The sequence below is a fragment of the Juglans regia genome, chromosome 1 (assembly GCF_001411555.2).
Source record: "Juglans regia cultivar Chandler chromosome 1, Walnut 2.0, whole genome shotgun sequence".
Classification (NCBI taxonomy): domain Eukaryota; kingdom Viridiplantae; phylum Streptophyta; class Magnoliopsida; order Fagales; family Juglandaceae; genus Juglans; species Juglans regia.
Window position 1 is genome coordinate 17,057,982 of NC_049901.1, and position 60,792 is coordinate 17,118,773.

Here is a 60,792-nt window from a genome sequence, read left to right on the forward strand (position 1 = left end):
TTCTTGGAAGTATAAATTTTTCATCACATGCAATATCCCTACTAATTACAAACTTTGATGATTTAGGATCAGTACACCACAATATGAATCCCTTCACCCCACTGGCATATCCAATGAATACGTCATTCTTTGCGCTTAGCTCAAGTTTTCCATCATTAACATAAAAATATGCAGGACAACAAAAATTTTTCAAATTTGAATAATCAGCAAGAGTACCAGACCATACCTTATTTGGAGTTTTCAAACCAATAACTGTGGCTTGAGAGTAGTTAATTGAATAGCAAACTATGTTGACTGCTTCAGCTTAGAAATCTTTAGACAATCCGCATTCGAAGGCATAATGCGGGCTCTCTCCAAGAGAGTCTTATTCATCCGTTCAGCCACTCCATTTTGCTATGGAGTGTGTCTAACTGTGCAGTGCCTGAAAATATCTTTATTTTTACAAAATTTATCAAACTCACCTATACAAAATTTCATACCATTGTCAGTTCGAAGTTGTTTTACCTTCTTGCCTGTCTGATTTTCAATCAAACCCTTCCACTGATTAAAGTTAGCAAATACATCACTTTTTTGTTTAAGAAAATAAACCCAAACATTTATTGAGTAATCATCAATAAAAGTAAGCAAATACTGAGCTTCATTTTTCAATGGAACAGAAGATGGACCCCAAAGATCAGAATGAATATAATCCACAATACTTTTAGTTTTGTGAATCCTTGTAGTAAATTGAACCTTGCACTGTTTCGCAAACACACAATGTTCACAAAATTCAAGCTTCTCTATCTTTTGATCACACAACAAATCCTGCTTACTAAGAAGAGTCATCCCCTTCTCACTCATTGGACCTAAATGCATGTGCCACAAGTGGATAATGTCTGAGTTTGGATCATCTGAAACAGACACTGCAGCTACACCTGTCACTGTACTGCCTTGTAGGAAATAAAAACCATATGTCTATATCTCTTTTCATTACAATCATGGAACCCTTACCGACTCTAATAGCTTCACCTTCACTGGTATATCAGAAATGTAAAAAATCAAGAATGCCTAAAGAAATAAGATTTATTTTTCTTTAAATTTGGGATGTGTCGGATGTTAGACAATGTCCTGACAATCCATCAAAATCTTAATCCTAAATGAATCAACTCCATCAATTTTACAAGTCATATTATTCCCCATCAAAACGAACCACCGTTGATTGGCTCATAGGTAGTGAACCAGTCCCTCTTGGGACACATATGAAAAGTTCAAGCTAAGTCCATGACCCACTTGTCACCAAAGCAACTATTGGAGTCGCTAAGTGCTAAGACAATATCTAAACCGTTAGACTTTTCATCAGCAACGCTAATGGCATTAAAGGAACTAGTGCCTTCCTCTTTATTTTTAAGTTTAGAACACTCATTTTTGTAATGACCAAACTTATAATAGTAATGACATTTAACATTTTTCTTATTAAACTTTGACTATGAACTGTCCCTGAATTTACCCATGTTCTTCTATGAACCCCTCTCATTGGATCTACCCTTGCTAGATGAACTCTTAACAAACAAACCACTAGCTTGATTATCTGTCCCCTTCAAATTTAATTTAGTTCTCAAGTCCTTAAAATTCAAAGCAGATTTCACATCTGCCAAGGAAATAGTATCTCTGTCATATAGCATTGAACTCACAAAGTTATCAAACGACATGGACAACGAACACAAAACAATTAAGGCTTAATCCTCTTCTTCAAGCTTAATATCAATATTTTTCAATCTGTAATAATTTTATTAAATTCATCTACATGTGTAGAGATACGAATACCTTCCTTCATTTTGAGCGTGTATAATCATTGCTTCATATACAAATGATTTGTGAGTGATTTCTTCATATACAGGCCCTCGAGTTTAGTCCAAAGACTAGCAGGGGTCTCCTCATTAGCAACCTCCCTCAAAACTCCATCTGATAATGACAATAGAATAGAACTCGTGCTTTCTCTTCTTTTTCTCTTGACGATGCAGGAGAATCATCAGACACATTCCTATCCAATACCTTTGAAAAATCTTGTTGTCACAGCAAAGCCTTCATCTTGATGCCCATAAACTGAAACTGTTCTGACCGTCGAATTTCTCCACTCCAAACTTTGTCAAAGCAATCCTTCAAGATCTCGCACAGAGCTTGATGCTCTGATACGAGTTTGTTGGGATTAACTGGTTATCAAATGCTAAGTTAAACTGAAATAGCAGAATAAAACAAAAGAAAATACGACAATCACACACATAACACCAAGATTTAAGTGCTTTGGCTCAATTTGAACCTACGTCCACTAGTAGGGTCGGTCTCAATGAATTCACTATCAACAAAGGTAGTACAAGAGATCAATCACCAAAATCCTCAATCTCAAAGCTCCAATACACCCAGTAGACTTTTAAGATTCTCACAAGAAGACAACTCTCTCTCTTTTGTAAGTTTATGGCTGCTCCAAGTGAAAAGATCGAAAAATACAAAGAGAATAATATGTATTTATATTGAAACGATTCAGAGCCCTGAAATATGAACATTCACTCGAGCGAACATTAGGGCTAACGCTCACTCGTGTTGACTATCGAGTGAGTGTCAAGCGAACTCTCGAGTTAGCATCTCGCTCAAGCTGACTGGTGAGTGGGTGTCAAGCAAACTCTCGAGTTCGCATACCATTTGAGTTGACTAGCTGTCTCTCAACAAATAATACAATATTATTATCCAATTTACTATTTTTTACTTAAAATTAGCATTTAGCAGTCTTTTAGCTTTAACACATCTTTTAATTAGAGAGAAAAATATACATGACTAACTTTTATTATATGATGACAATGCAGAAAAATAGAGTCACTCTACTTGCAAGTTGGTGTGAAAGATACGCCATCTAATTCTTTATGTGGTAACATTTAGGTGCAATTTGAATAATGAGATGAGATGAGATGATTTTAGATAAAATTTAAATAAAATATTATTAAAATGTAATTTTTTAATATTATTATGGTTTTAAGATTTGAAAAAGTTGAATTTTTTATTATACTTTGTGTGAAAATTTGAAAAAATTATAATGATGAGATAAGATGATCAAACATTTTCACTATCCAAATGGGGCCTAACTTACAAGATTCAAATTTTTTTAATTTTATTATAAATTAAATTATATATATAATGTGAGTATTATAAAATGTGTGTAATTCACACTAACTTATAAATATATTTATTTAAGAAAATAAGATCGCAAAGATAGGATCCCAACGTGAGCAATGAACCTGTTTGGCTGTTTTAAAAAAATTGGCCATCTGCAACCAATTTTTTGTGGCGAGTTATACTAGTCGCAAATGGTCTCAATAAAAGAAAAGAAAAAACAGTTGGGACCAAACTATTTTTGTCAAGTGCAATAAAAATAGAGTAATACTACTATACTTCACACACCATAATGATGCCATGTGCTTTATTAAAAAAATTAAAAAAATTTAAAAATATGTATTCAAAACAAAATAGTGTTGGAAAACACTAAAATAAGCGGAAATTCTCAATTCTCTCTACTTTTTATGTTTGTATTTTTAATTATTTTTAAATTTTATTAAGTTACTTAACACCGCATGTGATATCACGTCAAGGAGCAAAATGAGTGTATAAAATAGGGGGCCTAGAAAAATATGACGTCATAAAGTCATAAATATTATATCTACCGAGATACTTCACTATTGGTGACAATATATGCAATGTTTTCTTTTTATAGATGATTTGCGTTTTTGTTTTTGGTTGAAAATATCAAACACTAGTGAGGATATCCCTAACACATTGACTATACATAACATATTCTGTATATTCAAATGAATAATGATGATAATAGGAGAATCCATATATCAAAAAAGATCAATTGGGTTGAAATTTTTCAATAAGTTTGAAACTTATAATCAAAATGGTGTTCTACACGTGATTGTGTCGATAAACTTCTTTTATCCTTTTTTTTTTTTGTCACACTTATCAATTGCAATAGTGCAAACTTGTTTACCAATGTGTATTTTAATCAAAATGTGGTCGGTTTCAGTATAAATATCTATGTTAGCTGATTCATTAATCAACCCTTCCACTAGGTTAAGAAAAATTCTATTCATCATTCTCACACACTATACACATATTTTTTCTTGTCAAATGTGTGTTGTATAGATGGTGAATAGAAGAATTCAATAAGTTTAAGAAGAATAAAACTAAAAATAAAAATAAAAAGTATGGTGTGTGAGGATGATGAGTAGCAATTCTTCTAAGTTAGTTATTAGAGTTATTCTATTCTAAGCTGGTGTGTTGAGCACACCATCCATTAAGATTTATCTTCTAAATCAAATGAATAAATTTATTTGAAAGCTTTTACACCAGTTACATATATGTGATATAATTTGACTTGAAAAATAAATTTTAAAATTTGAATCTTACAAATCAAATTATGTCATATAGATGATGTGTGGTGTAAAGTTTTTAAATAGCACTATTTCAAATTAAATTATGTTATGTAAGTACTTTCTTAAGTATATTCTTCACACATACTTAAGAATAAAATTTTTCTAATTATTATTCAAGAATAAAAACAGAAAAAAAAATTAAAAAATCTTGAACCATTTCATTCAAGAATAGAACAAAACAAGAAGACCCCCAAGCTCTAGAAAACCATCTAATCTAGCAAGCAAGCAGGAGAGCCTTATTTCCCCTTCCCTTCTTCCCCTCTCCCATCCTCATCTTCAGCCCGCAACAACCACCAACTTCCGATCTTTAAGACGCGATTAGAAGGAAGGAAGCGTCGTTGTCATCAAACTTGCGTGTGGGGCTCACAATCACGCCTTTAACATCCAGACACACGTTATATCCAAAGTTTTCTCAATCTCGAACATCAATATCACCCCCACCCCCACCCCCACCCCCACTCTACACAAACTGGTCACTAAAAGCTGCTTCGAATTGCTTGGTTCGATGCTAAAAGTTGTTTTGGAGTTTTTGCTTACAAGCTTATGGAAGTGAGCACAAAAAAGGGTTCACCATCCATATTTTTTGGAAGTGAGCTCTTGTCGATCGGTACAACTCTGTAAGTCCATATAATTTCTGCGACCCAAAATGACAAATGTCAAGTGTTCCTCTTCCCAATGTGAAACTCCAATCTTGGCCATTTCTCACTTTTTTTCTTGTTCAATTCCTTGGTGGAGGAGAAGTGCAAAATGCTGGACCATGGACCATTGATGGTACGTCTTGTCAATTCCAAGGTTATAGGCATTGGTGGGAAACCTACCAGCTTGCTCATTCTGCCTGTACAATCAACAACATTACTCCTGAACAATAAATTCACAATCAAATTGTTTGGTATAATTCTGCCAAAGTTCAACCTAATAACTTTCTAAGATCCCGTTTGTAACTTAGATTAATCTCAGTTCAGAATAATTTTAAGATGATTTTAACATTTAAATATCTAACTCTCAAATCATTTAACTCATCTCAACTCAACACCTTTATCAACTCAACACATCTTTACACGTAAGATCTACAACCTTTTTCAATTTTATATAAATATATCTAAACTCATCTTAACATTCAAACACATCTAAACTCATCTTAGATGGGTTTCACAAAACTCACTACTATTTATAAAGAATTCAACTCATCTCAACTCAATATCCAAACGGGCCTAATTGTATTCATCCATATTCTGATGTTCCAACTCTACTTTATAAGAATTAAAATTGTTAACATGAATGTTAGACAAACTGCCTGCCCTAGATGTCTAAATTCCTTTACCTATAAATTAGATTTTAAAAGCTTGTCAGGTTAATTCATTCTCAAGAGGAATATACAACTAACAGCTTCAATAAAAGCCCACATCTGTATTAATTCAACTCTTTTGTTCCCCCTAGAGGAAATGTCATTAAATTTATCTATTTCTTATTTTATTTTATCGATCTTACTAGACAGCATTTGAAGAAGCTAGTTACTAGTTTATGGTAATTGGAAAATGAAAGCTGTGAGTAAAAAAAAAAAAGGAAAGGAGTTTCATACACACTATTATGTCTTGAAGAAGATGATTATTAGTGTCTTTTTGGACTATTGAATATTCAGAGTGTACGATAATGACAAATCAGTCAATTACTTGTTCCAGTAAAACTTTGCAAAACTAGAGAATGAGAAATGTATTTTTATTTTCTTTTATTTTTCCCAGGACCCACAGGTCGGCAAGAAGTTGTTCTCAATTGTGCTCAGAAGATTGAGGTGAAGGTGTCAATGAAATAATTGTGAAAAAGAAAGTTATTACCACTTTTTAGCTTTCAATTTGTCTCTTACCATCAAATGAATTGTGAATATTCTGTCTCTCTTTGAAACAATGGGCGCTTCAAGTTTTGTCGGAAATAATTTTGTCTTTTTTATATTACTATATTTCTAGAGTCAATAATATTTTAGATGAGGAACTATTGAACTCAATCACTTGCTGTCGTTCTTCTTTAATTTTCTGTTGAGGTCTATCCTGTAGAAGTGCTCAAATTGGATCAGTGATCGATTTATAGATTTCGTTATAAACCTAATTGGTTACTTCCAATGACGTAAATCAATAGTTCAAACTACACTAAAATGTAGGGCATTTCCACTGCATGTCAAGGAAAGTATTGAACCAGTCACTTGTTTCAGATATGTTTTAGAATTCTTTCCAATTTAGTTATCACATTATACCTTTCTGTTGCGTCAGTAGCATTGATTGGCAATATATGAATTGGCAATTATATGTTTTAGGGGACCATTTAAAGCTGATATTGGACCTTATAAAGCATTTGGCCCTATTTCTGAAATGGTAGCATCATATGTGTTAGTGGCTCCAAATGTGTTGCCTCAGTACACTTCACAACATTTATAAATATCAGAAAAACCACTTTATAATCTCCAATCAAACAACCAAAGATGGCCATATAATTATTGGACAAAAACAACTCAACTCCATCTATAATGCAATGCAACTGGGTTGATAAGATAGCCCCACATGCATGACTTTGCCGTCCAAGTGTCTCACTGTGTGCTTTCTCGTTTTAATAATGATGATAAAGGGATATGGGAGTAGAATTCTTATGAAGGAATGTCACTTTCAATTGTTTTGAACAAAATAGGGCTGCAAGCACCAAAACCACAAGATGACATTGCTCCAAAAGTTCACATGACTTGTATCTGTTCATAACCTCTTCCTTCACCAAAAGTTGTGGAGCCTATGCCAAGTTCGGTCCTAACCATGCACTTCTAGAAGTACTTTTGCTCTCCTTTTAAACTCTACACCTATTGCAGCACCATCACTCATTCATTTCCCTCTCTCTTGCTATTTCTATATCTCTGTTCTCCCCGTGGTCAGACCCAAAAAGAGGAGAAATGGTGACTCTTTTCTGGCACAACTCCAAAATTCAGACCATGCTGGATTCTTTTATCATTTTGTTAATGGCTTCTCTCTTTCTTCATCATTTTAACTTTCACAGGTTTTGGTTGCTGCACACGGAGATGGTGCAGATGATGGAACTGTGGTTGATTTTCGAGGGAACCCTGTGGACAAGTCCAAGACTGGAGGATGGCTTGCTGCAGGGCTCATCTTAGGTGTTCCACAGTCATCACTAATGTTGACATCTGAAGTATCTCAACATTATTCTCAAGGCCACTTGCTAAACCCGACCATTTTTTATGCAGGAATCGAGCTCTCTGAGAGGATATGTGCGATGGGCATAGCCATGAATTTAGTGACATATTTGGTTGGAAGTTTGCATATTTCATCAGCAAAATCTGCAACCATTGTGACTAACTTCATGGGCACCCTCAACCTTCTTGGCCTACTTGGTGGTTTCTTAGCAGATGCTAAACTCGGTCGGTACTTGGCGGTTTTCATCTATGGAACCATTACTGCTGTGGTAAGTTTCGAGCCATAATAAGGAACTGCAAGCCATCTATAGTATTAGTGCTGATTAGGGGTGTAACCGGTTCGGTCCGGTCCGGTTTTGGATAAAATCTAGGACCGAACCGGTATGTACCGGTTTTGTATTTTTCAAAACCGATTACGCACCGGTTACCCTCCTAAACCGGTACTTCCGGTTTTACCGGTTTTCGGTCCGGTCTGGTCCGATTTTCCGGTTTTTTTAAAATGTAAATTTCACAATTTGTCATTAAAAATTTGTTTATAAAAAAAAAAATTTGATTTAAAAAAAACTGTTTTATACTTTTATTAATATATTAGACTATATAATAGTATTAATATTAGACTATTAATATAGTTATAAGTTATATATTAGTATTAGTTATAAGCTTTTAGTGATTTAGTATTAACATTTTATGTAATAATTTATAAATTATAATAAGAAATTATTTCATATATGAATATATATGTTATATATAAAATTTCACATAAAAATTTATAATTATACATTATATATAAAACTTATATATATTAATATTTAATATATATAAAATATTTTGTATAAAACTTATATATAAAAATATTATTTTTTATTTTTTTTAATGAACCGGTCCGGTCCGGTTCGGTCCGGTCCAAAAACTCCCGAAACCGGAACCGGCCGGTTTTTACATTTTAAAAACCGGTTCTGAACCGGACCGGTTCAAAACCGGTAAAATCGGTCCGGTTCGGTCCGGTCCGATCCGGTTTTCTGGTTTTCCGGTTTGAGTTTACACCCCTAGTGCTGATATATGTTGCTTGCACCAGGGGGTGATCATGTTAACTTTGGCAACAACCATTCCTAGCATGAGGCCCCCTCCATGCGACAACTACAGAAATCAACAACATCAGTGTATTGAGGCCAACGGCCGGCAATTGGCTTTGCTCTATGCTGCACTTTACACTATAGCACTGGGTGGTGGAGGAATAAAATCCAACGTCTCCGGCTTTGGCTCCGATCAGTTTGACTATAGAGACCCCAAGGAAGAAAAGGCCATGGTCTTCTTCTTCAATAGGTTCTATTTTGGCATTAGCATTGGGTCCTTATTCGCTGTAATAGTTCTTGTGTACATACAAGATACTGTGGGAAGAGGGTGGGGGTATGGAATTTCAGCAGGTACAGTGGTCATTGCTGTTGCTATATTGCTCTGTGGGACACCATGGTACCGATTTAAGAAGCCTCGAGGGAGTCCTTTAACTGTAATATGGAGGGTGATAATCTTGGCATGGAAGAAAAGGGGTCTTCCTTACCCTTCTCACCCCAGCCTTTTGAATGAATACCAGAATGCCAAGGTTCTACACACTGAGAAGTTCAAGTAAGTATGCCTTCAGAACATTAATTTAAGGGAGATAATGAAGTTTCACCTTAATCCAGACATTTAATAGCACCACCTCTTTTCAGAATTGTCTAACTAGTTTTGCAGTAAAAAAATAACACATCCTTCCGAGGGGCCTTAGCCTTCCACGTAAAAGTTAAAAGTTTTACCTCATTTTGGAGTTCTGCAGAACCCCTTGTTTTTTTTTTTCTTGTGATCAATCAAGTTTAGCACTAAGAATTATGATACGCTGAACTGGATTGAACCTTACAATTTAAATCATACCCAATCAGCAACCCATACATATGAACTCTTCAACAATATTTTCCTTGAATGTGACAAGTGTAAAATTTCCTGTGCATGTGAATGGGTTAGATGTCTTGACAAGGCTGCAATCCTAGATGACTATGCTGCTGCCACTAAAACCAAAAACAGCCCTTGGATAGTTTCAACAGTGACCCAAGTTGAAGAGGTGAAAATGGTACTGAAGCTCTTACCCATCTGGTCCACATGTATCCTCTTCTGGACAGTCTACTCTCAAATGACTACCTTTACCATAGAGCAAGCCACTTTCATGAACCGTAGAGTTGGGTCCTTCACCATTCCTGCAGGCTGTTTCTCCGCTTTTCTCATCAGCACCATTCTCCTCTTTACTTCCCTAAACGAGAAACTCTTTGTACCTCTTGCCCGAAAACTCACCCACAAATTACAAGGAATCACATGCCTTCAGAGGATTGGAGTTGGGCTCGTCTTCTCGATTGAAGCTATGGTGGCTGCTGCAATTATTGAGAAACAACGGAGGGGAATTGCAGTTCAACATAATAGCAAAATAAGTGCCTTCTGGTTGGTCCCTCAGTTCTTCCTAGTGGGTGCGGGAGAAGCCTTTGCCTATGTTGGACAACTTGAGTTTTTCATTAGAGAGGCACCAGAGAGGATGAAATCCATGAGCACAGGGCTTTTCCTAAGCACTATCTCGATGGGATTCTTTGTTAGCAGTTTGTTGGTTTCGATTGTGGATAAAGTGACTAAGAACAGCTGGCTCAGGAGCAATTTGAATGCGGCAAGGTTAGAAAACTTTTACTGGCTACTTGCCGTGCTTGGGACACTGAATTTCTTTGCTTTTCTTGCCTTTGCAACAAGACACCAGTACAAAGTTCAGCACTCCATTAGCATTAATGATGATGGCAAAAACGAGCTTAAGACTATAAATGATGTCACAGTGGAGAAAATGGAAGAGAAGGCGAGTATTCCGGCAATGGAGGGACCCTAGTATGTGTGCTTTCAAGGGGACTGCAGTTTATTAGGTCCTAGATATAGCTCAATAGTTTTGTAGTACGTTACAAGAACAAGAAAAAAAAAAAAAAACTAATAATCATGTTACATGCTCATGAATCATCAGATAGTTGTTAGTCATGTTCTCTTGCCCCTATTATTTTGTAAATTACTGAAAAAGGCCACATTTGTGACCAGTCATTATGCCATACCGAAGTGTTCAACTAAATACATTTGGACAAAAGAAACCAGTCACTGAATTGCAGATACAAAAACAAAGGTACGCGGTTGCAGATTTTCTTCTGAGCAATTTAAACGCAATTCATGCTCCCTGACGAGAACCACAAGAAAATTTGGAGCCAATCATGATATAAAGTTTAATATGTCACGAAGTCCATTGAGAAAATTATGCAAACTATGAAAAGCTTCAAGCTTACTAAATTGGCAAGAGAATACATATCTGGAAAAATGTTCCTTAAACAACAAACCAGATATAAGTAGCTTAAAGCTGATCTCAGAACAAGTGAATATGCTCTTGAAAAGAATCATTTAGCAGGAGCAGGTAAGTGACTTATGACCAAGGGGGGACGTAAAGCGCAGTGGTTTGCATCCTTTTGCCTGCGAGCCTTATACATCTCTTCCGTCTCTATCGCTACCAATCTCTTGACCTAATCAGATCATAAAATTTACTAATCAGAAACCAAGTACCGGATTACACATTTTAAGTAATGAATGAATTGCGGGCTACATTGAAACCTGTTGGAGCATTCCCCTGACAGTAGGAGTATTCCATCGCATGACGGTTCGGTTGCACTTGCGCAGACGCAATGCCTCTAAAGTGCGCCTGTGAAGTCTCCTGGTCCCTGGAATGCCCCTCACCAAACTTATATACAGGTTAGGGCTCCATGCAATTGGGACGCAGGCCTTGTAAGCCTTGAATGCATTCATGTCTTCACTTAAGATCTACAAAATCCACAACAATCCCAGAGCATTAATCCAATATACTTCTCTTTGTTCAAAATGAAAAGGAAATGAAGAAAGCCTCAACAACCATTTATTTTCAAAATTATTCAAGTAGAATTTCTCTTCTTACGTGTAAAATACCTATTAAAAAACCATTTATTTTCAAAATTAGTTTACCTTGTTTTTATAAGTAAAACTATATTGATAGATAAAGGCATAGTCCAAGTATACAAGAAGTATACACAGAATACACCTAGCAACCAATAAGCACCAGTGATGGATACAAGCAAACTATGAAGACTATCCCCATTACAAACAATGATAGAAGCCAAAGAAAATAGAGTGTTGACAAAGAATCACTTCAACTCGTCCAGGGAACGCTCCCAGTCTTCGAAGCACCATTTCTCTCCATCCAAAAGCACCGCATAATACAAGGAGGAATCATTTTCCACACAGCAGGAATGTGAGTATTGCCCCCAAGGCCTTTCCAACACCAAATAATATCCACAACCCTTCCAGCCATAACACATGCCACACCAATCCGGTTGAAGATATCATCCCATAGAAACCTGGCCACCTCTAAATGTGACAAAAGATGATCCACAGTCTCCCCGTTTTTCTTACATAAGTAACACCAATCTATAATGATAAGACCCCAATTTCTCAGATTGTCAACGGTGAAGATTTTTCACAAGGGAAGCAGTCCAACCAAAAAAGCAATCTTGGGAGGTACCTTGCATCTCCAAATACTCTTCCAAGGAAAGTGGTTACTATGATGACCCAAAAGAGCCTTGTTTTTTTTTTATAAGTAAAAATATTGTATATATCAAAAGGAGAAACCAGGTACACTGAATGTATACAAGAAAACACCTTGCCCAAAATGACCCAACAAGCCCCTAATGACCCAAAAAGCCCATAAAAAAACCAACCCAAAGTACACCAGACCCGACCCCAATCCTTGTTTCCCGTAGAACTAAAACTCTACCCGAACACCAACCCCAACACCTTGATACCTGTCTTCACAATACCCTCCCTTTAGACTTCCCTCTAGTTGAACTACCACCCTTAGCATCGTAGTTGATTGTCGAAAAGAGACGCTGTAACTCCCTACTTTTCTTGAAGCTTGATTTGGTTTCAAGTGTGCGGCTTGCCTCGATCGTAGTAATTAGTTCGTTAAATTTGTCTTCACATCCTCCATGTGAAATTCCCACGAACTGCTGAATCTCGTTAACTTTAGGTAGAATCCAATCTGCTATTGGAGGAAGAGAGACCAGGGGAGCCACAATGTCCCCATCAACCTGCACTCCCGACTTTAGACAATCCTCTACACAAGGCACCAATTCCAAGCCCATTGGTTCTCCAATAACTCCATTGGTTATCTCCAATGGTATCGGGGTCCCCATTGGAGATTCTAGGGTGACAATAAATCCCTTCACCTCTGGGATGATAGCGGATCCTACATCTCCTTCAGATCTCGGCAGTACACCTTTTTCCTTCAACTCTAACGAAGGAGTCATAGTTTCTTCCAGGACCAAGGGTGTAATACCGACTATCGATCTATCCTGTGTAACACGAGGCGAATGACATTCCATTATTGATGTCTCTATGCCAATACCCGATGTAGACCAAAAGAGCCTTGTAAAAGGATTGCCTGAGAATCTTTTACTTCCACCTGAGTCCAAATCATCCCATCCTCCACCACATTACTAATATCATAGCATATAGAAAACCAAAAAAATCAGCAAAGGTTCCAAATTCCTAATCCTGAGCTGCTCTCATGAAACAAACATTCCACTAAGTAGAGCCATGGGAGCAATCCAACAAATCAGCCACCATAGCCTCTTTATCACTTGCAAACTGAAGGAGAGTGGGGACAACACACTTAAGGGCCCTCTCACCACACCAAACATCATGCCTGAGATAAACACTAGAGCCTCTACCAAAATTATTTTAACTACATTTGTTTTCATTTTATATATCTCCTTGTGACATCAAAAACCATTACCTAATATATTATTTTGGGATAAGTATGGCCTAATACTTCAAGTTCAAACAAAGCATAACCAGTGGTCTTCTCCATTCAAAATTTACTTTTCCATCTAGACTTTGTTAAAACTAGTAGCCAGTCACAGAGAAAAATTCCGACAAGGAAATCAGAAATATCCTCATCACAGCCTACAGTTATATGGACATATCATCCATAACCCAACTGTAGACTCAACAAGACCCAGGGGGAAAACATAATCCATTTGCTACAAAAATGTTTCTTTCTAGAACAATGACATCTCATAATGTATCATTACCCACTTAATAACTCAGTTAAGCCATCAAATTTACACGGTAATTAGTTAAAAAGATACCAAACCAATTTTAGTGGCCTAAGAAAAGTTTCCTCACAAAAATTTCATTCAAATAGAAATATAAATATATCCCGACTTACGGCAACACATTAATATGGGAAAAAAGGAACAAGAAAAAGAAAAGGACCCAATTTTGTTCACACAGATCAGCCTCGTGAAAACATTGAGTTCTCTTAGTTTTTCACGGTTTCCCATTCCATTATTTCAATTAATCCATCCAATTTATATACAAATCACCGAGAAATTAGGTTATGGTCTCGGATTGAACCCCTAACATAATTAAGGGTTTCTGTCCGAAACCCTAAAATGTACATAGCATAAACATCCAAAGAGAAAAATCGCAATTCAATTTCACAGCATCCATAATCCATTCAATATAATCCCATCGTCCATTGAACATAATCCCAACCTCCTTCGATTTCAGTACATCTATACGAATGGACCGATTTTGAGATAAATTATTTTTGTTTCGAGCTACTTACGATGGAATTGACGGCTACGGCGACGGCCACTGAGTTGAGAGAAAAGAGAGAGACGGTGACTGAGAGACCGAGACGAGAGACGGGAAGAGAGAGCCGCGCGGGGAAGAGGGGAGAGGGGCGTTGCGGAACCCAAGTGTGATTCTAAAACGGCGTCGTTTTGTACATTTAAAAACGACGTGGTTTCAATTAAATTTTTCTTAACTCCCAACCCGCCGGCGAACAAAGGAAGAAAGCATAGTCAACAATGAAGAACACTACGGTGTTCCTTGCTCGAAGAATAACCAAGGTCACCAGCCCAGTCTCGACACTACGATATTACTGTTCAACTCCCTCTCCCTCCTCTCCTTCCCGCAAGAATAGGCTCTTTGTTGGAGGTTCATCTCTCTGTCCCTCCAGAAATCAAATCCAGTTTACATTTTTCAGTTCTATTTCCTAGTTCTTTTGGTATGGAGCATGCTCATACGATGATGATAATGGCTTTTGGGTGTTGCAGGCTTGTCGTGGTCGGTGGAAGAGAAGTCCCTGAAGGACGCTTTTTCTTCCTATGGGGAGGTCACTGGAGGTAATATCTGTTCTAGGATGGAACTTCATTTTCTTTCATCGTTCGTAAGTTATTCGACTAAAGGTCTGAACGATCTCTAACAGATCACTCTTACGTGAAAGGTTCAATTTCATTACTACCTAATGAGAATTTTTCCTCCGAACTTTTTAGTGTATCAATCAACTAATCAAGTACGTATTATATTTCACTAACGTTCGCATAATTCACGAATTGCACCCTCAAAGTATTCCCATTAATGTTCGAGCCGTTTGACATGACCTAAGCACTTCATGGATTCGCACACGCTTGCTCAGACTTGGGCTTTTAAGTGCTTTCTAGATATGTGAAAGGAGCATCAATGGCCTCTTTATATGGGATTTCTTACTTCCACGAAGGAGTTAAGTATAAAATGACTTTGTTTGTCAATTTCTTTCGGTAATCAGGGCAGAAGACACTCATTTAGTACTCCAATTGTCTATGATAGAGACACCTAATGCTTTATCTGTTGTCATCCCAATATCCAAAATACAAACATATGTGCTTCTCATTGTGTACAGTAATGATATCAGAACTAGACAGGTATCTTGAGGAGTTCATTTGATTCAATCTCTTACAGTTTTCTTTAGATTTTCTATACAGATTATGGCCTATTTTTCAATCCATATTAATCACAATTTCTAAATCATGCTACTGTTTTATTTTTAGTGAATATAGTGTATGACAAAGACTCCGGTAGGTCTAGAGGCTTTGGGTTTGTTGATTTTTCAAAAGAAGATGACGCCCGAAGTGCAAAAGACGCCATGGATGGGAAGGTGAGTTACAGCTTATAATCATCGTATTCTTGAAGTGCACGTTAGTGTATATATTTTTTTATGATAAGTGATAACTGCTACTGATCGGGGTGTTTTTGGTTGTAGGCACTGTTAGGCAGGCCACTGAGGATAACCTTTGCTCTTGAAAAGGTTCGCGGTGGACCTGTGGTAGTCCCTCGCCTTACTTGAACATCCTGGTAAACTTTTAATTGTTTTTTTTTTTGTTTTGCATTGAAAAGTGACAAAAAAAAGAGAGCTGAGATAGCGATTTATATAATAGTGGTTTTGGTTCTTATTCATCTCCCCATCTCTGTGCGCGCGGTATCATTGGCCTAGCCCCCATTGTACCCTTCCCAGTGGTTGTGGTCTTTTATTTTGACTCTCTGTCTCTCACTCTGCCAAATAGCATTGGCCTGATCCCACGGTATCCCCCCCGGGGCAGGGGGGTAGGCAGTCACCTCGTAGGCTGAAAGCCTATCATCCAGTTTAAGGCTAATCATGGGTTTTGTTCAGGACAATTTCACTGGGCTTGGTGTTTCTGCAGCCTTTATGTGTAACTTTAAAAACACCTATAAATTAATGAGATCCAATTGAGCCACTTGTAGGCATGTTGTTGTGTGTCCACATGCTTTCTTGCACAGAAGGGAGTTGGTAGTCTATCACTTGATAAATCATGCTGCTCCAGTTGATTTTAACATGTGATCATTGCTGCACACACGCTCCAAGGCCTTCTCAAAGTGCCAGTTTTCTTTTAGTTTCTGTGTTTGTGTGTGTGCCCACACGTGTCTTCTGTACCTAGTGGAAACAAGTTTCTCTTCTTTGCTACACTAATAAATACATATTGCTTGGTTCTTTGTTGTACTACTTTGTGTAATTTTCGTGATGTGTTTGAGACTGGTTTACAGGCAGGTATGCAGGGGATTAATCTTAGCCAGGGGTTTGGAGTATGTCGAATTTAAAACTTCTGTTATACCTCGTTCATTCACGCAGAGAATCAATAAACTGGATGATAGGCTTCCAACCTTCTAAGTTCTAAGCCTGTGAGGTTTTAAGATGTCGTTTTATCTCCCATTTTCATGTTCTTTTTATCTTGACCCATGAATTTATTGTTTCTCCAGGAGGAGAGAGAGAACATTAAGCTTTCTGATACTACGTGTTTCTTATATATTAATGCGGAAGGAATTGTAAGAAGGTGAATCTGCTTTAATTCTTGGGGTAAAACCATTTGAATACATGTATGTTCCTGAATAGTTTTTTCTTTATACCGTAAGTTTGGACAACTATTGGGTAGGCCGAAGTTAGTAGACTCGTAGTGTGCAGATGGCATCTTGGAAGTGCCAGCCAGCCATTCACTGCTGTTGATGATGGAAAAATAAGAGACTCGGTATTATAGGAGAGTCCTACTTGAAATTTTTCTTCTTGGTTATGACCCTGTTAATCCTACTATATTTTAAGTGTAAGCTGTTTCTGGTCGAGTGCTCCCCGGTTTCGGTGTACTGACTGACGAAACAAAACAATTAAGTTCAAACAGGGATATTCTCAGAGTTCTCATTGGGCTTAGAGTGAGACATAAAGTAGATGACTATACATCACATCATTTGTATTTTGTAGTTGTCGAATAAATTTCTAAGGGAGCGCTGCGCGACTTACATCAGTGCAAAAAAAATGCCATTCTTCTGTGTAGCATTAATATAGATATTCGTCATTTAAAGCTCATAGTGAAGGTTATAAAGTTTTTAAGTTTTTTATTTTCTTTTAGCTTTTAAATGTATTTTCAATATGGTTTGATGCATTTTGAAGAAATTCATGAGTCTAATTTATCTTATAAAATCGGTTCTACAAGAAATGATTACTCATTCTTTATAAATATGCTCAACACCTTGTTCTGTGAGATTATTTATTCCTTAACACATTTTAACATTTATAGTGTTTTGTTTTCTTAACTCACATAAGAAACAATAAAGCTAACTCGACCCATATGAGTGATATTATCATAGATTTTATTTTTCAATGCAAGACCCATATGTTTTGTTTTTTTTTTTTTTTTTTTTTTTTTGAAAAAGACCCATATGATAACAGAGAATTTTCATATATCAATGATCAAAACATTTTGTAAAGATCAGTAAGATTATATATTCATCAAAACGGTGTGACGGTGGACTATAGTACCACGCCGTTTAATAGAATCACAGACTCCCAATGGTATATACCGTTTAAAAAGAGCTGGAGGTAACGTACAAGGTTATTATTTACCTGCCTTTCTCTCCAGCTCCAAGCAATCCGATTGTCGATTGAAGGCTGAAGAAGGCTCAGAAAACTCCCGTTCTCTCCTCCCACCATGGAAAGCGAAGCTCAAGAGCCCAATCCAAACAGCAATAACAACAACGAAGGGTTAGTCACAGCTTTCTGTGAGATCACCTCCTCGTCCAGAGAAGAAGCCCTTTTCTTCTTAGAGAGCCACAATTTCGACCTCGACGCCGCCGTTTCCACCTTCCTCGACGACCCCACCAACAACGACGAAGACGTCGTCCACGCTAACGCAGAAACCGACGCTGTCGTTACGCACCCGACCGTTCCCCCACGCTCCCCGTCGCCACATTCGGAGCCGGAGTCGCCCGACTACTCTCCCTCGCTTTCGCGGTCCCGATCGGCTTCCCCGAAGCCGTCTAGGGCTCCGTACGAACTCCGGTCGAAGCGGGGAAAGAGGAAGCAGAAGAAGAACAACAGGTCGTCCCGGAGCCGTAGTACTACACGTGGCAACGTCCGTACGCTCTCCGATCTAAACCGGTCGGCACCGGATGAGTTTGATATTAGTGACGACTCCGATGAGCCTCAGGAGTACTACACCGGTGGCGAGAAGAGGTACTCTATTTTATTTATTCGTTTATGTTCTTCCTACTCGATTTTTTTTCGCTGATTGTGAAGGAAGTTCAAATTTCGACTCTTACATGAGAATAACAGAAAATGCAACACCAATTGCAAATATATTGAGTATATACAAGATGTTGATAAACAGAGTCCATTGTGATTGAATAGATGACAATGATTACTATGTTTTCAGCTAAATAATTGGGTTTGGTTGAAGGTGAAGATTTTGTATCATCTTGATGAAATGGTCTTGTTTGTGTTTTCCATCGCTTGAGTTGACTCTCAGAATCCGTAACTCTCAGAATCCGTAACTTTGAGGAGCTTAGATCTTAGATCTGTGTCGGATCATAGTGTATATAAGTGAGTTTATTTTATTGTGTGGAGAGTCGTCTTGTTGATTATCTTAAAAAGATATATTCTTTTGTGAAATTTTGATGAGTAAAAAGTAGTAAGAACGAACATGGAATTGGCATTGTAGTCTAGTTTATCAAGAGATGTATATCTTTTGCAGAAAAAGAGAATAGAAGCATAAGCATCTGATGAACTATGAATTGAAGTATGACTTAAAGAAACCCCCCGCCAGCTATGAGAAAGGGAAAATTTTTATTATCAGGATAGACCTCAAAACTTTCTATTGAAGAAATCCAGTTCTATATCCACTTCCCGGTAGTCAAAGCTATCTGGTATCAAACAATTAAGTTGTTCGTGAAAGGTTTTATCTGTGTTCTTTCACTTCTATCTATTTTCCATCTATGAGGAAAATAGGTCCTTTGGGAGATTCCATAGCACCTTTTTAGCCTCATAACCGTAATAAGAAAACAAGCCTCACTGGACCCAATTGGAGGTAGTTTAATATTGACTATACTTTATGGCTTAGTTTATTATATGCACTCATAAGTGTAGTAGATTCTGTTGTCATCAAGCTGGTGTTATATCCTCTTTTTCTCCAACCAGAAATATCCATATTAGGTTTGTCGATTGCAATTTCAAGGCATTTATTAACAAGATCAGTATTGTTTTTGTTGCTAAATCTAATATTTTTGTTGCATCTTGTACAACAGTTATTGCTAGTTTTAATCCACCCACTTCTGGTTGCAGTGGAATGCTGGTCCAAGATCCTACAAAGCCCAAGGGTAATGATGTGGATACAATTTTCAATAGAGCCAGACAGGTTGCTATTGAAGAACCTGCTGATCACCTTCGACCATCTTCAAGCTCAAAAAGTTTCACTGGAACGGCACGATTACTCTCAGGAGGTACAGTGTCATCTGCACTTCAGCCACCTGAAGTTGTCAATCACACTATCACTTTTTGGAGAAATGGGTTCTCTGTGGATAATGGTCCTTTGCGAAGGTTTGATGATCCTGCAAATGCATCCTTCTTGGAGGTATTATTGTAATGAAGTTCCATTCAGAGTGGTGTTGACAGACATCAGCCATAATACTTTATGCTTTAATTTTGTTTTTGTGCTATTATGGTTCGTGAGAGTTAGATATTCTATTTGACCTTGTTTTAATAGTTATTATATGATGCCAAAACCCAAATTTTTTTCCATCAAATTTCATCAAAAAGAAGTCCAAAAACTTCTTGGGATGAAAAGGTGCATATAGAATTAACTTATTAGGGTTGCTGATGATCTGCATGTTTTTCTGATCCATTTTTTCCCTTCATGTATTCCCATTCCACATTTTCTGCCTTGGCGTCTTATCTTTTAAGAGATCCTACTTATTCTACAAAATCTAAAATGGGTACAAATTGTTTTCTTATGGAAGGTCTTGTTTGTACCGTTTTGTTAGCAATCTATTCTAGTAGAGATGTTTCCTTGTGATCAATTGTAACTCAATGCCAGAGCATCAAGGAGTCTGAGTGTCCAGAGGAGCTTGAAGCCCCAGATAGCAGAACTGCTGTACATGTTGATCTTGAGAAGCGGGATGAAAACTACCCTGTATGTCTCTATTTCTCCCCAGATCTCCTTTGTTTTGTTTCTTTCCGGATGTGTTTCTTACTGTTCTGTTTGTCCTATTGCTTGACTTCAGGAGCCGGCAAAGCGCCGCATACCTTTTCGGGGAGTAGGAAGAACTTTAGGTAGCACAGCTACCACCCCTGCAACCTCTGAACCCACTGTTGCTGACACTTCCTCTAACATTACTCCATTGCCATCAATGGGTTTAGTGGTCAATGAGTCATTGCCTTCAACTTCTATTCAGCTAAGATTGGCTGATGGTACCCGCATTGTTTCTCGATTCAACCTCCACCATACAATCAGAGACATCCACGATTTTATTGATGCATCAAGACCTGGTGGAGTTGGAACGTACCAACTGCTGACAATGGGGTTCCCTCCAAAACAACTTGCCGATCTGGACCAGATTATAGACCAGGCCGGCATTGCCAATTCAGTTGTCATCCAGAAGTTCTAGCTGTGGTTGCATTGGTGCTAACCTATTTTGCATTATCTCACATACAACCATGATAAAGACTTTCTAGTTCATTGTTGTACATAAATTGTTTCGTTAGGGATTTGATTCATAAGCTTTCCCCCCATTGACTACATATTCTCTGAAGCGATGAGCCACCCATTTGCTGTTTCATCCAAAGTAGTTGACTTACGGGTTGATCATTCTCCTCCCAAGCTTTTACACTTATGTGAGACCACTGGTTGGGGAATATGTGGGGAAGGTGTGAGATCCTATCAGACTTAGTAAATAGTAATAAATGCTTGGTACTAAGTGATAAATCCTTGTTGGCTTGCTGGGGCAACCCGGCAAAAGGATTCTGATTAGGAACGTACCACTTGCGGTCGTGCCATGGTGTGGGTTTAAGACAGGCTGCGTATATAGCATAGGCTGAGAGAAGAAAACCCGATTGGTGATTGAACTAGAGCCCATGGTTGTCTCAAATGGATATCAATTAGAAAGGATTCAGCCTACTGCAACACTTGTATCGCTACCCTAATATGGCATCAAGAAGCAAGATACAGAAGCTGTACGTTTTGTGCCAAGTGCAGTTGACGAGAGTTGCATACATCATGGGCAACTGTATTCTTCTTGTCCTTCACAGATATGGATGGGGGCGAAGGGAAGGCTAAATTGTTCATTCTTGACGCAAGCGTGCAGCCTAGACATAGTTTTTTAAGTTTTTCCACCCTTTCTGATTACGGTAAGGTATATTAAAATGGGTATCCACCCAACCACAAATTAGATAAGATAGATCAATTTGATGTAATAAAATAATCCCAACAGTTCATTGTGCTTCCTCAGTTGTCAATGGAAATGAAGCACTACTCGTAAAGGGTTTCTCCTCATTCCCAACAACGTATATATCCGAACAAATGCATCTCTCAAATATTCTTTTATCCTGCTCGAGTTTCAGACAAAGCCCAAGCATCTACAAACTCCTGGGACGAGGAAGGCCCCTCTCTCTTAAAAAATCCTGACCAAACGCTTTAACTCGTAAAAAGCTTTCTGATTTGAGTTTTGCTGTCTTTTTCCATCCATCCACTTTTTCTATCAAGATAGTTTAATCTGTTCTTTTTCGTATTTATCTTACTACTTTTTTTTATTATTTAGTAAAAAAAGAAGTTCGTTTCTTGGACTTTTATTTGTAAAGGTTGAGTCATCTATTTCTATGAAGAGTGATGGTAAGCCTCTGTTTAGGTAGAGTGTTATCTCTTTAACGTTTGTCTGTAAAGAGTATTAGCAGTAAGGAAGGCCAGACTAGTTACAAAAAGAAATTATGTATTGGTAGAACTCTAAATGCATTAATTGGTTTATGAGTTTTGATATAGAGGTATCCTTGCACATATTCGATGATAAATATAAATTTTTCTGATTAATGAATGATGACAGTTTTCCTTAAAAAAAAAAAAAATCAAACAAAGCGTAAGTATCTACTAACACCTGGGAGCTCAAACTGGCACTCAAAATTTCATTTCCGAGTCTTCAAACCCATATCTACCAAGGGCCCTTCTTTCCATTTTACACCACAATGAGTAAATTATCTTTCTTTTCTTCCCAACTTCGAGTTTGAGAAAAGAGTCGGGTGCACCTAGAGTAGCATGCTCATTTTGACCGCTAGTTGTTTTACAACTTTTTTTTTCATTTTCTATTTACATATTTAAATATTTTTAAAAAATAAAAAAAAATACATCAATACACTTAAAATTACTTCTTTAATTATTAAATAAAAAAATAAAAAATAAAATTTTTTCCCAAACGGTCAAGTATAGCTGTACAACTTAGGAGGCAAAACAGTTTTTTCCTTAAGAAAATCTGTGGAATGTGTCAAATGCAAATAATCAAGATATTGTGAACAACTTCGAATGCTATTTGGCCTATTCAAATTTTAACCATCTTTTTATTTATCATAAATACTTTTGAGTCATTTAATGCTACATATCATTAAATTGATTGGAAGATGAATAAAAATAATAAATACTTTTAAACTATTTAATATCGCATTAAAAGATTATGAAAAATATAATAATTAAAATCATCGGAATATAAATTCTTCTTTGCCTTAATCTTTTTTGCTTATACGGGTCTAATAATCAGTATTTCTTGCGGCTACAATAAATAAGGTCTTTTGGATTGAAAATTTTCATTCCAAAATATTGGCATTTCGTCTTAAAATATATTTTGGGACGAAAAAAAATTGTCTCAAATTCGTCTTAATAAAACTGTCCTAAAAGGTATTTTGGGATGAAAATCACAAATTCGTCCTAAAAAATGTCTTTTAGGACGAAATTAAGCTAGACCGTTCGATTGCATTAGAACGGATTTTTTTTTTTTGGACAATTTAAATTCGTCTCGAAAATTCGTTCAAACATAGTAAATAACGTTCAAACAATGAGGAACTATTCGAACGGGTATTTTATGGCCGGTCGATCGATACCAGTCAATTCGACCAAATACACATGAAGAAACGTTCGAACAAAAAAATTGATGATCGAAAATAAATAGTGAATTGCCTGTTCAAACGTGTTCCAATGGCGCACAATTTTTTATTGTTCGAACTCTAACTTGCGATGTTCGAACAGTTGTGTCCGATTTATATTTGTTCGAACGTTTGATGAGAGTTCGAATGGTTATTAATTTCTTGGACAATACTAATTTAAAATCAAATAGATATTTAAATTTCAAAAATATATTACAAATTGTTCAATATAAATAAAACTAATCTAATAAGTCAGAACTAAATAAATAAAATACTAATAATATTAATAAAATTATCAGTACATGATATATAATTGTTCAATATGTAAAAATACTTCTAATGAAAATCAATTGTTTGGAGGCTTGAATTGTTGCATAAGCATATGCATTTAAAGTTACATCCGTCTTTGTTGTTCTTGCATTTGGAGTTGCATCTCTCTTTGTTGATCTTCTTGTTGTTTTATGCGTATCTTCATGTCTGCTTGTTTCGTCAATTAAGCCTCTAACTTTTGTTGTTTTGTCATCAATTCTTTGATCCTAGAATTTGCATTATCTAACGCAATAGCAGTAGTGTTTGACGTTGATGAAGAGTTTGAAGACTTTACACAGCGACCCAAACCCTTCAAGTAGCCCAAACGTTAACCCAGAACTTGTGTAAAAATTTCAACATCACTTGTTGATGAATTATGAATTGATGCAGTTTTAGCACGTAGGGCAACCATTTTATCCTACACACAACATATAAATTTAATATTGACACAATAATTTAAATATTATTAATTAAAAGAAATTATAATACTTTCATAATTCTCACGAGCATCGGGATGGGTTCACTCTCCATTACTATTAGTATTTGATGCAACATATAATTTTGTCAGATCATAATTGGTGTCTGACTCTTTCTACAAGAGACATTGTTAAGATATAAAGTCTATATTAAAAACAAACTATATAAAATAAAATAAATAAATAAAATAAAATAAAATAAAATAAATAAATAAAAATTACACTACTAATTTCTGAGAGAGTCGATGGAAATATCTTGAGCCTGCATGATGATAAATCTTTAACTTCGATCTATTCATTTTGTTTATCGAATTTCGCTCCTGCATAGAAGTTGTAAGAGTTAGTAAGTAAATATTACAAATATGACACATAAAAAATTCATTTAATTTACATTATATAATGGGTCCTCAAACATGTCGCAAAGTTTTCTCCATTCTTCAAGTCGGACATCCTGAAAATGATACTGGCGCGCATATTCCTTGTCCTTATACTTCTTGTAATACTCGTGACACATCGTCTTATACTTGCAGAATGCATTACACATCAGCTCTTCGACAGTCTTACGCTCCTCTCTCCGACCAAAATTTAGTTCGAAGTCATCATTAAAAAGTATATACACAAAAATATTATCATTTACAATATTAAATAATATCAATATAAATTTATTATTTAAATATTACGTACAAAACAACGCTTCTTTATAAGCTCTTTCACATCTTGCGGGACTTTATGCCATGAACTCGTAGCCAAAGGTTCATAAGTCCGTGTAAGAGCACCCACATGCGATGCAAGCCAAGCTGCTTGTTGTCCCTTGCCTTCGGTATGTTCGTTAGGAATGTTAATGTTAATCTTACCTACTTTACAATATTTCTCCAACGTCGCGCCTCTAGTAATGTCTCGTCCGTGATGAGATTGTATTGTTATCTCTATAAAATAATATTAGTTATTTACCTTGTATCAATTATCATATATCTTAATTGAAAAATTGAGTATTAGCTATTTACCTTGTTTCGTAGAGTCAATCTTCAATGGTGAGTCAGACGGAGAGCTAGGAACAGGTAGAGATGGGATACGAACTTCCTTCCTCTTTGGTGGCATAATTGCGAGATAATGTATAATGTGAACACAAAATCGATCAAATATCAGTTTCATCTATAGATTCGCTCTCATCATCTGTAGATACTTCAGATGAGTCAACACTTTGATCAACTGTCGCCTCAACTATTTCAGCCTCAATATTTTCCCTTTGTAATGGGATTATCTCATACTGGCTCAAATCCACAAATAAGTTAAAGGTAGGTTGACTCTTTTGGTATACTTCTTGAGTAGAGGGATCATCTTCTTCTTCATCTTGTCCCTCCGCCTTAAGGATAACGTCATAAATATTTTTAGGAGAAAATTTTTGTACTACTTACCATTGATTTTCTAACTAATGATCGTCTAAATAAAATACTTGAGATGCTTGGGAAGCCAAAATAAAATAATCATCTTCATACTATTTTTTTGATGTATTAATACTCATAAAATATTCATCCTGGCATTTTCACTTTCGAGAATTACTTAAATTCCACCAATCATACTTAAATATATAAATCACAAGCTCTCCCACATATCTCATTCCAATTATATCTACGATAATTCCATAGAAATCAACATTGTCTCCATCATGACTCCTTTCGACAAGGACACCATTATTTTGTGTCTTCCTATAAAGTTCTTGATCAATTCTGTGATACCTACTTCCTCGAAAAATACATGTAGAATATCAAGCAGCACGTCTTGAAGGGCCTTGTGCCTGTGCATATAGTTCGTCTGATATATCGTTCGGATTACTCGCATTTATTTGTACAACTATTATCTTTTATTATTTGTTAAGTTAGTCCTCATAGTTTAATTAATATTTAAATATTAATATGAATTTAAGTATTAATAATCCTTATGTTTTTATAATATAATTTTAGCCCCTTTTAAGTTAGTTGTAAGATAGTTTTTACAACTATTACCTTTTAAGTATTAATATTAGTTTAAGTATTATTAATTCTTATGTTTTTATAATATAATTTTATCCCCTTTTAAGTTAATTGTAAGATAGTTTTTATAACTATTATATTTTAAATATTAATATGAGTTTAAGTATTATTAATTCTTACATATATATACTATATATAATCTACTATAATATTACATATTTATATGATAGTTTAAGATAATTTTTACAACTGTTCGAACACGGTAATATATTGTTCGAACATGTTTATCCATTCGAACGGAATATTACCGCGTTCGAACGGTCTCAACCTAGATTCCAAACACCATCCAATTCAGACGAGACACAATCTCACAAAACATCACAAACTCATATGTACATTTATAATTTGTTTGATTATATGTTATTAATATAATTATATATAAGATAATGTTATTATAATTTATAAAATAAAAGTTTAATCTTAAAAATGAAAATTTAATTGATCATATACTTTAGACATAATATATATATTAAATTATTAATAATATTTTATCATAAGAAGTAACATTTTATTATATGTTTTTTACATTTTAAAAAAATTGAAAAATCGGACCGGACCAGATCGGAAACCGGTAAAACCGGATGTACCGGTTTAGGAGGGTAACCGGGACGTAATCGGTTTTGAAAAATGAAAAACCGTACATACTGATTCGGTCCTATATTTTGTCCAAAACCGAACCGGTTACACTCCTACTCGTATATACTTCGAATATCAACCCTCTAACAAACATATTTTTTATTTAATCTAACAAACACTTACACAATATATATAAACTACAAAATCAATAAATAACTATATTACAGTATAAATTTCTCCAATAAACACTTATACAATATATTAAAAAAATAGAATTAATAATTGATTTAGAAGTAAAATGATAAAAGAAGTCATACTTTTTAGCAAAATAAGTGTGTAATCCTTTTTGTAAGATGATAGAATGAATGATTGTGTTAAGAAAATGTAAGATTTTGGAGAGAAAACAAATGAGAGAGAAAAATGAAGGACTGGCGGCATGCGTGAAGATTTTAATTTCTCACTAACCGTTCGAATGTAAATAAAGTGCGGTTGAACGCGAAATAATTTCAACGCGCCAATTTTCCCGCCTGCACAAATTTCTTCAACGCCGTTCGATCGACGAAAAATGTCATTCGAATGGTAATCCAAGAATCTTTAATTGGCGAGATATTTTTCCACCACTGTAATAAACCGTTCGAACTCTGACAAAGGACATTCGAACTGTAATGTACAATCATTAATTGGCGGGATATTTTCCCAACACTGCAATAATCTGTTCGAACGATGACAAAGAACATTTGAACGGTAATGCACAGTCATTAATTGGCGTGATATTTTCTCACTACTGCAATAAATTGTTCGAATGTTTTTTTCAAATGTTCAAACGCAAATAAAGCTTTCAAACGGTTCACAAATACCGTTCAAATACATCACCTTAATGTTTAAATATATTTATTTTCATCATTAAATGAAAAGTACTATAAGATCATATGTATTAGTAATATATAATATCGTATATATAGTAAGATATACTATCATATATATAATAATCTATACTAAATATCATATATATAATATAGTATATATTATACTATACCAAAGTATACTATAAAAATGTAAGATGATATCTATTAGTAATATATAGTATCATATATATTAGTACTATATACTATATATAGTATCATATATATTATATTATACTAAATTAGTATAAAGGAAAATATAATAAAATTAGTAATATATATAGTATTATGTATATTATACTATACTATCATATATTATACTACACTTTGATAATAAAGTATTATGATATATTACTATTATACTATAATAATATATATAAGTTATTATGTTTTCATTTAAAGTATTATATTATCATAATATATATTATAATATACTATAATATTACATATGTATTACAGTATATATAATCTACTATAATAGTATATATTATATTAAATTATAGGATTATAAATATAATATATATTTAATATAAATTTTTACTAAACTTGAAACAAATACCGATCGAACGGTAATTTAAAACCGTTCGAATGGTCAAATATAACGTTCGAACAGATATGCACATATATGTTATCGCGGGCAGAACTTTCTCTCAGGTCTTCGTCCCCACCATTTGAAAATGAGAGAGAACATTTGAACGCACATCAATCCCCGTCGTTTGCCACTATAATTAGCACCTACATCAAACAATCTTCCTCTCAAGTGAAGGTATGCATTTTAAAAGTTATTTTACCATTTATTTTATGGTTTTATGGTTTTATTCGGTTTCTCTAGAAAAATTATATTTTTCCATCAATAGTCATCGTAGAACATCACCAATCCACCGTATGATGTTTAGAAATGAAGAATAGTATGTGTTTTGTCGAAGAAACCCACGGAATCGATGCATTTTTAAGTGTTTTCATGGCCGCTGAGTTGACTCAGCCATGTCCGAGCTCAATCTAGTTTCCGTTCGAATGCGTTTGAACGAGTTTAACATTGACGTTTGAACAATTTTATACGTTCGAACAATGTGCAGTTTTCCGTTCGACCATATATTTTATCGTTCGAACGTAAATTTATCGTTCGATCACTTAATATTACATTCGTACGATTTACTTTGTATTAGCTTATTAAATTGTTTTCATCGTTTCATTGAATTGTTCTATCAATTAATTTATTAAATTGCTATTAGTATATAATTTTGTAAATCTTTTCGTCGTAATTAGATTTTATCACTAATGTTGAATATATATTTTTATTTTTAAAATTTCAGGTTCATAATAATGTCTTATTGGGGCAGGCCGTAAGCGTGGTAGATCAGGGGAACCTTCCATCCAAACAGTTCGAAAGCGGATTGTTTTACTTGTGCGACAGGTAAAACTATATGATTTTGTAGCTCTTATATGGGAGGATCATTCCCTCCCATCAGTATTCAATGATCGTGGTTGGACACTAATTTTAGATCAGCGAGAAAAAGGAATTGTGACACCCCCAAGTTCCGCTTGGGATCGGACGGACATTTGAAGCGTCGAGACATGCAACACAAGGTTACCTGCCCCCGTTCATGACATATAAGATGCAATATTCCTAGCATGCATCTAGCATTATACAATATTCGCAGCGGATAATTTTTTTCTTCAGTAATACTATGCACCAAACTGAAATATCTCAAATACTTAAAACATACTTCAAACATAATGACGTACTAAACAACTGAAATCACAACACTAGTCCAAAATGGTTGTGATCAAAAGAGCGTTGGAGATTGAACTCCACAAATACAAGTAGTAATTTGAGGTAACTACTTTACCACCATCTACGTCACACCAATGTTTAGTCGATCATTTCCAGTTGGTTGATTCTCGATTCTCCTTCAGATCCTGTAACAAAATCTACCATTCGGGAGTAATGGTAATTGGGACTACCACAGTGAGATTTGATTACAAATCTCAGCAAGTTAACAGGAAACTTCCAGACAGGTTAATGTTGCATGCATGGCATTAAAAGCATGAATGCATAATCAAATCAAAAGTAATCATAGCATAACTTGACATACAACATAACATAACTGGCATAACTTAAACTGAAACTGAAGCTTAGCGTGAACGTGACTTGAAACATAACATGGACTTTAAACATAGCATGAACGTGAACTTGAAATATAACATGGACTTGAAACATAAAATGAACGTGAACATGCATAATTTGAACATTAACTTGAGCATGACATAACATAAATGTAAACTTGGAACATAACGTAAACGTGAACATAACATAACATGAACTTGGAACATATTCTTGTCTCATGAGATTACCATGATTGCGTGAACGTAAACTTGAACATAATATAACGTGAAACATGACTTGAACTTGGAATTTTATTCAATAGACTTAATCATTAAAGTGACCATATGGGTGCTACATAGGTCCCCTTGAGCCGTGTGTCCCTGCCGATTACCGCATCACATCACAGGTTTCTATACCAGCTGTGAGTGCGTTAATACGTACTCCACAGTTGTTGTGGTCTCACGTATTTTACGTGTCACAATTGTTGTGTCTCACGTAGTGTATGCTCCACAGTTGTTGTGGCCCTATGACTTATCTGTTTGTGCCACACTTGTTGTGGACACACATAACATAATGTGTGACACCATCGTCGTTAGTGCCTGGCGCGCTCCGGTGACCAGCTAATTAGGCTTCATTTGCAACCTGTTGACCGTACTTCGTCAACCCAGGAAATTTCACACCTATTTAGACACTCCAGCGTGAACAAAGGAGTTCCACTAAGATATTACCCCATCCTAGCGCTTAGGGTCGTGATTGATATGAATAACTTAATTGTTATACATGACATTTCGTAACATGACGTAACATGACGTAACATGACATAAAAGACAAAAGTCATGACGTAGCATAACGTGACATGAACGTAAGATGATAGACATGACATACTTCAAGACAAAAATATAACAGAGTACATTTCATAACATGGCATACATGTAACATGCAACATTTCGTAACATGGTATACCATATAACAGACAACATTTCTTAACATGGTGTAACATGTGACAGTGAATATTACGTGACATGAAATACATGTAACAAATGGCATACTTAACATGACATACTTGCATTGTATAGCAAGATGTGACATAATATCTTGTGTAACAGTTGAATAATTCATGACAGAATAAATTCTGTGTAACAGATAAATACGTAATGACTTGGCATGGCACATGTGATAACATACATACATACAATTTAGTTCCCTTACTTATCACACATACACATTAAATTGATAGTAAGTTAAAAGCTAACTTACCTCGATCTTCGCGCTTCGAGACAAAACTCAAATGCGATCACGAGAAACTGAAAGTAGTGATTTCTAAAAATTAGAACTTAATCACTAACAATTAGGAATATGGAAAAATATCAACTTAGAGTAAAATTACCATTTTACCCTCTACATGTGGGGAAAATGACCATTTTACCCCTGACTTAAGGATTTTGCATCCTAACTCCAAAAATCACCAAAATTTACATACCTTATGTAAATTTTGTCCTAAGCTCAAATATCAATTCAGAAAAATTTAAAACTAAACACAACCATCAAAACTCTATATGGCCGAAACTTACAAGGCTATTTCCTTTGCTTTTTGTTGTAATTCTTTCAAATCTCAAAACTCATGATTAAACCAAAATTTTTCTTCTACTACACTCATAACATATTCTTAAGAATAATCATGTTTTGAATCATGAACAAAAGTCATCAAAATCACTAAAACCATACTTGGAACTTTTTGGTTTCTCTTCTAAGTTCAAAACAAAATTTTGTTTCCAACTTGTTTTGATCAACCTCTTGATCCATTACTTATAAAGAAGTGATCTTCAAACCAAAACATCACATGGTTCAAAAAGGTGTCCTAAAACAGATCCAAGCTTCAAACTCAAGATCACATGGGTAAAAATCAACCAAAACATAAATTTAGCCAAGAACATCATCACTTTGGCCTAACCGAATATCCCGTTGCATAAAATTTCATATCTTTGAAACTAACATAAAATATCTTCAAAATAACATTCTAACATGTATATAAGAGGCTTAGGATCTTCCAATAAAAATATCAAAGTCATTGGAATAAGATTAAACCATAAAAGATTTAAACTTTCTCAAAACAGAAACTGTTTTTCCTCTTCCAGTTTCTAAGTTTCTAGACCTAAGAAAATATTTCACCAAAACTTTTAATCATGCAAAAAATCCTCAACCAATAATCATATACACATGTTAACAGTACTCCATAAAAATTTCGGACCAAGATCTGTTCATTAGCTTAGTCAAAAACTCCAAAATATAACACACTCTCCAGTTTATCGCCCAGAATGACATTTTTGGGGTCTAAACAACTTTTTGCCAATACAATGATCTCCAAATGGAACAAATAAGATATCCACGTAAACTAGACTCCAAGAGAAACAACTTTCATGAAGAAAACATTGCGAGAAAACACTTAAAAAAGCTTCGAAACAGGCATTCAAAAGAGGTACAAAAAACTATCTGAGAGTGTCTTTTGTGTTCTATGAAGGAAAAATGTAAAGGAGAGCTGCTTTTCGTGGGAAGTGGACTGGAGAGCTTCTTACACAAACTATGTAAAGTGATAGGACTGAAGGAATGGTTGAGTGTTGGCCTTTTCTTCTCATAAAAATCAGACCAATATCTTTTCTTAAGGTGGAGTGTAAGAGTGAATGAGTGAGGTGGCCCTTTAGCTATGTATTTCAAGAACCTTCTAGGCCCTTCTTGTAAAGATCTGGCCAACCAAGTGGAGGTACAAAACTTAGCCATGAAGCAAACCTATGGTGACCAAATTCGTGGGCCTTAATGGGCCTAAACCGAATGGGCCTAAATTTTGGGGTTTAAAGAGGGTTTGGGTTGCTATCAAGCCCAAATCCAATATCACTTGGTCCAATCAATTTTTCAAGGTTAGCAAGGTTGGATAATGATGTTCAAACACAAATTTGAAGGATTAATAGCATGTGAAAGTGATTTAATTAAGTGATTAAACATAATGCTAGAAATCGGATTAGAAAGGGTTTAGAGGCCAACTTTAGGGTTTGGGGAAACCGTTTAGGGTTTCGGTTTCAACCAAGTTTTTGGGCTTTCAATTGGATTCCCACCATTTAGGGTTTCACTAGGATTGAAACCTTTTTTGGTCTGCCACCATTTGGTTGAGTAGATGAAACAAGGTTTTGCTTAAGTGACATGATCTCACACCTTGATGATTCCTTCAAATCCAACAAACATTCCTCATGGTGCCAAGTGTCTAATATTATTCACTAAGTGTGGCTAAGATCTTGCCAAGTTTTCAAATAAAACTTCTCTAATCTAATTTGGACATTCCACATTGTGATTTTGAAACACTGCAATTGGTACACTTATCGAGATTACTATTCACTCCGAAAAAGTGAATCATAAACTTAATACTAAAAATTCCTAAATATTCATATTAACTTACAGTGAAAATTGTTTACCGAAATTCAACCTCGAAGTGCCCCTAAAAATAATTTTACAATTTCCAACAGACGTTTCGTCCGGAATTATGAAAATAAGATATTGCGCCATAAAATTCTAAATAATCCACTGAGTCTAATGGCGTGGACCATAATGCATTCTGACACTTCTAACCACCTCAAATAAATAAAACTTATATTTTTAGCACCATAGTGAGTGATAACACTGACTATGTTGACAGACTAAAACCTAATCGATTGGTCGATTCGTAAAAACTTATGGGATTTTCACTAGATTCCTAAAGTCAATAGAAATTCCACCAATGAATTTCTAGCGGGCTGTTACAAGAATGTAGCTCATTTCCTACATTGAAACCGTTACTGAGTTCTATAAAGAGCTCGGCGGTGCCAGCCCAGATGATGGAGGGGCATACAGGATCTGTGTCTGAGGAGTTCCTGTTATATTTTCAGCGGGCGGACTCGCTGCATTTCTCGGTATTCCTAGGCTTCTCAATGCCTATCCGAACTTGCCGCCTAGAGAGTTTGATCCTTCAGGTGATGCAGAGATGTCTCAGGATAAGGAACCAGTTTACACAGATGAGATCGATACACTTGCTGATCATGAGGTCAGAGACTTAGTTATTGGTTCAGATGCTCCAGTGTACGATGGGACGAAAAGTATTAAGCAGACAAATTTATATTCTTTCTTCAAGATTATGAATTTGATCTTCGCCAACAATATTGACCCTCAGCAGCACAAGATCGAGGTTGACATGGATCGAGCGAGATTTATAATACAAGTCGCTCGTGGCATTTCGATCGACCTCGTGGGGTATATATTTGAGAGGATCCGATCAGAGGCTCGGTTCATTACGACAGATATATTGCCATTTGGGATCCACATCACTCGATTTTTGCTACATGCCGAGGTTGTGCCAGAAGCTGCCGAGCGTTCCTGGGAGCCGATGAGGCCGATCAACAACACCACCCTGTCACGAAGTACGGGACACTCGAGATTTCGTTTTCGTGGAGCTGTTTCTGACATGATATTTAGAAAGGTGCACATCCGGGAGATACTGGGGCTAGTAAGACATCTACACAAGACGAGGCATCACGCACATCTACTCGCAAGGAGATGGCCGACATACACACATCAGCGGTGATCGGCATACACACATCAGCCGTGATCGATGCAGTGCATACTGCCATATCTGAGTTGCATACAGAGATTATGGCTAGCGTCTTTGAGTTACGCACAAAGGTTAATGAGTTACGTATATAGATTAATGCCAATAATGCAACTCAGGTCATGCTTAGTACTCGACCGGCACAGGTAAAAAGACAATTAGTTATAGTCGAGGATGTGTGTAGAGACCTCGCAACACAATAGTTTCTATTTTTTATTTATATTTTGTTTTTTGTTATACTTATGGATAGTAGATATGGTGTTTTGATAATTTGTTTTAGTTGTAAATTAAATATTTTGTCTTTTCTGGAGTAATTATTGATTTACATTATGTGGTGTATGATTGATAATATTTATTTAACTAAAAATTTTATTTAACATAAAAGAAATCATTAAAATATTTTAAAATTAATTACATAAAATTAATTAATGAATTTGTATATATGATATATATTTTTTATATTTTGAATTTCGTACCAAAAATTAATATTATACGTTCGAATGTATAAATGTGGTGCTTAAATATGTTCAAACTAAATATATTCTGTTCGAACGGTTTAGAAACTTTCCCGCCAGGTTTTGCTACTAAATATTTTCCAATCGAACAAAAATAATTATCGTTTGAACGGCTGTGAACTTTTCCTGCCATAATAAATTACTTCCCCGCTAAGATTTTACTGTTCGAAAGTATTTTTTTTTGTTCGAACGGAAAATGGTTTTGAGACGATTTAATTCGTCACAGAAAATACTGTTCGAACGGTTATTTTACCGTTCGAACGATTTTGTAAAGTCATCAAATTTCATCCCATAAAATGACTTTTAGGGATGAAATTTTGTTCGTCCCTAAATAATCTTGTCCCAAAAGCTCAAAATTGTTGTCGTGTGCATTTCATCCATAACATCATCTCGTCTGTGACTTAGGTCTCATTTGATTTTATAGATGGTCTCAACTTATCTTATATCGCTTCGTCTCATCTCAATTAACATCTAAATACCATTCAAATAGTAATATTTTTCAATTTCAAACAAAAAATAATTAATATTTTAACTTTTCCAAACTTCCAAACAAAATACAAAAAATAATTTTCAAATAACTTTCTCAAACTTTTAAATAAAAAATAAAAAATAATTCAACTTTTTAAATTCTAATACAAAAATTATATTAAAAAATTATATTTTAATAATATTTTAATTTTATAATATTTTAATTTAATCTTTTTCAATCTATTTTTAAAATCTTGTAAAATATTTTTAATTCAAATTATTTTATTATTATTAATAAATTCATCATCTCATGTATATAATGAAAGGGTGATGCTACAGCCCCCGCTGGGGGCTCCCGCTGGGAGCTCCCGCTGGGGGTGTAGTGTTATTTTACATATGTTTTGTTTAAGTAATTTTTTATATAGATATTTTATTATTTTAAAATATTTTAAAAAAATAAAATAAATTTAAAACATCATTCAGAAAATATTTTCTTAATCAGAAAGTAAAAAAATATATATTAAAAAATACTTTCTTAATCATGAAGTAAAATAAAAAATTATAAAAAATATTTTTAAAAAAATAAAATAAATTTAGAACATCATTAAAAATACTTCCTTAATTAGAAAGTAAAAAAAAAAATCATTAAAATATACTTTCTTAATCACGAAGTAAAATAAAAAAATATTTTTTTATAATTTTTTATTTTACTTCGTGATTAAGAAAGTATTTTTTAATAATATTTTAAAATTTTTTATTTTTTAAAAATATTTAAAATTATTAAAAAAATCTATATAAAAAATAATTTTAAAAAAAACACATAAAAAATACACTAATCTCCAGCGGGAGCTCCAAGCGGGAGATATAGCATTTCCCATAATGAAATGACAACCAGAGGTTATCCGTTTCGCACGGGCCGCAGTACGTGATAAAGTTAAACACCACTACCAAAGCAATAATTAATAGATAGAAATTTCAGCATAAGTGATGTGTGATTTAGATATCCAGTTCAGGCAAGCACTAAAGTTTGCTTTTTTTAATAGAAAACACGTCAATTCTTACTCTCTTTTTTTAATGCCATGATGAGTAGATAGAAATGTTGCATGCATGTAATCAGCCGATCGAGCGAACTGCATTCTCCACTACCATTATTAGCGCACGATCTATACTGCTTAATTATCGATGTTAATCATTTATTGTGTGTGTGTGTCTTTAAATTTCAACAAAAATGTTGAGACAAGTAACTATTTTAACACACCCCAATTCTTTTGAGAAAGAGAAGAGATATAGTTGACTTTCCTAATATAGTATATAGTGATCTTGTACTATATATAATTAATTAATTAGTTAGTTATTATTCCGAAATTTCAAGAAAAACAAACCCTAGAATCTAGATGCTATTTGTTTCCTTCATGGGGTATGTGGGTTCATTTGCGGCATCCCATAATTCCCATTTAGATGAAAATCCAAGATGTGTTAGGGATGAGTTTCCCACCCTCATGACTGCACCCACTCCACGTCGACCACTCGTTCGCTCTTGAATATGAGAAGCTAGCCGGCCCCTCCTCTCGGGATACTTCTGATGTTTAAGTTAGTACCCATTAGAGTTATCATAATCGACTATATGGAAGAGAGAAAAATGATAGATAGCGATCAATGTACCTGTAGATAGCGATAATTTAATTCAACCTACCATTCGAAGATCTTGACGGATCCCCCTGGTGGGGGGCTGGTTCGGTTTGCAGATTAGCTACGATGCTCCATTCGTCGTGGACCTCTGTTTATTACCTCTTCCTGTGGCCTTACACTCCATGCCAAATGGCGAGTCCTTGGGCCGTCAAGCCGACTAGGCATCTCCAGGACTTGGCCTAGCAGGCTTGTTTAGTAGGCTTGGCCTAGGCCTTTATTACTTGGAGTGCAATTTGTGTTCAACAATACTCGCCTTACTAGTGTTGAAGAGAAGAATCCCATAAATCAAGCCACGGTTACAGAGCATTAATGTCTTTCCTTCTATGTAAAACACTATGTCCATAAGTGTAAATCTTTCCTCATATAAATATAATAGCATAGACATAGGCCTCATTTGATTGAGTGAGATTGCACATCATCACTTTATTTTGCATTTCCATTTATGGTACCACAGCCACTCTAAGACAAACGTCTCCTTTTTTTTTTTTCAAATGGCCTCCACCATCTCCTCTATATCATCAAGCTCTCCCTCCCAAACAACACCCTTCAACCTGCAGAGTTTGGTAACTATCGAACTTACAAAAGATAATTACCTTCTTTCGCGTGCCCAAATTCAAAAGAGGTATATTCTCGATCTCCTTAGCTGCACCAACATGACAAATGCAAAGGTTGTTCACTCTCCTATGGCCTCCAACACTCAACTCTCCTTATTTGATGTGGCTTCTTTTTTCCGATCACACTCTTTATCGCAGTGTTTTGGGCACACTCTAGTATTTACCTCTCACACAGCCTAACATTGCCTTCTTGGTCAATAAAGTGTGTCAGTTAAGCACATTCTTTGCTACTTGAGACACTGTTGATTTCAGACTTCTACTTCGACCAAGTGCTTCGTTTGCTCTCTCTATTTTTTCGGATGCTGACTAGGTAGGCAGCCTGGATGATCGGAAATCTACAGGAGGTTTTTGTGTTTTCTTTGAAAAATTACTAATTTCTTAGAGTTCAAAGAAACAGCCTACGGTGGCTAGATCAAGTATTGAAGCCAAGTGTAAGGTTGTGGCCAATGCAATTTCTAAAATTCTATGGCTACAATCTCTTCTCCATGAACTTGAAATTTTTTCATCCACTTGTCCTACCCTTTGGTGCGACAACCTTGGTGCAATATATCTATCTGCCAACCCAGTTCTTCATGCCCAAACAAAACACGTTGAAATAGATTACCACTTTGTACGAGAATAAGTCCAAGTGTTCGTTCCCTCCCGCTCAGCTTGAGGGGGGATGTTGAAGAGAAGAATCCCATAAATTAAGCCACGGATACATAGCATTAATGCCTTTCCTTCTATGTAAAACACAATGTACATAAGTGTAAATCTTTCCTCATATAAATATAATAGCATAGACACGAGCCTCATTTGATTGAGTGAGATTGCCTAGCATCACTTTATTTTGCATTTCCGTTTAATCGGTCACAAAAAGAATGGTGAAATCCATCAACATTTCTTATCTCTAGGATCTCAGAGATGAATTAAATTTACATAAATATGAATAAATTCTATTCAAGTGAATTATCACGTCATTTTTTATGCAACTCGGATCCTAATTATTTTAAATCCTTAAATTAATTCATAACATAGAAAACTGCATATAAATTGAACAAAAATATGTTAAAAAGGCAAAATTATATATCATTTCAATGATACATTTTAATGTAAAGAGTATTCCTTATTTTTTAAACATATATTTCTGTTTATATTAATGATAGCTTCGTTCCATTTTATGGACTGGACGAATTAATATCTAAACTTTAAAATGAGATCTTAGTTGCACTAAATTACAAATAATTAGTACAAACATTATCGTTTGTTTTCATAATTTTTCTCAACTCAATTTTTCTCATCTAATAATTACAACTTTCCAAATTTCTACCTAAAATAAAATAAAATTTTAATTTTTTCAAATCTCAAAATAAAAATAATATTAAAAAAATATATTCTAACTGTAAATGAATTTTTTTTCCCAACCCATGGAAATTCCTCGACCCAGCCATTGGGGGGACTCACTAGAACGCAAAATATGAGAGAATGAGAGGGGACAATAAGGGACTAAGGCATGGAAGTGCTAGAAGGCATGGGAAAGTAATGTTAGGAGAGGAAAATAGGAAATTTGACATAAAGTAAGGAAAAACAAGGTGTGAGGAGAGAAAAAGTAAAGAGATGACTTAAAGCAAATGGGGGCAGAAGATAAAAGGTAAGAGAAACCTATGGATTGTGGACTCTCTCTCTTTGGGATGACTTTGACTTCTTTCAGACTTTTGGATTATCTTTCGACTTTTGGGTTCTTCTCCGACTTCTTCTTCAACCTGAGAGGTTCTTCTCCAGCAAATAGATCTATAACTTCCATTGTACAGTGAGAAATGAGAGGCCATGAGAGACAATAAACAAGCTTATTATAGTGAAATCTCCTCTCCCCAAACCCCCGTGGATGTATGCCTAATGCCAAACCACGTAAAGTTGTGTGTTCATCTCTCTTTATTTTTTGCATGTAAATACTGTTCATCGCCATGGATGTACAAACTGATACTGTACAGCCGCACCGAACCATTATCGGGGGCCCCAAACAACACCGATTGAAGCACCAGCTTTGAAGACCCAAGTTGCCGGGATCTGGCCCAAAGGCTTGCGAAACATGACGTTAACATTGACGCCGTTTGTGAGATCGTTATAGATCTTGGATGTACTTCATATGCCTATGATAGCCTTTCCATAGCTCCTCTCCATGGCCTCCTCCACACTTCCACCAACAGGCAGGCAAGACAGCACGCCACAACAAAGGCTACACGGCCACTACATGTGTGCCGTGCACTGCGGCCATATACAAAGCAGACAACACTTTATGGCCAAAGGCTACGCTGCCACTACATGTGCGCCACGCACTGCGGCCACATACACAGCGGGCAAGACCCCTCCACCTCCATATGCACAGTGGGCATGTAGAAGTACACAAGTGCAAGGGTAAACAATAGTGCACAGTGCACGGGCTCCACGCCCCTTCACAACCATGCATGCTCCTCGGTCAAAGACAACCATCAATCACCTATTCATCTGCTCAGACTCACCATACTATACGGATTGCAAAAAAAAAAGAAAAGAAGAGAGAAATGACAAACAACAATAAGGAGTAAGGAAGAAAAGAAAGGACAAATAGCAGCGGATAAACAGTAAAAAAACAAAAAAAAGGGAGAAAGAAGAAGAGGAAAAAGAGTAAAGGAAATAATGGAAGCGAAAATAAAAATGAGGAGCAAGGAAGAGAAGAAACGACAAAACAATGGTGGGCAATTTCGATCAAGTAGCAAGCAAACAACATCGGGTAAAAATCAGCCGTGGCAACTAAACGCTCTGGTTTATCTACTTAAAAACTTGTGTGAATTCTGTTTTACTAACACAATTATTTTATGTGGTGCAAAATACTAGTTGTACGACTTGACATGATATCTCCAATTAGCATAACCTACAATGATAAAATCGACTAGTTTCAATCGGCCAAGTCAACTTCACTAAATGGGAACTTCATCAACAACTTACCTCCCCACGAGGTAAAAATGGAAATGTAGGTCTAAAAGGTTGTCTTATCCCTCTCGCAGAGGAGTGCCGATTGGTCCCTAGCCACTTGAAGATAAAAATTTACCTTCCTCGTAAGAGTCAACAGGTGGGAGCGGGTTCAGTAACAGACTGTCCAAACGACTTACCTCCCTGCGGGATACCAAAGGGAAATGTAGGCCTAAAAGGTTGTCTTGTTCTTCACACAATGGAGAGCAAGATTAGCCTCACAGCTCCCCAAATGAATTACCTTAAACCTTTGCTGCGACGAAGTGTGAGATCAACACCAGCCTGACTCAAACCTACTCTTTCCTGTGATGTTAACGGGCGGGAGCCGGTCTAATAACAGACTACCCGAACAACTTACCTCCCCACGAAGGATGATAGGCGAGCATGTGGCTCAGCCTCCTCGTCCGAGAGAGCTGGACCAGCTTTGAGGCAGCTAGAATAACTTACCCCGACCCTTATCACAATGAAGGAGCGGATCAGCCACATCGCTGTTCGAATTACCTCCCCACAGGGCAACAAAGGGAAATTTAGGCCTTAAAGGTTGCCTTATCTTTCCTGCGCTGTAGTGTAGGTTAGTCCTCAGGTACTCGAAGGAAAAAACTTTTACCTTCTTCCTGAGTGTCAATGGGCAGGAGGGGGTTCAGTAAAAAAATTGCCCAAATAATTTACTTCCATGCAGAATACCATAGGAAAATGTAGGCCTAAAAGGTTGCCCTATCCCTCCCACAATGGAGAGCAAGATTAGCTTCTCGACTACCCGAATAACTTACCCCGACCCCTGCTACAACGAAGTGTGGGATCAGCGCCAGCCTGATCCAAAATTACCATTTCCTATGGTGTCAATGGGCAAAAGTGAGTCTAGTGACAAACTACTCGAAAGACTTACCCCCTGCGGGATATCATAGGAGAAGGTAGGCCTAAAAGGTTACCTAATCCCTCCCGCAGTGGAGAGCGGGTTTAGCCCTGAGGCTGCCCCAATACTTACCCCGACCTCACCGTGGTGAAGGAGCAGACCGACTACATCGTTGTCTAAATTACCTCTTTGGGAGAGAAAGAGGCGGTTTGGCATGAGGCACTTCAACCTCTCCCCGACGGAGAGTGGGCCGAGTCTACGAACCACCCAAATAATAAAGAGAAAGACACAAACATCATCAATGGAATCTACATCAACGAGATCGCCATCAGCAGCTTACCTCCTCATGAGGCAAAAAGGAAAGGTAGGCCTTAAAGATTGCCTTGCCCCTCTTGCGTAGGAGTGCGGGTCGGCCCTTGGCCACCTAAAGACAAAAATATCTACCAACGGACTCCACCAGCTTCAACATACCTCCCCGCAAGGCAAAAGGGACGAGTCATGCTAGAGCCAGCTCTATCCCTCTTGTGGAGGAGTGCGGGTTAACCTTCGACCACCCGACATATTCATCAGTAGAATCTCTATCAACAGGATCTCCACCAATAAAATCTTCATCAGCGGAATCTCCATCAACATAATCTTCATCAGCAGAATCTCCACCAACGAAATCTCCATCAACAGAATCTTCAACAATGAAATCTTCATCAAAGAAATCTTCGCAAACAGAAACTAATACTCTGACAATGCAGGAAGGAGCGAAAGGAAAAGGTGGCTAAAGGAAATCAGTAGGACAAAGCGACGACATGAAGGCTCGGCGAGGTAGAATACCACCTAAAGACTGACAAGCTGAAGAACTGACGGTCCGACAGAATGAGGCGAGACGAATGGAAAGCAAGCTGAAAAATTCCCATCGAACAGGTCCGATAGGAATTGGTGGGGTAACTGTAAGGGAATTTTTCCCCAGCCCATGGAATTTCCTCCACCTAGCCATTGGGGGGACTCACTAGAAGGCAAAATATGAGAGAATGATAGGGGACAAGAAGGGACTAAGACATGAAAGTATTAGGAGGCATGTGAAAGTAATGTCAAGAGAGGAAAATGAGAGATTTGACATAAAGCAAGTAAAAACAAAGTGTCATGAGAGAAAAAGTAAGGAGGTGACTTAAAACAAATGAGGGGCAGGATATAAAAGGCAAGAGGAACCTACAGATTGGGGACTCTCTCTCTTTGGGATGACTTCGACTTCTTTCAGACTTTTGGATTTTCTTCCGACTTTTGGGTTCTTCTATGACTTCTTCTTCAACCTGAAAGCTTCTTCTCCAGCAAATATATCTACAAGTTCTATTGTACAGTGAAAAATGAGAGGTCATAAGAGATTGTAAACAAGCTTATTATAATGGAATCTCCCCTCCCCAAACCCCTGTGGGCGTAGGCTTAGTGCCGAACCACGTAAATCTATGTGTTCATTTCTCTTTATTTTCTATATTTAAATATTGTTCATCGTCATGAATGTACGAACCAATACCATACAGCCACACCGGACCATTGCTGGGGCCCCAAACAACATCGATCGAGGCGACAGCTCTGAAGACCCAAGTTGCCGGGGCCTGGCTCAAAGACGTGCGAAACACGACGTTAACACTAACGATATTTTATTTAACTTTTAACTTTAATCTCAACTCTTCTGATCTCATCTGCGAAAATAAACGACACGCTCTAATATTTGTGAGAAAATGTTATTAATTATTTATGATTATTAATCTCCACTTAAGTGTGAACAAATGATATAAGAAAATTACAATATATGGGAGTTCTGTGAACTATAAGCTTCAATATTTGTAATTCTTTTTTATGATTTAGATTTCTTCAAACTAGAATGATACAAAATGAGAGAGGGGCGTGTCCCAATAATATAATCTATTAAAATCAATATATTGCATACAATTAAAAGCCAAAAAAAAAAGCGCAGGAGAATGGAGCCAAAGCCCCATCAAAACATTAGTTCGGAGCCATGTTCCTTGAGGAGATCAAGAAAAGGATCGCGAAAATGCAATTTTGAATGCAAAACCGCGTAGAATTTGCATCATTATAACAAGAAGAAGCAGCATTGTAGTTGACAGCTCCCTAGCTAACTGCAGGCGTATGATAAAGTTGTTCAAATCCTTGGAATTAGAGATAAGAACTAATATCGTCTAATTTTCTGGCAATTATAAACAGAACATGATTCCGTACATCTCTTTATAAAGATGGAGAAAAAGAATCTGATCAGAAGCGTCGGTACTGTGAATTAAGTTTCACTTCATGACAGATTGATGGATTTCTAAGTCAGATAAATTTTATGGATTGATGGATTTCTAAGTCAGATTAAAAGTTCAATTAGGTGCATCGATTACATATATATTAAGTTTAATTAAGAGCTGCAAATATTACTTCGACCGCGAGTGAGTCATCACACTGCATGCATGCAGGTGAGAAACTGCATGCTGATAAAAGCTAGAGAATATTGGCACTTGTTCCAAATTAAATCACGTATGCTATTTGTTCATCAGGCCGGACATGTTCCTAGCTAGCTAGAAGATCACCTTCCCGGCCTCCAGTTGTTTAATTAATTTTAATTTGTTCTTTGCTTGCAAACTATAGATCAACATGAAGAAACCCTAATTATCAAATATATATATATATATAATGTGAAAGTACTGCTTATGAAATCTTGAAGTCCATTTTGTGTTCCCAATCCCCCACAAAAGTGCATTGCATTACCATGTCTGATCCCATATCTAATTGAACTTCGAATCCACTATGGATTAGCACTTAAATGATTAATTCTCGTCACTGGCATAAGATGCTGCAATAAATTGCTTTGCTTTGGTGTAGATGAGACGAGAGAAGACTAGGATGATCAGATCATCAGACATTCGTAGTGTCCCACCGACTTTCTTTCTTTTTCTTTTTTTTTTTTATTTTTAAATCAGGCTTCTCTTTTTCTCTCAAAGTTTCTCCGACCTACTTTTTTTCCACTCGTAATTATTATTTGATTTGACCCAGATGCATGGCTGAGAGTTGAGAACTACATCCGAAGAAGAGAGGAGAGAGACGATGCCGTTTGTATGCATCCAGCTCAACAAACGGTGTCGTGTTTCTAGGTTTGCTTTGTTGCAAGTGTTTTCACTCCCAAAAGTGAAACACGAGAGACAAAAGATAAACGTGAGTGGGGGGCAAGAGGGGCTGAGATTGAAAGGTTACCATCATCTAGCGAAATGTGGACGGGTGAGATTGATTGAGATCAATCAACAAAGCCAACTTCACCCAGCCATAAACATCATTAAGCACCATTTCTCCCTCTCAACTCTCTCTCTCTCTCTGACTCTGGGTGAACCAGTAAATTAGTAATAGTAAGTTTGATCAGTGGCAGTGCAGTAAACGAGGTGGTCATAAAGGTCGCAGCTTTCATCGGGAAGGGAAGGGTCTCAGACTCTCAGTAAAACTTGCAGAAGCGCACGTTAACCCGTTCTGTGAATCTTGACTACTCTCTCTCTCTCCATTCGTCTCTCCCCGGCTATGCGTGATATCTCACTCGGAAAGACAGAGATAGCGAGAGGGGGGAGGAGGTACTGTTTGTGCACAGGAAGAAAAATAAATACCCATTTCCAAGGGAGTCTGAATCGACCTTTTACAGAACAGCCAAGAGAAAAAAAACCCTTATTTTCTGACTAAAGTCTATGCTCTTAGGATTTTCTGTAAAAAGGCTGAAGTTTTAGCTGAAAACCCGGGAGTTCTCTTTTGGGAGACATGTTTTTATAACGAGTGTGCAAGACTGAAGACTAAAGAGATAAATATTTAGTGAGTTCACGAAAGACAACATGGAAGGAGCTAGCAGTAGTGGCGCTTCTTGTATGATCGGCTTCAACAACGATATGACGATGTCTCTAATCAATTCTAATGAAGAGGCAAATAATAAGGCGTGTCTTCCTCTACCTTCGACCGACAATTCCTTCGGCCAAAGGGCCTCTGCTTTGATGCCGGAGGATGGTAATGGCAACCGCATGGAAATCAACAATAATTGTATGAAGGCTAAGATTGTGGCTCATCCTCTCTTCCCTCGCCTCTTGTCCGCTTTTGTCAATTGTCAAAAGGTGATGAATTCGAACTGCTAGTGTAATTCGGGCAATAATCCTTCTCCAAATCAACTCTCTCTCTCTCTCTCTCTCTCTCTCTCTCTCTCTTATATGTAGTCCTATATCCAGTTCACGGAACAGGTTGAACTCTCAGTTTTCCCCCTTTCCATGACAATTGGTAGAAGTTTCGGTGGTCCCAGGACCTGTTCTCAATTTAACCCTCGACTGTCCCTTTCTCCAAGTCAGTTTGAATTCTCTTCCCCAACGAAAAAGAAAAACGAAGAAAGACAGGCTCGTCTCTATAATGAACGTTTTCCTTGAAGATTTTGATGTGAAAGGAAAATGTCCCATTTTTTTCCTCGTGTATATTTTATTTTCTCAACCCTTTTTGTAACTTTTTTACTAGTTTGCATGGCTTTATTTTTCTGATATTAGAGAAACACTAATGAGCGTAGGTTGGGGCTCCTCCTGAAGTGGTGGCTAGGTTAGAGGAGGACTATGCTAATTCTGAGGCTGCCATGGGTGGTAGGTTAGGAGCGGATTGCATTGGTCAAGACCCTGGACTGGACCAGTTTATGGAGGCCTATTGTGAGATGCTCACCAAGTACGAGCAAGAACTCTCTAAACCCTTCAAAGAGGCCATGCTTTTCTTCTCAAGGATCGAATGCCAGCTCAAAGACCTAGCAGTTTCTTTGTCAGATTTCGGCGGTGACATTCTTAATCCTCATATCTCATTCATCTTCATTTGATGTTCCTCGAACACTATTAATTGCAACTTAAACTGTTTTGTAATGGATTGCATGAGTGCAGCGAAACGTACATGGTTATCACAGGGAGAGCTCAGATACTTGTGTTGTGTGACCCTTCATGGAAAAGAAAGTCCAGACGAATAATTTGAGTTTGATCAGACTCTATGAAAGGAAATCTTTTGTTTGGAGGCTAGAGAGGTACTAGATGGCTAGGCAGATCGTATCTGTGGATTGGTTCTCGATCCTGTTTAGTTGTGTCTGGAGTCTGGACGTGGATATTCGTCAGCTTAATGCTAGTCTTTTCTGGCCCTAGGCATCTGAACTCCGAATCCTTCCAGCCTATTAGGAATTAATTTTTTAAAATCTTGATTTGTTCAAAAACTGAAGGAGTGATGGGAATGGAAGTTGTTAGAAGTTCAGGAACATATAGTTTGAGCAGAAAAAAAAGGTTTTAGGCTGGAGAGGGAAAATGTCATTTGTTGCTCTCCATCCAATATGTGACTCTGAAGGGTAAGAAAGAAAGAAAAGAAACGTTACAGTCCTTTTCATGTAAAGACTGTTTGTATATGCTATTGAATACGTGAGTAAATTTCTTAGTTATAAGAGGTTGATGTTCGCATAAAGGACCTACGCCATGGAAGAACAATGGAACCTCGTTTAATACATTTATAAAAAAATGGAAAAACCTGGCAAGTGAAGGATTAATCATGATATAGTCTCCTCATCAGTTAGCACATAAGGTGGGCTTGGCATTGCTAATTGGAGCAAAGAAAAAAGACATCAACTTAACTTTTTAAGAGCAGTCAGGATCTTGATCTGTATGAAGAAGACAATAGGCCTTCTAGAAAAAAATAATGCGTATGATTGGTAATTGAACTCGTTCCTCATCGGTTGTTTTCAATAAACCTTTCTTATTAAAAAAGAAATTCCGTGTGGTATCATAATGCTGTTTTTCAGGACTGATCAGAAACTTGTATCTTGTAGTAAATTTTCATATTCTTGCATGAATCTTACTAGCTATCCATTATTAATATTGTAGACTCATTTGACCTATATTACAAATTAAGAAGGCCTTTTAAAAAAATATATTGAAATCTTCCTTGCCTTTAGCTGTCAATTAAGATTAGCAAAACAATGTTGAAGTTTCCATGACTAGAGTATTCATGTCAATCAAGAAACTACAGTAGTATAGGATGCATCAGAATCTAATGAATCGAACTACATTATATATATTGGGTCCTCCATGGAACACATTCGTTATTCTTCTATTGCCAAATGGTTAATTCCTGGTTATTCTTCAGTGGTAAATGAGCTTTGTCAAACAGAACATGCTTAATATTGAAAGTGTATTCGATTATTCAAAGTTTAAAGACTATATACTGAACTCCTCTCAATCCAGCTACCTAGCTTAGAATTGGGCTCTGACCTGCTTATGATGGATTGATCTACAAAACCTGATAAATTCCTAGGATTGTTGGAAGAGTTAATTGAGATACTGCTCATGGATTTCTTACTGGTTCCAAAGATTGGTATTCTAATTATATCACTAACCTTCTCACTGCAACAATTCCAATGTTAATAGCCGATCCTGACATCACAGAATCCTTTTCATTTTAGATGGTGGCAATTTGACAATATTAATATACATAATTCGATTTCTTTTTGCTTTTTGATTATTTAGGCCTTATAATCTTTTAGTAAATGATATATTTTTGGGAAAATATTCTATTACCAGATAAAACTTTCTCAATTTTCTGAATAATATTTCACCTATCTACTTTATCATTCAATTATCTGTCTAACATATTTATTGGGATTAAATATGTGCAGGGAACCTTATTGAAGTCTGAAAAGTATATACAAAGGCAGATTATTCGAATTTTAGTAATACTCAAGTATAATAAACAACTTTTTCAATTGAATTCAATTAGAAGATTCTCTCTCTCTCTCTCCTTGTATACCTGTAATAGTGAATATTCATTCTTAGGATTAAAAAAGAAAAAGAATCTACCACCTTAATACTAGCTTTCAGAAATCTCTATAATATATAGAAGTGTATCTTTTATTTCATATTTTAGTATTCTGGTATTCTTAAGTGACAAGGGGAAATGAATGACTAAAATGTATTTTTCTTATCGGTTTTTGGTATATTTAAAGTTGTCTATATGAGAAATTCTATTATAGAAGAGTGCTATAGATAGGTGCTATATGTGATTTTCAAGTGGCAATTGTCATAACTTCCTTAAGCATTTGATAGGAGGCAATAAAATCAGTTGTAATTAATGACCTTCAGATTCCTTGTTGTTGGGTAATGGTATTTGTGAAATGAACCTTTAAAGTTTTCTTGAAGACTTACATGGTGATTAGGCAATCTTCTTAAATTTGGCTTTCTGTGATCTTGTAGGTCAAAATGGATCTTCTGAGGAAGAGGTCGATGCAAATTATGACAATGTCGTTAATGATCCTCAAGTTGAAGATCGGGAGCTGAAAGTTCAGCTTCTGCGCAAGTACAGTGGATATCTGGGCAGTCTCAAGCAAGAATTTCTGAAAAAGAAAAAAAATGGGAAATTGCCAAAGGAAGCTCGACAGCGGTTGTTGGAATGGTGGAGCAGACACTACAAGTGGCCATACCCATCGGTATCTATCATCAACATCCTTGTCGATATACATTAGTTCTCTGAGCTTTAGGAGTACTTTGATGTTGTTTACTTTTCATGAGCTGTTTTCCTTTAATCATATGAATTGTTTGAAATGGTACTGTTAGGTTTTTTATGATGTTTCGATAATGACGCCATGCATGTGGTAACATATATATATAGGATTGGTTTGTGCTGAGTTACGTAGTAACTTCTGCACTATGGGTATTTCCTTTTTTGATACTGCAATTTTATCATGCATGCTTAATTATGCAGGAGTCACAGAAAGTGGCACTTGCAGAATCCACAGGTCTAGATTTGAAACAGATAAACAACTGGTTCATCAATCAGCGAAAACGCCATTGGAAGCCTTCAGAGGATATGCAATTTGTTGTAATGGATGCAACTCATCCCCACTACTGTATCGACAATGTCATGTGCAATCCCTTTCCAATGGATTGCACAACTCCTATGCTTCTATGATAATATTTTCCAGTCACTGTAATAATGCAACTATTTTCAGAATCTTATATTTATATTGAAGCGCTTGACGATCTAGAACTACATATATTCTGAGTGCATGTACCGACTTGACTTCATTATATTAGCAGCAGCTTCAGGGTTGGCCGAATGTGTCATTGGTTTGCTAGATTTGACACAATTTGAGCAGATAGATGCTTAGAATGCATAAAGTATAGGTACTGTTCAGACTTGGTTTTGGGCCCATGTACCAGTTTCTTGGCATGTCACGACTCGTGTAGCCATCTGGTGGCCGGCAAAGCATATGTGGTTTGACACCGTCAATCCCTTCTCTTACATCGGGAGGTAGGTTCCCCAAGAGGGAGGAGTTGATGGCAAAAGTTTGGACAGCCGACTGATTTTGGACGTTGAACTTGAGTGAATGCAGCTTGGGATTGTAGTGGGTAATATAACTTTTAGCTTAAGGTTTATAATTATATATAGAGCTTATACTATTATTAAAAAGTTTTTGATAATCATATGTCAACCACTTTTAAAATATGTCATATTTGTTTGGAAACAATATAAAAAAAATACTCTTAGAAGTAAAAATAATATAAAAGATCATTTAAAAGTTGTAGTGTCGTGTATGTGGTAAGATATTTAATTATTTTAAAGTTGTATAGATATTTTTGCTTACTCATGATATTTTTTTTTTAATTGGAAATATGTTTTACATTATTGGGAAAAATTTAAGGAAAAACATAAAAGTAATATTTTTTTTCTCGAATGTAATTTTCAACTTATTTGAAATTAAAAAATAATAGCCAAACATTTTAATTTTATCATTAAACAGTTTTTTAAATTATTTAAATACTTTTTAAAACTCTAATTACGCAATTCCAATTCAAATAAAAGTGGAGAGCTCATAAAGGCTTTATCGCTTACCGTTACGTTACATTTTAGACGAGTAGACGAAAAGATGGCGCCTTTGCTGTGATGTCCTTATTTACGGCATTAATACGGTGTGTGATGCAAATTCAAATTGATATGCATGGAGTATTGGGTTAAGATTTTACGTTAATTGTGCTGAACTATTTGAGAATGTAAATCTACGTAAATATGGCAAAAAAAAAACTTAATCTTCATTGGATTTGGACAATCAGTTTTTTTATTTATGTTCATTTTTGTCTTCTTAGAAAATATTTCATTTCAAATTTTTGAATTGATTCTGATTTTGATTTTTGGTCAAATTTTTTGCAAGATTCTTATTTATTTATGTATTTAATTTTCATGCAATAATTTAGATTATATTCTTTTAGAAAATTTTTATAATTTTAAAATTTGAAATTAAGAGTGTTCATCCGAGTTCCAACTCGGGAACCCAGGTATACCCAGACCGGGGCTCGGATTTTCAAACCCGGGCTGGAATCCAGGTAGATCCGGGTTTTTTGAAACCCGAAAATCCGGGTTCCGAGTTGTATCTGGATTTTGAGTCTATGGAGTACCGCATGAAACATATATATAATTTTTCGGAAAGGTAATGCGGTGGTTTATTCTCTTGCTAAGAGTGGAGCTGGGGGTTTAGATGTGGGTTGGACAAGTGATAGAGATAGACTGCCCAACAACTTAAGAGACCTTCTTCGCATGGATAAACTTGGTCTTTTTTATTTGCATATCTTGTAGTGTTTTCCTGGTAAGTTGCATTTGATTTATTTGTTTATTAACTTTATATGCATGTGGTTTCTTTGTTTTTATTTTCTGGCAAGTTCTTAGATTGGTTTTTTATATATATTTGGTTAAGTATTTTTCCTTTAGGTATATTGTACTATGGTTAGGAGTCTTAGGCTTTTTTGATGCCTCGTTTTGGTTTTATTTGATTATTTGTAACCCCATGTATCTATGGATTTAACCACGATTTTCCTCCACCATAAGTGAGAGATATCAATAAAATTGGAGTACCGTTCTATTCTTTAAAAAAAAGAAAAACTACTACACTAGAGGATTTGAAGGTTTAAACACTCACTCAGGCACCGTACAACTTTAGAGCCCCTCACTTGCACATGCATGTTTACAGCTTGAGTCGCCTCGTCGCCTTAATTTCTGTGATTCGCTCATTGATCTTTTTTTTGTTTTAGAAAATGTTAATGAATTTTAACACATAGTAGTGTGACAGGAGTGAGACGATAGAAGGATATCATATACCATAACTCTCTTTGTAATCATGGCCTTCACTATTATTTTTTTTTTTTGGCACTTGCTAAGTTGTTAGGCATTGCGGATTTCTAGCTTAAAGTCTCGTTTGGAAACACAAACTTAGGGGTGGCAATTCATGTTTGTGAGTCATGTTCGTGTCGTGTCAAGTTATGGATATTCGACTATATGGGTCAACTTGAATCCAATCCATTAAACTAAACGTATAAAACTCTCAAACCCTAATCTGACTCATTTAAATAACGGGTCGGGTCGTGTCACCCATCTTGATCCATTTAATAATTAATTAGAAATAGGTCAAAACGACACAACTCATTTTAACCTGCTTCATGTAAATAGACTGAATTAACACACATAATTCATTGGACTTGATTAACATAATTTCACATTGAATTTAAAATCTATATTTATTAGTAGTCACAATATCTAAAATAATAATAAAACTATCTACTAACAAAAAATATCAATATTTTTCAAATTCTAACTTAATAAAATCAATATTACAAACCCTACAATACCAAATGTGAGTATAGATCCATAATTACTATAAAAACATAAGTATATTGAGAAATACAATTTTAATTTTGAAATAAAATTTAAATGAATTATTACTTATTGATTCCAAGTTAAGCTAGTTTGTAATAATCCAAGCCAACCAAAAGCCCAGCCCATTGCAGCCCCCATTTTTTTTTTTTTTCTCACCACCCCCACCCCTTATCCTTTCGAAAAAATCTATTCATCATCTTAACTTCCATCATCCCATGATGTGGTATTAGATGATAGGTTTATAAGTAAAATATAATAAATCATCTCAAATCATCTAATGACACATTATAGGATGATGGGAGGATGATGGAAGTTAGGATGATGAGTAGCATTACTCTATCATTCCTTCCCGTAACTTCCCTCTCTTCTCAGATTCTCTCTCACGACAAACCCACCCTTCTCTACTCTCTCTCACACACCCCCTCCCTCGTCTTGTTTCTCTCTCTCTACTCCCTCGAAACTCACTCTCTCACACCCTTCTCTCTCTTCGATTCTTTCACTCAACCCGCCCGCATCTCATCTCTCTCTCAATTCCCTTGTATATCTCTCTCAATTCCCCCCATCGTGTGTGTATATATATATATATAATTACTCTCTCTCTCTCTCACTCTCTCTCTCTCTCTGTGTAACCTCCAACCACAGTCACTGCTCCTTGTTGTTTCATCACCACCAACAATAATATTAGGTAAATACTTCTCTTATAAGTAGTATATTTAATTAATTTTGAATATAAAATTTGTTAAGATTTGGTGTTGTAAATTGTTGAGAATATACCTAGTTGATTAAGCTATTAGGGTGTATTGAAAATGAATTTAATATTCTAGTGTTAGTGGTGGGTATTAGCTAGAATTAATCTATGCGTATGTCACTGTTATATGGTTAGGTGTAGACCTTATTTATGTTGAAATAATAAGAGAATAGAGGTGTACATGCTGTTCGGCATCATATTTGCAACCTAGAAATTTGGAGTTTATCAATTTTGGAGGAAAATCTTTTAGGATAAGTTTAAATTCATGTTATTAAGGATTGAGTGAAATTTTGGAGTTAAATGTGATCATTAATATTTTAAAAGTTGATGGATTATAATGATCTTAAAATAGGTCCCGATGACTATTGTCGAAGGAATATTGTGGGATTATTTTTTACTAGTAATCGAGGTAAGTGGCTCTTTAATGGATTTTTAATAAAAGAACTGTTGGTTTTGTTTGGAATGGTGCACTTGGATATCATATTTCAAACTTGTGTAAAATTTGTATTTATGCACAATCTTATGCTATTTTGGCTCTACTATTGGGATTTGTGCAAATTTTGTAATGGTTGGAATGTTTGAGAAATGTCACGTGGTTTATTAAATTTGAAACTTAAATGTGAGTCATGCTATTTATTCTTGAGCTCATGATATGAATGTATTTGTGACATGTTTGACATCCCTCATGGCGTGATGTCTTCGTGGCATGATATATTTGTGATTTATTGATGCCCTCATAGCATGATATCTTTGTGGTATATTGTTGATTTTCCTATTATCATGTGGCCTTAAATATGATATTTGACTGAACATGTTGGTTAAGATAAAATTGTATTACTTACATTACTTTTTTGGAAATGTATTCACTCTCTTATAATCAAGAAAATTGCCAACTGTCACACCTCCATTAAATTGCTACTTACTAAGGACGTGGTAGCTCCCTACTCCATTTCACATATTTTTCAAAGTTGTAGAAAGTTCATTCCTTTGAAATGATAGCTTTTGAGCCAAAGATTCTAGAGTAGACTTGGTTTAGTCACTTGAAGTTAGAAGCTTTGAGGATTGATGGTTTTAGTTGTACATAGAGTTCTCTTATGGTCATATTTTAAGTATTTTACAGTTTTTATTAAGACGAAACTATGTCCGTTTATGGTTTTGGATTTGAGGCGTTACAAGTTGATCCGTTATTGCCCCATTTATTAATCGTATCTTGATAGGTCAGCTCGTTTTGACCCGAACCCATTTGTATCAAACTCAAACCCACTAATTTCATGTCATGTTTGTATTGGTTGGTTTACGAGTCGTGTCACATATTGCCACTATTACTGACAAACTATCTCATCTCATTTCAAAATTTCTCATTATTTACTTCCCAAATATCACTCAAATATAAATATTTTTTAATTTCAAATTTTTGACTTTTTTATCTAATCATTATAATTTTTTCAAACTTCTAAACAAATTACAAGGAAAAAAATCAACTTTTTCAAAATTTTAAACAAAAATTATATTAAAAAAATATATTCTAATAATATTTTAACTATATAATATTTTTATTCAACTTTTTATCTCTCATTTCTCAAAATTCAATAAAACATCTGAACTCAAACTATTTCACAATTATTCACAAACTATTTCACTATTATTCATAAATTACTTCATTACCATTCACAAATCATTTCACTGCCATTTATAAATTTCTTATCTTATCTCATTTCCCTAATGAGGTCTAAGATTTGGGACTTTAAATTCTTGCGGTTAATTACCAACCTTTTTACAAATTGACACTTAGGTTTTCAACTCTTAGAAAATTAATATCTAGACTTAAAAAAATTTGCAATTTGGTATTGACACGCGCCATGAGCATTTGACAATCCTTCATTAGTTTTCTAAGAGCATCTTTATTGGTTTGACTAAATTTATTTTTAAAATTTAATAAATATCACATTTTTTTATATTTATCTATTCCATTTAAATTTAATCTCTACATTGAATTATCCATTCAATCTCCATATAATAATAAAATATTATTAATTTAATAACTTTTTTATTTAATTTATTTTTATCACATTTTGTAGTTCTACCAATTAAATATTAATAATAATTATATTTTAATTAAATTAATATTGCAAAATCACATTTTCAAAAGTCATTTAACGCTAATTATAAAAAATATTTGATTAAACTCATCTAAAATTCTTAATTATAAACCAAATAGTATTTTAATGTTTGCTTGGAGTGAGAAATTAATGTTTTAATGTTTGATGAACTAACAATAGTCTTCTATCTTTGGCTAAGAACTGTAGCTGAAATCTAAATTATTTTAGATATGCCCAACCTAATGTGGGGTCTTTTTGGCACATATTATCCAAATTTTGATTATTTTTTTCATTTGGTTAAGCTAATGAAAATGCTCTGAGTGAAGATTGACAATACATGTAAGAAAATTGCTAGTTTTTAAGTTAATTTATTAATTTTGCAAAACTCAAAGATTTATCTCATTTTTTTCACAGATGAAATGAGTTGAAATGAAAATTAAAAATTAAATAAAATATTGTTAGAATATATTTTTTTAATATTATTTTTGTTTTAAAATTTAAAAAAGTTGAATTATTTATTTTATTTTGTGTTAGAATTTGAGAAATCTATAATGATTATATAAGATAAGATGAATTGTAAAAACAGACGAAGCTGATTAGCTCAATCCAAGAGGGAAAAAAAGTGCAAATGGGGATGACCTCTTGATTCTTTTGCCCACATTTTCCTATTTTCATAGAAACCTCAAGCCAAAAGCATTTGCACCCTATTTTTCTTTCTAAAATATTGGATAGTAGATATTGCAAAGACGTATATTAAAAGACATTAATCTTTATACCTAGCGACTTGGACTCGGACTCAACCATTCCTTCCATTTTTGACTTGAAAAGATCAAATAAGTTTGCCAAGCCCCCCTTCCTATCGTTCCTTGAATTGAATTGAATTGAAATCATGGTCGACTATCCCAAAACCTTTTGTTCAGCTCAGCTGGATTCAACTACAATAAGTATCACGTGCATGTATTTTATGGTAAACTACTTTTTTTATACACCACATAGCACGGCATGAGGACAAGGTCTCAATTGTCAACTCAACGGGGTCGTAAGCTTTAAATTAAAGCTTTTGCAAAGGGTATAATATTAATTATTCAACTTTTGAGAAATTTGAAATGCATGAATTAATACTCATGTAGAACGAGGTTCATTTTCTACTCATGAAAATTCTTACTATATTGGAGTATTGGACAAGACTGATCATGTTTACATTGGTCACATATCTTTTGTTATGTTTGCAAAGTATTTAATGGGACGTTAGAATTTTAGCCTTTTTTTTTTTTTTTTTCACTTCCTCGTTTGTTTTCATATTTATTCACAACTCATCTCATTTCATCTAATCATTACAATTTTCTTAAATTTTTACACAAAATAAAATAAACAGTTCAATTTTTTTTAAACTTTAAAATAAAAATAATATTAAAAAATATATTCTAATAATATTTTATTTAATTTTTAACTTGAATCTCAACTATGACGTATATACTTTAATTATATCTTTTCTATTTTTTAATAAGAGAAATTCTAGATCGTACAAGTCGTGTAAAAGATACACCATCCACGCTCATGTTAACATGTTATATATGAATTTATTTACAATAATATTTTAATCTTAAACTTTTATTACAAATTAAATTATAACAAATCAATAATGTAAAGAGTGCCATCACTCTAATATTCTAAATAACTCTTTAGTTACGTGCTAAAAATGTCTACAACCTGATCCTCCGGCTATGCTCAGCGAACAAGAAATATATTAATATTCAAATCTATCATAGGAAGTATTATAATAAATAAATAAATAAATCAATCAATCCCGTTGATACACTTGTTGCAATTTGTTGGATGTCATACAATTGATGTTTTATTTTTTCACGTTAAATTTGGACCGAGTTTGATGTTTGAATGATCACTAGGTCAATTTAAGTTAGTACATGATGAGGTCCTATATACATATATAATTAGACAAATACGATGACTAAGTTTAGATTGTTTTCGTAAATACGATTGAAATGAAATAAGATGAATTGAGATGAAAGTTAAAAATTAAATAAAATATTATTAGAATATATTTTTTTAATATTATTTTATTTTAAAATTTGAAAAAGTTGAATTGTTTATTTTATTTTATGTGATGAGATAAGTTGAGATAGTTTGTAAATAGTAGAATAAAAGTTGAATTATTTATTATATTTTGTATAGAAATTTGAGAAAGTTGTTTTGAAATTTGAAAAAATTGAATTGTTTATTATATTTTGTATGAGAATTTGATAAAGTTGTAATGATGAGATGAGATGAATTGAGGTAGATTGAGATGAATTACGAATACAAACGAGGTCTAAAAGTTTTGTGAAAACAAATGAGGTTTAATTTTGACTAATGATCCCATAATAAGTGGTATATATTTTCGAGTATTGATACTCACACAATATATTTTATAATAATATTTTAAGATGATGATATATTTATAAAATAATATTATTTTATGATGATGATATATTTATAAAGAGTTTTATATAATTACCCCTCATTTAACATATTATTGTGAAATAAATTGTGAAAAATATTGTAGATAAATAATTTTCCAATTTTTTCCCCAGTCGATCAACTAGCTAGACTCCAACGTTCAATTTCAATCACTTTTGCCTGGTGGTGTCACAGTCAATTTGTACACCGAATCAATTTAGGGTATTTTTGAGAGGGGTGATGCTACAGCCCCGCTGGGGGCTTCCGTTGGAGTGTAGTGTTATTTTATATGTGTTTTGTTTAAGTAATTTTTTATATAAATTTTTTATTATTTAAAAATATTTAAAATAAATAAAATAAATTTAAAACATCATTCAGAAAATATTTTCTTAATTAGAAAGTAAAAAAATATAAATTAAAAAATACTTTCTTAATCATGAAGTAAAATAAAAAATTATAAAAAATATTTTTAAAAAAATAAAATAAATTTAGAACATTATTAAAAACACTTCCTTAATTAGAAAGTAAAAAAAAAAATTCATTAAAATATACTTTCTTAATCACGAAGTAAAATAAAAAAATATTTTTTATAATTTTTTATTTTACTTCGTGATTAAGAAATATGATTTTTTATTTTACTTCGTGATTAAAAAAAATATTTTTTAATAATATTTTGAATTTTTTTATTTTTTAAAAATAGTTAAAATTATTAAAAAAAATCTATATAAAAAATAATTTTAAAAAAAAACACATAAAAAATACACTAATCTCCAACGGGAGCGAGAGCTCCCAGCGGGAGATATAGCATTTCCCTTTTGAGAATGTTAATTTTTTTATATATTCTCGTAATTTTGAGAATATCAATTACTATTATTTACAGATAATTTAATATATTTTTAACATTTAAACGGAATATCAATCCCCGATCGTATGATTCCTTTGTTAATATGACATTCACTCCACCGCTCCCAAGTTTCAACGTTTGTGAATTTGTGAAAACTTGTTGCAGCGCCAATACGGGGCATGCATAACATGGGCACGATGCTCTTTTGTTAAGGAGACGTTTAGATAGTGAGTTGAGATTATATTAAAATTAAATAAAATATTATTTTAAAATTTAAAAAAATAAAATTTTTATTATATTTTATTTAGATTTTTGAGAAAATTATAAATAAATAAGTTAAGATGAGTTGAGATATTTTTTAAATGCAAACAAATTATCTCTTCCATGTAATTATAAATAAATTGCAATCTATGGCAAAGCAAAATCTTAGTAGATATGATTTTGTTGTGGCCTTGAGACCCACCATATTCCCTTAAGAAGGTTTAAGAAAAAGGGAAAAATTAAAACAAAATTATCTCCCAAAAGTTATCAAAATAGATCCTTCGCAATTGGGAAAATTATTAGATATTTTCGAAATATGTATGATGTGATACTTTTTAATATCATATTAGAACATGTCATGACATTAAAAAAAATTCTTATATATATAATTATCTCATAATTATTAAATTTTATTAATCATTCTTACATCACATATCTATTTTTATTTTTTTCTCTTAGCAGTGTGTGATGTAAGGATAATAAAAAGAAAAAAATTCAAATAAAAATTATTTTATTTTTAAGTCGGTATATAGAATATACCATCTACATTATTTATATATTAAGATTTAATTTATAAGATTACAAATTAAAAATAGGTTGCATTTGAATTAGGGGTGTGCAAAATTCTGAGAATTCCGACTCCGTCCGACCTCCGCTCCGATGCCGACTCCGACGGAGTCGGAATTCGGAGTAGCTCCGAATAATTATTCGGAGTCGGAGTCGGAGCTCCAAGGAGCTCCGACTCGGACTCCGATTTTTTTTTAAACCCAGCTGTAAAACGACGTCGTTTTGGAGCTGAGTTTAAAAAAAAATTATTGAACGACACCGTTCCACTTAATATGGAACGGCGTCGTTTCGGAAGTTCCTTCTTGAAGGAGCTTCTTCATACGTCGTTCCTTCTTCACTTCTTCTTCTTCCTTCTTCACTTCTTCTTCCTCCTTCACTTCTCTCTCGCGTCTCCCATCCCAGTGACTGAACCAGTGAACTGTGAAACCGTCCTCACGTCTTGTGTCTTTCTTGCTAGCGTGCCGCCGTCCCTCGTTGCTCCTCTGTTCAGCTTCCACCTACGGTGAGCCCTAAATTTAATTCAAGCACGTCTCTTATGAATTGGAGCCAGCAGTTGTGATTCTTGTTATTCTTGTGTATTGAATATTCAATATAGTCCCCAACACGGCGCTCAAAACATGAATTTTACATTATTTTGAAGACTTGCGCTCGAGCGAGGTGTCGAGCGCAAGTCTAGCGCATGTTGTATTGAACATTGGCTCGAGCGATATGTCGAGCGGAAGTCAAGCGAACCTCTCTGGAAGAGTTCTGCTCGAGCGCTACGTCGAGCGCTCATCAAGCGAACCTCTCTGTATGAGTTCTGCTCGAGCGATATGTCGAGCGCACGTTGAGCGAAACTCTCTGTATGGATTCTGCTCGAGCGCGACGTCGAGCGCAGGTCGAGCGAACCTCTCTATATGGATTCTGCTCGAGCGCCACGTCGAGCGCACGTCGAGCGAACCTCTCTGGATGGATTCTGCTCGAGCGAACCTCTCTGTATGGGTTCTGCTCGAGAGCCACTTCGAGCGCACATCGAGCGAACCTCTCTGTATGGCTTCTGCTCGAGCGCACGTCGAGCGAACCCATCTGGATGGGTTCGTCTGAGTCAAGCGCACATCAACCGAACCTCAATGTAATAATACATCGATACAATAATATATTATGATATAATAATACATGTCCTATTGTATAATACAATAGCCTAGTTTATTTTTAAACTAATTTTTTGCTTCTAATTTAATTTTTTCAGCTTCATTGATTGTGATATGGATCTTAGACATAGTGGAGATGATCGTCCACAAGGGGATGTGGCGGATGCCAATGCTACAACTCCTACACCGGTGGGTACTTCCACCCCTAGAGCCACATCTAGGGCAGCTACATCTAGAGCAGCTACATCTTGTGGAATAGTCGACTCCCACTCCCAGTTGATATAGAGGATGAAGATATGTTCAACGAGGAGGAGGA

General features: G+C 35.2%; 5 protein-coding genes across 5 annotated transcripts; 4 read left to right on the plus strand and 1 right to left on the minus strand.

Moving 5' to 3' along the window:
• The first annotated feature begins 7,280 nt into the window (after nt 1–7,280).
• Nucleotides 7,281–10,768, plus strand: LOC109001810 (protein NRT1/ PTR FAMILY 6.4). The gene is made up of 5 exons (XM_018979251.2): nt 7,281–7,389; nt 7,491–7,605; nt 7,696–7,913; nt 8,720–9,267; nt 9,643–10,768. Exons 1-5 carry the CDS (start codon nt 7,387–7,389, stop codon nt 10,535–10,537), a joined length of 1,779 nt encoding a protein of 592 aa, XP_018834796.1. The 5' UTR covers nt 7,281–7,386; the 3' UTR covers nt 10,538–10,768.
• A 177-nt stretch (nt 10,769–10,945) lies between these two features.
• LOC109001829 (50S ribosomal protein L30-like) lies at nt 10,946–14,476 on the minus strand. The gene is made up of 3 exons (XM_018979272.2): nt 14,345–14,476; nt 11,296–11,502; nt 10,946–11,207 (listed from the first exon to the last, which is right to left on the minus strand). The coding sequence occupies exons 2-3, from the start codon at nt 11,485–11,487 to the stop codon at nt 11,085–11,087; spliced, it is 315 nt and encodes a 104-aa protein (XP_018834817.1). The 5' UTR covers nt 11,488–11,502; nt 14,345–14,476; the 3' UTR covers nt 10,946–11,084.
• Nucleotides 14,477–14,532: 56 nt separating this feature from the next.
• On the plus strand, nt 14,533–16,941 carry LOC109001818 (glycine-rich RNA-binding protein 4, mitochondrial). Its single transcript, XM_018979263.2, has 5 exons — nt 14,533–14,718; nt 14,838–14,906; nt 15,591–15,697; nt 15,803–15,894; nt 16,603–16,941. Exons 1-4 carry the CDS (start codon nt 14,589–14,591, stop codon nt 15,884–15,886), a joined length of 390 nt encoding a protein of 129 aa, XP_018834808.1. The 5' UTR covers nt 14,533–14,588; the 3' UTR covers nt 15,887–15,894; nt 16,603–16,941.
• Nucleotides 16,942–17,864: 923 nt separating this feature from the next.
• On the plus strand, nt 17,865–21,185 carry LOC109001804 (plant UBX domain-containing protein 3-like). Its single transcript, XM_018979237.2, has 4 exons — nt 17,865–18,559; nt 19,664–19,952; nt 20,415–20,510; nt 20,602–21,185. Exons 1-4 carry the CDS (start codon nt 18,036–18,038, stop codon nt 20,983–20,985), a joined length of 1,293 nt encoding a protein of 430 aa, XP_018834782.1. The 5' UTR covers nt 17,865–18,035; the 3' UTR covers nt 20,986–21,185.
• A 23,790-nt stretch (nt 21,186–44,975) lies between these two features.
• On the plus strand, nt 44,976–49,779 carry LOC109001756 (homeobox protein SBH1-like). Its single transcript, XM_018979154.2, has 4 exons — nt 44,976–45,784; nt 46,222–46,474; nt 48,920–49,152; nt 49,428–49,779. Exons 1-4 carry the CDS (start codon nt 45,512–45,514, stop codon nt 49,632–49,634), a joined length of 966 nt encoding a protein of 321 aa, XP_018834699.1. The 5' UTR covers nt 44,976–45,511; the 3' UTR covers nt 49,635–49,779.
• Nucleotides 49,780–60,792: the final 11,013 nt, after the last annotated feature.

Excerpts from the sequence above, each read along its gene's own strand:
- LOC109001810 (XM_018979251.2), top strand. Across the intron at positions 7,606-7,695 it reads TGCTGCAGGGCTCATCTTAG|GAATCGAGCTCTCTGAGAGG; the intron begins GTGTTCCACAGT and ends TTTTTTATGCAG. Across the intron at positions 7,914-8,719 it reads ATGGAACCATTACTGCTGTG|GGGGTGATCATGTTAACTTT; the intron begins GTAAGTTTCGAG and ends TGCTTGCACCAG.
- LOC109001829 (XM_018979272.2), bottom strand. The coding sequence starts at position 11,487 with ATGAATGCATTCAAGGCTTACAAGGCCTGCGTCCCAATTGCATGGAGC. Across the intron at positions 11,208-11,295 it reads TCAGGGGAATGCTCCAACAG|GTCAAGAGATTGGTAGCGAT; the intron begins GTTTCAATGTAG and ends TGATCTGATTAG.
- LOC109001818 (XM_018979263.2), top strand. The coding sequence starts at position 14,589 with ATGAAGAACACTACGGTGTTCCTTGCTCGAAGAATAACCAAGGTCACC. Across the intron at positions 14,907-15,590 it reads CTATGGGGAGGTCACTGGAG|TGAATATAGTGTATGACAAA; the intron begins GTAATATCTGTT and ends TTTTATTTTTAG. Across the intron at positions 15,698-15,802 it reads AAGACGCCATGGATGGGAAG|GCACTGTTAGGCAGGCCACT; the intron begins GTGAGTTACAGC and ends TTTTGGTTGTAG.
- LOC109001804 (XM_018979237.2), top strand. The coding sequence starts at position 18,036 with ATGGAAAGCGAAGCTCAAGAGCCCAATCCAAACAGCAATAACAACAAC. Across the intron at positions 18,560-19,663 it reads TACACCGGTGGCGAGAAGAG|TGGAATGCTGGTCCAAGATC; the intron begins GTACTCTATTTT and ends TTCTGGTTGCAG. Across the intron at positions 20,511-20,601 it reads AGCGGGATGAAAACTACCCT|GAGCCGGCAAAGCGCCGCAT; the intron begins GTATGTCTCTAT and ends GCTTGACTTCAG.
- LOC109001756 (XM_018979154.2), top strand. The coding sequence starts at position 45,512 with ATGGAAGGAGCTAGCAGTAGTGGCGCTTCTTGTATGATCGGCTTCAAC. Across the intron at positions 45,785-46,221 it reads CTTTTGTCAATTGTCAAAAG|GTTGGGGCTCCTCCTGAAGT; the intron begins GTGATGAATTCG and ends TAATGAGCGTAG. Across the intron at positions 49,153-49,427 it reads ACAAGTGGCCATACCCATCG|GAGTCACAGAAAGTGGCACT; the intron begins GTATCTATCATC and ends TTAATTATGCAG.